We start from the raw sequence: 72,089 nt of genomic DNA, 5'->3' as shown, positions 1-72,089 counted from the left end.
CTTAGTACATCCCCGACTGGGTTAGTGATTTGCAATTCTCGCCATATGCCCTTGTTTGTTTTCTATGCGTGAGAAGTAGATGGAACTTTGCCCGCTTGGTCCATAATTCATTGATTTCTGTTTGAAAAACTCTTACAAAGAACGACAGTACAACGAAGCAACTAGAAGGATTCACAATTCAACAAAATTTAGAGTTGGAAAGAAAGAAGAAACAAGGATTTGAATATGAATGAGACAACCACATTGGTACTTAAGATGGCCAGTCTTTCATACCATTTGGCATACAGCACATGATTAGGTGGCGTCCCACCCGACTCTTCGTCATTCCGACAAAGTGTCTCACCATAACACTGTTTGTCCCAATCAGAAAGCAAAACTTGAGGAAACAATTAAATTTGAAAGGAATGCAATATCCTCCTTTTCGATATCATAGCAAAGAGTTTATTTAAGAAAAGAAGTTCATACATTTTTAGGAATTGAATAGGAATATATGATGTAATATTAAAGGCAAAAACGATATCATTGGTCACCATCCACATTTCATTTGTATTCATCTTTCGAGCTCGTTCGATCATATCTCAATTGTGTTATATAACAACTTTAGAAAGTCCGCTGAAATGTCTTCGCAAACCAAACATTATAATGAATTCTTACTTGCTAAGTTTTGCGTCTTTAACATCGCACTTACACGTATGATACCTTAACAATTTAATCATAATGGCGTTCCTACCAGGTAACTTCGAGATTCCTCTTTTAATTTAGAATAACCACGTACCATTCGATATAACGATCCTTTTGTTAATAATATTCTGCTTTTAGAGAGGTCTGGAAATCTTTCCAATCTTCTTCGATCACGCTCCGGCTTCTGTTAAATCAATGAATTCTTCGAACTCTGATAGTCCTAGTAATTGAATGTATAGTTACTCCGTACGCTGATTCTGTTGTAAATTTTATCAAATAATACTTGCACTTTACTGTTAGGAATAATCAACTTCTTCATAATCATAGGTTACTTCATTCTCGAAATTAGCAATACTAAGTCTGAAACAGCATCCTTCCAGGTAATCCGGGCTTTCTAACAACCAAGAAATTCAAGTAGTAACTTGACAACCAATGTTTAAAAATCATTTTATTCGAAAAGGCTTTTAGAAATTTGTAAAGGAAAATCTTTTTTGAAAACTTGTTTAAAAAGTTTAGAAAATCACAAACCTGGTTGTCCTTACTATATGAGTTGGTTGTTGTCCTTCCGACCTATAACAAGGTACCAAATTAATGGAACGATCATATAAAGGTACATTCACTTCGATCTACCTTTTCTTCTTCATCGTGTCCACTTACCTTCCTTAATCGACGAAACTTCAATTGTTGTCGCACATTATCTTATTCGTAGCTTCACATCAAAGTTCCCATACTGGTAATACTCCCAACATTATCGTTACAGTAGTTAAGTAGAACAGGCTATCCAATAGTCAACAAGTCTATTTCATAGAACAAAGTTTGCCCATATCACATCACATCACTACTTTACATATCGCATTTATCATAGCACCATCATTCAATTCCACCAAAAAATCCAGATTTATACCTTTCTCTCTAACTCTTTCAAAATTCATCTAATTCATCCCATAATTATTCACGGGTGGCTTAGTCACTAATGGCTTCTTTTAACCCGATAACAGCTATCCTCTGAAATACTTAAATCTTCTCTCTAAACTTCTTCTCACCTTTATTTATATCTCAAGCGCTCACCATTTACTGTAACTCTCGAATCCATCATCGTAGGTACAATCGCTTCATAGGACAAGTTCTAAACTGGGGGTATAGAACAGGATGTAAGGTAAACTAAAGAAATACATTGTTAGCCGAATGTCCAGTAAAACAAGAATAAACAGATGGAGGTTCTTAAATAGGTAGTCTCATATCAAAAGGTGGTAGAATAACATAGAATAGCTCGAAGAGGTGCGATTGTAATAACAGAAGGTAGTACCATTAATACTGACGGGGAAACAAGGTGCGAATCAAATCCAAGATAAGGTGACGATCCTCAAACGGAAAACTCCAAACGATCAGACGATACCGGGAAATCAGGACCTGCCATTGCCGTCGTTTGGAAATCACATCGCAAGCTAAGAATCCCGAATCGCAACACGAATCATGCCGGAGACCTACTATATAGTCGCACTCATCCTCACGACGTCTTATCTATCTATTTCCAATTCTTAATCCTAAGCCTCTACCCAATCCCGATAATCTAGGCTTGTTTCAGTGACTTATAACCTATAGCTCTGATACCAACTTGTGGCGCCCTCCAAACCCGGGTCAGAAGTTTGGGGTCCACAACACAAACACAATATATCAACCTGTATATGAAATATTAATTGCAATGACCCTGCTCTATGTAACTATGGATCGCAACAGGTTAAAGTATGAAAACAAGCCACAGCCTTAATTTTTATTACAACGTACCAAATCCCAACTAATTTAACTTACAGCTGATAATAAAATTTTTCTTACAATCTTACTATCTCACTACCGCCATAAGCTCCTACTAGCTCGATCCAACTCAATCTGGAATCCTAGCTCGTACATTGAACTGGAAAACCTTGATATCAATCGTATCCCTTTTAACTGTAGAATACATAAAAAGATTCGCAAGAGTGAGCTAACTAGCTCAGCAAGTCTTAATAACGATAACTGAGGTTAAACAATGATCAAGTGAGATGATTCAGATGAATCAAGTTTCTTTTTAACTAATCATTAGAATTGGATATTCATTTTAAGTTATAAAACCAAGATTAGGCTGCTGATCAGTCACGCACTAACCCCGAGCAAAGCACACGGCACTGCTCTAATTACTGGATCCAATGCACACATTGGCCTAATTCGACCACGAATCTGGTCCACATAAGAAAACTATCCAATTCTAAAACAATTCAGTGTAATAAACAATGTAATTCAATAAGCAAGATCATAATCCACTTTGATAAAGCATTTGTACAAAAGCATAATGCGTTTCATGAGTATCATAAGGGTATATCAAGGTATGTACGAGAAACGGTTTTCAACCTGTAAAAGGATCAGGTATTAGACAAATAAAGGTTTTTCAAGGTATAGTTCTTTGAGGTTTTAAATAATGGTTGAAGTATAAAAGTTTCTGTGTTTTCAAACAATTTTGTTTCAGTGTTTGGTGTTTGGTAGTTATACATTTGGGAAGTAGTATCATATTTGTGTGATTTGTATCTGAGGATCAACAAGGATGGTTTACAAAGAATAAGGCTTACGGCTCAAGATCAAGAAAAACAGGGTTCAAGGTTTAATAGTTTAAAGCACTTACAATATAAAACAGAAGTTATTTTGATTAATAGCGACATGTTATGAAATAGTTCGAAAACATTGGTAATATATCTTGAAGAAAAGTGTTAGATATATTTGATAATGTCATGGCTAATATGTTTTATGTTTAGATTTCAGATCTTATTTGAACAGAACAAATCAGTACTTAACTGATCAGTACTTATACTGGACCACAGAACTTAAGGGATATCAGTACTTATGTTATCAGGAGATAAGCATCAGGAGATAGATATCAGAACTTAAGTGCTGAAGGACGATCAGATAAGGACAGTAGCTGATTAAAGTTAAGAAGATCAAGATAAACATAAGAAGAGATATGCATGAAGAAGGAATTCCGTGAAGAATGGAATACTTGGAATAGAAGATATCTGATTGATATATTTTAGGAAGCAGAATTATATTCCATATCAATTAGCGATTATCTTGTAACTGTGTAGTATATAAACACAGACATAGGGTTTGCACTATTAGTGTTATCATTATCGAGAATATTATTTACTATAACCCTAGCAGCTCTCGTGATATTTTGTTCATCACTGAGAGATAACAGTTCCAGATTGTAACAGATTTTATTGTTTAAATAAAGTTTGTTTTCTGTTACATAAGTTCTTGAAGTTTGATTTGATTGTAATAAACACTGTATTCACCCCCTCTACAGTGAAAGTGTGACCTAACAAGTGGTATCAGAGCCTTCTGTTAACACACATACAGTTAAAGATCCAAACACAATCATGTCTGACACAGAAACTCCAACTAAGCCTACCAAAACTGAGGAATCATCAAAGACATCAACTCAGAGTCGATATGAGACTATCAGAGTTCCCATATTGAGACCATCTGAATATCCCATATGGAAGGTAAGGATGACCATGTTTCTGGAAGCAACAGATCCAGAATACCTTGATAGAATCAAGGAAGGGCCTCACAAACCTACCAAGCTCGCTGTTGTAGTTGCAGGTGAAGCAGCAATGACCGTACCAAAGGAAAAGAGTGATTACACTGCTGAAGATATAGCATCTATTGCTAAGGATGCCAAGGTACGACACTTATTGCATAGTGCCATTGATAATGTAATGTCAAACAGGGTAATCAACTGCAAGACTGCTAAGGAGATATGGGATGCACTGGAGACAAGGTGTCAAGGAACTGAAACAGTTAAGAAGAACAGGAAGACAATACTCACTCAAGAGTATGAACACTTTGACTCTAGGACTAATGAGTCATTGACTGATGTATATGATAGATTTGTCAAACTCTTGAATGACTTGTCATTAGTAAATAAGGAGTATGATCTTGAAGATACAAACCTTAAATTCCTGTTAGCTCTTCCTGAATGTTGGGATTTGAAGGCAACAACAATAAGAGACAACTACAATCTTGATGAAACAACTCTTGATGAAATCTATGGAATGCTCAAGACTCATGAACTTGAGATGGAACAAAGAAGCAAGAGGAAAGGAGGAAAGTCAAGGACAGTTGCTCTCAAGGCTGAAGAGGAATCCCCCAAATCACCTTCCTCAAAGAAAGACAAGGGTAAAGCTCTTATCATAAAGTCTGATACTGAGTCATCAAGTTCTGAGAGTGATGATGACTCAGATTCTGAAAGCTTGCCTGAAACTGATGCTGATGAGGAGATGATGAAGCTGTGTGCTCTTATGGTGAAAGGAATCACAAAGATTGCATACAGGAAGTTCAGGAAGGGAAAGAAGTTTTCCAGAAAAGGCATAAGTTCTGATAAGAAGAATTTCAGAAGATCTGAAGGAAGAGGAGGAAAGTCTGACAGAGGAGATTACGCTAATGTTAAATGTTATAATTGTGGTGAGAAAGGCCACATATCTCCTGATTGCAAGAAGACCAAGAGTGACAAAGGCAAAGCTCTTGTCACAAAGCAGAAAAGCTGGACAGACACCTCAGACTCTGAAAGTGAGGAGAACTATGCATTGATGGCAAATGCTGATAAATCAAGTTCTGAGAGCAGTTCTGAAGCTGCTGAAACAAAGGTACCTCAGACTACTTATGCTTTTCATACTGATGATATTAATGAGTTGAGAAGATATCTTAAAACCATGTTTGTTAGTTATAGAGATCAAACTTTAACATGTGAAAGATTAACTTCTGAAAATCTTGCTTTTAGGAAAAGAAATGATTTCTTAGAAAAAGAGTTAGTCATGTTCCATCAAACTCAGCAGGATAGAGATGATGCTTTTTATGTTAGGGATGAAGTGCTAAAAATGAATGAATCTCTAAAAACTGAGTTAGAAAAGGAGAGAGAGATTATCAGAACTTGGACTAACTCTGGCAAAACAACTCAAAATTTGCTAAGCAGTGGAAACTGGAAAGAGGGCTTAGGCTATGGAGAAAATAAAAATGAAAAAGGAACTGTAGAAATTAAGCCTGTTGATAAGCAAAAGCCGAAGTTAAAACCTGTTAAGTTTGTAACTGAAAAATCTGAAAATGAGAAATCAGAAGTTAAAAAGGAATTAGCTTCTAACAAACTAAAACAGGAAAAGACAGCTGAAGTTAACATAGGCTTAATGACAAAGAAGCAGCTTAAGCATAAGCTGAAAGATGTTAAGAATGCAAACAAGGTAAAATCACCTAGGAAAAACAGGAATGGAAAGGAAGGTGTGAATAAAAGCAATAACTATAAAACTGTTCCTGATGCTCCTAGGAAAGCATGTCATAACTGTGGAAGTTCTAACCATCTGGCTTCTTTTTGCAGGAAGAATAAGAATATTAACTCCTTATCTACAAAGTCAGGAGTTAAGAGTCAGTCTGTTAGATACAAACCACAAAATCCTTGTTTTCATTGTGGTAGTTTATGGCATTCCATTTATACTTGTAAGGAATATCATAGTTTGTACTATGATTATTATCAAATAAAACCTTCTTTAAAGAAAGTTTCTGTTGTTCCTTCTAGTATAAGTTCTGATTCAAAGTCTGGTAGTATAAGTTCTGATGAGAAAACTGTTAACATAAAATCTGATGCTAAATCCGCTGCAAATGTTAACAAACCTAAAAAGGCCAAAGGATCCAAGCAAGTCTGGGTCCTTAAAACTAATAATTAGTGGTCTTTTTGATTGCAGGGCAACAGGAAAAATATTTTAGTTCTGGACAGTGGATGTTCAGGACATATGACTGGAAATAAGGCCCTGCTATCAGACTTTGTGGAGAAAGCTGGCCCAAGTGTTTCTTATGGAGATGGCAACATTGGAAAAACTTTGGGATATGGCAATATCAATCTTGGGAATGTCATCATTAAAGATGTAGCTCTGGTCTCAGGACTTAAACACAACTTACTGAGTATAAGTCAAATCTGTGACAGAGGTTATCATGTTGATTTCTTTGCAGAACATTGTGAAATAGTTAGTAAATCTAAAGAAAAAATTGTTCTGAAGGGATTCGGGCGTGGTAAAATTTACGAAGCTAAGCTTTCAACAAGTTCTGATGGTTCTGCAATCTGTTTAGTGAGTAGAGCCTCAACTGAAGAAAGCTGGAATTGGCACAAGAAACTCTCTCATTTAAACTTCAACAAGATAAATGAACTGATCAAGAAAGATCTTGTGAGAGGACTGCCAAAATCAGTGTTTGTTCCTGATGGTCTTTGTGACTCATGTCAGAAGGCTAAACAAAGAAAATCTTCGTTCAAGAGCAAGACTGAATCATCAATTCTTGAGCCTTATTATCTGCTTCATGTTGATCTATTTGGTCCAGTGAATGTCATGTCTATTGCAAAGAAGAAATATGCGTTGGTCATAGTAGATGAGTTCACCAGATACACATGGGTGTATTTCTTGCACACAAAAAGTGAAACTGCATCTATCCTGATTGATCATGTCAAACATCTGGATAAATTGATCAAAGATTCTGTGAAAATTTTGAGGAGTGATAATGGCACTGAATTCAAGAATTTGATAATGGAAGAGTTCTGCAAAAATCATGGAATAAAGCAGGAATTTTCTGCTCCTGGAACTCCACAGCAAAATGGAGTTGTTGAAAGGAAGAATAGAACTCTCATTGAAGCTGCATGAACAATGCTTGAAGAAGCAAAGCTTCCAACCTATTTCTGGGCTGAAGCTGTGCAGACTGCTTGTTTTACTCAAAATGCAACACTCATTAACAAGCATGGAAAAACACCATATGAGATGGTGAAGAACAAGAAGCCAAATCTCAAATACTTTCATGTATTTGGATGTAAGTGTTTTGTTCTCAAGACTCATCCTGAACAGCTATCCAAGTTTGATCTAAAAGCTAATGAGGGAATCTTTGTGGGATATCCACTTTCTACAAAAGCCTTCAGAGTCTATAATTTGAGAACAAAAGTGGTCATGGAATCTATCAATGTCTCTTTTGATGACAAGAAGATCACTGGACTTGAAGATTGCATTGATCATGATCAGCTGAGATTTGAAAATGAAGATTCATATTCTGATACCTCAAGTCCTGACAGTCTAATTCCTGATACTGTAAATTCTGATGGATTAAACTCTGATGTTATTGAAACTGTGGTGACTACGTCAAAGGAAGATGCACCAATGCAGGGGGAGCATACTCAAGATATTATCACATCTCAAGAAGCATCAGAACATACATCTGGCTCTTTAAATTCTGATTCGTCAAGTTCTGATAAGCCAAGTACTGACAGTACTGAAAATCTAAATACTGAAGGATCCAACTCAGAGAGCATAGTTTCAGGGGGAGCATCAGAAAATGAAACCGAAGACAGCATGAATCATGGGGGAGCATCCAGTTCTAGAGAAAATCTTCCATCTGCAAGGAAGTGGACAAAATCACATACACCTGATTTGATAATTGGAAATCCTGAGGCAGGTGTCAGAACTAGAACAGGTACTTCGAATGAATGTCTTTACAATTCTTTTCTCTCTCAGTCTGAGCCAAAGAAAGTGGAAGAAGCTCTTCAAGATGCTGATTGGGTGCAAGCAATGCAGGAAGAGTTGAATGAATTTGAAAGAAATAAAGTCTGGACCTTAGTGACAAGACCTAAGAATAGATCGGTTATTGGTACAAAGTGGGTATTCAGAAACAAAACTGACAGTGATGGCATAATTGTAAGGAACAAAGCAAGGCTGGTTGCAAAAGGATATTCTCAACAGGAGGGAATTGACTATGATGAAACATTTGCTCCAGTTGCTAGGTTAGAAGCCATAAGGATATTCATGGCTTATATTGCTCACAAAAAGTTTACTGTCTTTCAAATGGATGTGAAAAGTGCTTTTCTCAATGGAGAATTGGAAGAGGAAGTATATGTTGAACAACCTCCAGGCTTTGTAGATTCCAAACATCCAGATTATGTCTACAGGCTTGATAAAGCACTTTATGGACTTAAGCAAGCTCCTAGAGCATGGTATGAGACTTTAGCTCAGTTTCTTCTGGAAAGTGGATTCAACAGAGGAACTATTGACAAAACACTGTTCTATCTCAACCATGGCAAGGACTTACTTTTGATCCAGATTTATGTTGATGATATTATTTTTGGGTCTCCAAATGACAAACTTTGCAAAAAGTTTGCCAAACTAATGCAGTCAAGATATCAGATGAGTATGATGGGAGAACTTAGTTATTTTCTGGGCCTTCAAGTCAAGCAGAGTAAAGAAGGAACTTTTATTTGTCAATCTAAGTACACCAGAAACTTGCTGAAGAAATTTGGAATGCAAGACTGTTCAAGTGCATCCACTCCCATGGCCACGGCAACAAAACTGGATAAGGATACTGGTAATTCAGTAGATATTACTGATTACAGAGGTATGATTGGCTCACTTCTCTATCTAACTGCTAGTAGACCAGATATCATGTTTGCTACCTGTCTTTGTGCAAGATTTCAAGCAGATCCAAGAGAACCTCACTTAACAGCTGTAAAAAGAATCTTTAAGTATCTTAAAGGAACAGCTGATCTAGGATTATGGTATCCTAGAGAATCAGATTTTAAATTAATAGGTTACTCAGATGCAGATTTTGCAGGTTGCAAAATTGACAGGAAAAGCACAAGTGGAAGCTGCCAATTTCTTGGAGGCAGGTTGGTTTCTTGGTATAGCAAGAAACAAAAGTCAATTTCCACATCAACTGCAGAAGCAGAGTATATTGCTGCAGGAAGCTGCTGTGCACAGATTCTCTGGATGAAGAATCAGTTACTGGATTATGGGTTAACATATTTCAAAATCCCTATTTACTGTGATAATCAAAGTGCTATTGCTATGACAGGTAATCCAGTTCAACACTCTATGACAAAGCACATCAGCATCAGGTACCATTTCATCAGGGAACATGTGGATGAAGGTACAGTGGAATTGCATTTTGTTCCCACAGATCAACAAGTAGCAGATATCTTCACAAAACCACTGTGTGAAGCTACCTTTTCAAAATTGGTAAATGAACTTGGAATGATTTCAGGTTCTTTCTCTAAATCTGCTTAAACTTGTTCTATGTTATCAGACTTTATGATCAGTATTTACAGAATTAATCTCTTTGTATATTCTGTGCATTAATTGATAAATGTCTTTAAGTACTGACTGTTGTCTGATATATGTTTCTAAACTCTGATAAGTGATATGTCTGTTTCAGTAACTATTCAACCCTATGAGGATAACTGTGCTAGATACTGAGCTACTAGTCTTCAATAAACAAATGATCCCATGAAAGAAGTAATTATTTCTGTGGAAATATTATGACACAAGCAAATTCTGATACTTGAGCTTAGTTTAGTTTACTTTATTCATCTTACTACTAAGTCCCAAATTAAAATAATGCTACTCATCTGTTTAAGTTCTGATTCTAGTAAAACTGCTGAATGTACTAAGTGCTGATAAACCTCACTTATCAAAAGAAAAAAAAATCAAAGAATAATATCAGGTACTCCTTTGAGATCTAGAGTAAAAATGTGAAAGGGACGACCCAAGTGCATTGCTGGTATTAAGTAAATATGCATTAGAAAAGCAAAATATTTTCTTGGTGACTTTTCACACTCTATGATTACTGGAGAAATACTCTGATAATAGCATAAATTCTGATAAGCAGTCGTGACTCACTTACACTGAGAAGCCACTGTAAAATAGAATTTCAAAAGATGCATAAAATTAGCACAAAAACAGTTGAGGTGGACTCATGCATGAACTCATTTATCAGTAGGTTTCAGGATAATGACAGTTCTTTAGCAAAATTTTAATTATGACTTATTTCTAAGATGTACTGAAGTAGATCAGACTTTACTCTTTGTCTGTTATTTAGCTTAATGCACACACACATCACTCCATATGAATGATGAAATTTCTGTGGTGGTCTATGTTATTTTAGATAAACAGTCATTGTGTCACTTTTGCACAAATTCTGAGGACAAGTTCTAGTTACACGTTCTGATGATTAAGTCCTGACGTTCATAACTAAGAACTTGTATGAGTATTTACTAAGATAGATATTCCTTGTTCGAGTTAAGACATTATGTTCTGATGACTGTTAAGTTCTGGTATAGGTCTAAGTTCTGATTTTTCAGTCTAACCCTTTACTTGACTTATCTGTGAGTAAAATTTGGTAACAGTCTCAGATTAATTTCGAAATGTTGAAGTGGAAGATTAATAGTCTATGGTTAAAACATAATGGCACTCGTCCTTGAACAGTTCACTCTTGTTACATGTGCACATTCCTTTTCCAATGACTGTTATTCTTTTTCAAAGTCTAGGGAGACGAGGTAGAATTAATTCTACCTGTCAGCATTAAATATCTTTGCGTCTCTTGGCATTCTCTTGCCTATATACACAGCCACTTCACATTAGTCTTTCCATCACACACACTTATCCTCCTTCTTCTGTCAAAAACACAATGGTTCGATACAACATGTTTTTGAACACACAAACCTTCACAATGGAGCTCAGTTGTGCCGAGTGGCAGCAGGAGTGGCATATAACAGCCATTCCTGAGGAGATCTGGGACTCTGTCCCACAGGAGGTGCTGGCTCACCTTCTATTCTTCGAGATGGATTACCATCGCCATCTGGAGCGCCTAGAGGAGGAAAGGCGGGAAGCTATCCGTCAGCAAGAGCGAATCATTCGACTCGCTATCTTGTTTGTCGAAGATAGGAAGAGGAAGATGACTTAATCTCGTCTTCTTCCTGTTCTTCTTCATCCTCAGCTTTGTCAGGCTTCTTAGCTAGGACTAAAGCTGTTGACGTTAGGATTAGAAGCTTAGGGAAAAATCTTGTACTGATGTAATTTCTAATTCATATATGTATTGACTTGATATATTAATAAAAACTGTTTTTACTTCAAGATTTTGTCTCTGAGTTATTTTATCTGTGTTGTTAAATCCTGCTTGATATTCTGATGACCATTTAAATTTTGTCTTTATTTAAGTTCTGATTCTTGTCAGCACTTATTCATCGAAATTATCTCGGTCATTTTTAACATGATTCATTTTCAGAATATTAATGTTGCAGTGAAAAATAATTCAATCAGTGCTAACGGTTTTAATTTTGAATTAAAACTGTGTCTCTTGATAACTGAAATGGTTTTTCCTTGAAACAAGGCAACTGGGTAAGTAATCATTCCTGTTTTCTCGAGCCCAGTAACTATCCGTTATTACTGCATGTCTGACAGGTGTCCAACGGTAACATTTTTTTCAGAGTATAAGAACACCAGAGAGAAGATTTCTTTAATCTTTTATTTTCTTTATACTTTATCTCTCTTCTCACTTTTACTCTCTTTCTCATTCTTTCTCACGTTGGTTTTTCATACAGACATTATCTCAAACACCTAACAGGCATACTTGAATTTCAATATTTTTTTCACATGGCACCAAAGGATTTAATCATTGATGGAGCAAAGTTTGTTCCAAACAACTATGCTGCAATTCTTGATCATGCTGAAGCTCCATCTGAATTGCATTTTGTGCAAGATCTTCTTGCACATAGTGAGGTTGGGTACGCCTTAACTCAGCCTGAATTATTTTCAAGTCAACAAGTTCTGCGTTTCTGGAGGACTGGAGTTTATGATGATGGTGGTAAACGAGGAACTCCCAGTATTATCTTCCAAGTGGGTGATTCTTCCTATGTAGTCACTCCTGGTACAGTACGAAGAGCATTACATCTTCCAGAAGATTGTACCTTCTCTATACCAGAGGAATCAGAACTTCGGGAGTTAATGACTGATTTGGGATATGAAAAGAGTCTGACGAAACTTGGACAGTTGAAACGGGCTAATATCAGAAGAGAATGGAGTTTCTTCTTCGATTGCATCACCAAGGCTTTTGGCAACAAGTGTTCAAATTTTGATGCCATCCCAATTCTGAGTCAGCACATCGGGTATGCTATTATTCATCAAACTCATTTTGATTTTGCAACTGGAATAATTGGTTTTATTGGGGATAGGATGACAGAGGATCGAGATGTTGTTTATTTTGCTAGATTCTGTCAACTTATTTATACGTATTGTACTGCTGAACCCCAGTTAGTCAGCACTCAAACCCCACCTTTTAAGGTTGCAAAAAGGTACTTTAACGACCTGATAAATGCTGACACAAAGAAATCAATGGTGAGACAATTACAGATTCCTCAGTCTGTGAAACAGATTCTGGTAAATGCTGATCCTGCTACTTACAAATCTGTTTACTCAAATATTCAACCAACTCACCATAACCAAAATCCATCAACCTCAGTCCCTACCTCTCATTCTACTCAACCTACCCTCAGAACTTATCTCAAATCCTATCTCTCCACTTCACAGACTGCTCAACCTTCTTCTTCAGCACCTACTGTGAAGCCTACATCCTCTAAGCCAAAGAGAACAAAGACTGTTCCTCAAACATCTCAGAAGAAGAGGAGGATTACTTTGAGAGATGAATCAGATTCTGAGGATCAGATTCCCTCTTCAGAACCTGTGGTATATGAAGCTGAGAAGGCCACTTCTCAGAAGGATTCTGCAATTGGGGGTTCTAGGCTTCTCAAGAGGCTTAGACGTATGACGGTTCCTGAAACTCCCAAGGAATCCAAATCAACAAGGAAGTACAAGAAACAGAGGGCACAGAGGCCAGTTTCAGATGATGAGGAGGAAGCAGCTAAGGAAGGGGATCAGGAATCTCTGATCTCACAAGACAAGGAATTTGCTCCAATCACTTCTTCTCCATCAACTCCATCTCAGGAACCTGTATCTGACAAGGCTAATTCACCTTCTAGGTCTCTTGTTGATCCAGGCACAAGTGCTGAAATTGATATTCAGAACCTGGTTGTGCCTGAAATACTTTTCTTAGAAGCTCCAACAGCAAATAATCCTTCCACAACACCTGTTACTGATGCTGTTCAAACTCCTGAGTTATCACTAACACCTTCTCTGCATCAAGATGCTGATGATCAGATTTTAGGTGAGCATCAGGATATGGCTGTTGATCAGAACTTAGTATCAGATCAGCAATTAGAGGATGTTGAAGCCTCCATTGCTACTCACACAGTTGTCTTATCAGAAGATACTGATTCTTTAAGTTCTGATGCTGCAAATGTTGGAGATACTGGTGAAGCTGCTACAACTGTAGATGCTGATGAAGCAGGTCCTTCAGGACATACTCCTCCACTGACTCTTCCTAAGTCTGAACTGCTAAAGGAGTTTGTTATCAGGGATGCACCAGTACCTTGGAGTGAAACTCCTGCAGGTCAGGAGTGGACTAAGGAATGGAACTCAGTTTCATGTGTTCCTAATGCTTTACATCTTGCTGAGCACTTGACTAAAGCTGATGACATGTTACATTCTGATGATTTTAAAACTCAGCTTAGAGTCACTGCATTGAGTACTAAACATCTACAAGGTCTTCATTCCAACACTCATGCAGAGCTACACAAGATTCAGGAGAACTTTATTAAACAGGAACAAGTTTGGAAACTTGATAAGAAAAAGTTCTTCCAACCTACCATTGACAGGGTTGCTTATATTGAGAAAACTCAAGAGAAGCAACAAGCTCAGATTGATCAAATTCTGACAAATCAAGCTTCTCAGCAATCGCAACTTACTGAAATCCAGACCTCAGTGGAACTACTTATCTCTCTTTTATTACCTGCTGATGCCAAAAAGGGGGAGAAGGTAATTAAGTCCAAATGCAAAACCAACAAGTCACTGCAAGGAAAGGATGATGGAAAAGATGACCAAGGAAACTCTGGAATGGGTAGTGGTCATAGTCAAGGTAGAAGGTTTACATCAAGACAAGCTAGTCACAGAACAAGTTCTGATACTGGGAAAAGAATAAGTTCTGCTACTGGTAAAAGGATAAGTTCTGATGAACTTCTAGATCTTGATGAGGAAATGTCAAGACAGTTATTTCTTCAAGAAAATCCAGGGATGGACTTGGAAAGTTTAAAGGAAGAAGAAGCCAGACTTAAATCAGAGAAAGTCACATCTAAATCTGAAGCTTCTGGTAAAAAGTTACTTCTAAAACCTAAAGGCATTGTGATCAAAGAAAGGATACATACTGAAGAAACTTTGGCTAGATCACAACCACAGATAGATCCAAGATCCAAGGGTAAAGAAAAGGTTGGTGAACCTATCAAGCCTTATGTACCTCCTGAGGAAGAAGAAATTACTGATGGAAAAGATAATCTTGCTCTGACTTCAAGAAAAGTTCTTAAAACAACCTCTGACATGGCTCAAGTTGTTCAGAGTCAAGAAATTGTAAGTTCTGATATTCAGAAGAAGCAAGTAACCTCTGACAGTGCTCAAGTTAACTTGATATCAGAAAATAAATCTAAAACACTCCTACCAGGATTCACTAAAGCAAAACAGACTCAATCTTTGAAGACTACTTCAAGTGGTTTTGAAGCAAGAGTAGTTACTGGAAAGGAAGCTAGAGATAAAACTGGATTGGGAAGTGTTGATGAAAGAAGAGTACACAACACTACCGATGATCCAACTTCCTTGAGTGAACCAGGTATTGGAGCAACTCCTGAGAGATTGAATCAACTAGAATCTGTACAGATGGTTTACCATACCTACTTGAAAGAATACATCATGTTGTATTTCATGACAGATGGTAGGGTTTATCATATAAGACAAAATGCTATTCCATTGAAGTATTTTGAAGAATTGGAGAATGTATTATTCTTACTTCAAGTGGATGACAGAATAACAGAGACTGCTGCAAACTACTTAAAAGAACAGATTCAGAGACAGAAAAGACTTTATTCTGTTAAGTCTGACAGCAGATATGTTCCAAAGTACAGAAATCACAATGGTGATATTGTTGATATGAAGCCTAATACTGCACAGATCAGAACATATCTTGGTATTAAGGGGCTTGAATTCAATCTAGAGTCTAACAAAGCTTATGTCATAAGACTAGATCGGGAGTTGAGAAAAGCAAAGATTAATGATCTCAGAGCTGCAATATTTCAAACTGGTGAAGATACTGCAGAGCTTAAAGATGTCAAACGGAGAATGATTGATAAACTCAGATATGCTGAGAAATGTTTGTTGAAGAATTATCTCAGAACAACTCCTGACATCAGAGAGATCAGAAAATGATGAAGCCAAGTCGAAGATCTACAACTGCTTAAATTCTGACATTTATACAGATTAAAGTTGTTATCAGAAGTTGAATTGGTAAAAACTTTAAGGACTGTAAGTTGTAGTTATCTTGTCTATTTCTCATGCATTTGTACTTAATGTTTTTGACATCATCAAATATTTGTTAAACTTGTATATTTTGCTAATTTACAAGTTGGGGGAGATTGTTAGATATATTTGATAATGTCATGGCTAATATGTTTTATGTTTAGATTTCAGATCTTATTTGAACAGAACAAATCAGTACTTAACTGATCAGTACTTATACTGGACGACAGAACTTAAGGGATATCAGTACTTATGTTATCAGGAGATAAGCATCAGGAGATAGATATCAGAACTTAAGTGTTGAAGGACGATCAGATAAGGACAGTAGCTGATTAAAGTTAAGAAGATCAAGATAAACATAAGAAGAGATATGCATGAAGAAGGAATTCCGTGAAGAATGGAATACTTGGAATAGAAGATATCTGATTGATATATTTTAGGAAGCAGAATTATATTCCATATCAATTAGCGATTATCTTGTAACTGTGTAGTATATAAACACAGACATAGGGTTTGCACTATAAGTGTTATCATTATCGAGAATATTATTTACTATAACCCTAGAAGCTCTCGTGATATTTTGTTCATCACTGAGAGATAACAGTTCCAGATTGTAACAGAGTTTATTGTTTAAATAAAGTTTGTTTTCTGTTACATAAGTTCTTGAAGTTTGATTTGATTGTAATAAACACTGTATTCACCCCCTCTACAGTGAAAGTGTGACCTAACAAAAAGTTCAGAAAAACTTGCCTTACAAGGCTTTATAACTATTACTGATCAACTCTGAGCCGACTCTGTCGCTCAGGCTTTAACGTCCAACCACTAGATCCCATTGGATTCGACTTCGACACTCAGGTCTTTCTGTTGAAACTCTACTGAGCTCGTCGACTGACCACTAGGTTATCTTTAGTCCATCTTCCACTTTCAGGTTCCCGACTATAACTTACAGGGTCGAAATACCCTACGTTAGATGTCTAGGTATGCTTGACATATCCTCGATACCACTTCTACCCAACTATTTTCAAACCCGACTCGTAATTATGTATATTATGATAACACCCGCAACAAGTAGGGTTCACAATCTCGAAAATCGGTTCGGTGTTCGTTTTCGGAAAATACATAAACTCTTTATTTTACGAAATCAGGATTATCGATTTGGCAAAATATTTTATCACATCGTACAACCAAGTTTCGTATAAAACACACACACACATATATATAGTCACTCAACATCCCAATAATCATCGAATACGTTCCCGTATTTACGTAGTTCAGTTTCCCGAAAATTGGGCAGCACTTCCTTTATTTATCGGACTAACCCGTCGAACAATTCGACGTCACTTCACCACAATAATTCACAACAACCAATATTCACAATTTCCCAAACGTCAATTCAATACTATTATTATTCGCATTTTACATTTATTTGTTAAATTAAGACTCAGAATATAATCATCACAGTCCACCGTTCGCTCGTCGAAATTCATCGCGGACGGCGGTAAAATTCGCGGGTACCCGTTGCTTCGGGTTTCCAACGCTAAATTCTACCGATTAAAATTCTGAGTAGTTATAATTTAATGATTCGAGTAATCATCACAATATTTATCCGGATTTTCTAAAATAATTCGGATAAATAATATGATAATAATGGAATTAATTTCATCAAAATACTGCAATCCAAAATCAGGAGTCACGGAATCATTTCTACACGCGCACACGCGCAGGTGTGGCCGAATGAAAAGAGCAACGGCCGGAGAAACAGAAAAAGGGCGAGAACAGACCCCAACAGACACCACATCAAGGCAGCACATAAAATCACACACATCTACACAAATATATACGTGTATATATATGTACAGATTAAACATAAACGGAACTGGAGTCACCAAGCCTGCCGGAGCAGGCGGCAACTTACCGGAATTGGGCCGGAAATCGGAGTAACGGCGGAGGGAGCGGCGAAGCGCCGTAAACAGGAAAACGAAAAGAGGAAATCGAGGTGAAAGAATGAGGAGAGGTGGGAGCACAGAGAGAGAAAAGAATCAGAAAGATTTATTGAGAGATGAGGGTGAAGAAAGAATTGTTTCACCTGTGTTTATTATTTATTTTTTTTCTTTCTGTAAATTCAGGAATCAACACGTATCAGTAGAACAACAGGGTACTGTCACGTGTCCGCCTTTCCAACTGGGAACCCGATATTGCATCGTCTTTAATCTTTTAACGGGACAACTTGCGAATGAAAATTAATCCAAATGATCCCAAAATATTTTTAAAATTTTTTTAAATATCCCAAAACTAATAAAATAAAGTTTTCATAATTTTTAAAGCATTTTTGAAACGTAACTTGTACCCACATTTAACAATTAACGATCCGAGCTGCACTTACAAGAAATTCAGAAAATTACGAAAATAGTCTTAAAATATTACAAATATCCTGAAGTTTACAAAAACATAAATTTCGTAATTTTAAAATAATTTCTGAAATACAGTTTATACCCGCTTTTAGCAATTAAACGAATCGACATGACAGTGAAATTAATCCCGAAAATTTCCAAAATAATTTTAAAATTCTCGAAATATTTCAAACTTGAATAAATATGAGTTTCATAATTTTTGATGAATTCTGGAATTAAATACAGATTTTACAAGTAAATATAATCAAAAAAATCACACAGGGTTAAATAATTGATAAAATATTGATTTCTGAATTTTATAAAATCCCAAAAATAACTATTGTAATTATGGAACCATAAAAATAATTTTAAAGACATTCCAAATATTTATGCAATTAAATTTGCACTAAATCCACTTTTGAAATTGAAAATAATTCAGTACGACTCCATAATTAATCACGCGGACAATCAGGTATACCAAAAATCACACATTAATTAAGCAACACATAGCGGTCAAAACCAATACACATATGTTATTCATTTAATAATTTCCATAATCACATATTTAAATAATTCAAAAATATATGAGTCGTTATAGGAAGTAAGGGGAATAAATGCCTATGGACAGCTACCAGAAAGGCTAGTGTTCAAGTATAAAGGAAGTGTGAAAAGGACTTGGCCTCTTCAAAGAATTCTAAATGAGAGCTATTCTACCTTGAATAGAGTCTACTCAGCTATAAAAAGGGACACTGGTTTTACCAGGACTGCCAAAACTGAGATTCTCAACAAGATTGCCAGCATAAGGAAGACTTGGCGGGAGTCAAATTCCTTGCCTAGAACATTACTCATCCCAGAGCATGAAACTACAATTCATAAATCACCTCATTGGTTGATGGAGTTCAGAGACAATAAAGGAGTCAGAAGATTTTTCAGACTTGAAGACTAGCTTAAGATTGCCAGTAATGAAACTCTCAAGGATATGCAATCTAAGTTGGATATCAGTGATGAAGATGAAGCTGAATTCTACAGACAACTCCAACTCCAAGTAGAGGAAAATGACGGGAGGCTAGGGAAGAAAACAAGGGAACAAAGGAAAAGAAAATGATTTACTCAGGCTAAAGGAGCACCCTTGAAAACACTGTAAATCTTCAACTCTATCTCAGTACATATACTTTTGCAGCACTTTTGAATTTTTACTTAGTTTCAATTCATATATTTGTTAAGTTTTTTGTTATCATCAAGTTAACCCTGAATTTATGCCTACAATTCTAGTAGACATAAATAGGGGGGATTGTTAGGAATATATGTGTATTAGTTTGATGATAAGTTAAACAAAATACTTAAGTAGAAATCTAGTGTTTGTAGCCTCAACGGATAAGACCACTTTGGCTATCCGTTGATGGAGTAGCTTTACTTAGAAATAAGTTTAGTATTGTAGCACATTTTAGTCTTTGTAAATGAGTTATAATTCTTAGAAGTTGTAGGAAATTATAAGTCATGTTGACTACTAGTGGATATGCAAATAGGAGGGCTAATTGTAAATATTTGATGCCTTGTAATTTTGTATAAATAAAGTAGTATCAACTGATAAATTAAAGACCTTCAACGGATGAGAAACAACGCCTCAACGGATGTCTTTAAAGCTTCAATGGATAACATCCATCAACGGATGAGTGCATCAACGGATAAAGTTTCAACTGCTAAAGCATCAACGGATAAAGCCATCAACGGATGAAAGTTTCAATGGATGCTCAGTTACATAGCAGTTGATAGTGACAATTCATAAGCTGACAGAGACACATGGGTTGACAGAGACAATTGGAATGTGGTAACCTCTTGGAGGAATCAAGAAAAAGCAGCATTTCCATTCTGGTGCAAACAAGGAAGTATTCAAAGATTCACAGATTATCTTAGATTGCATTGGACAGAGAAATGAAGAAGAAACATGTGAAGAACTGTTTTATAATAGTATTTTATCTTTGTCTTCACTTGATATACTTGGTGATATATAAACCAAGTTGCAGCTAGTAATTAGATGTGAATTTTCAAGAGCTGTTTAGAAAAATTCAGAGAGAAAATCATCTAGTTTGTACTAGGAAGCAGCTGTGAACAATTCTTTGTATCACAGATTTTCTGAAATACACATCTCTGGTGGAACAACAAATCCACCATAAAAGTTTTTAAAACCTTTGTGTTCTTTACTTTTGTGTTTTGAATATACATCTGTCTGCACTTGCTTAAAGCAATTCACACACATATGTTCATCATACACTTAGCTTTTGAAACTGCTCAAAACTTGAAAAAGTTTTGAGATTTACATTCAACCCCCTTCTGTAAATCTCATTGTTAGTTCCTTGGGAATAACAAGTCTCTTTCGCTTATTATATATACTAGCTTTATACCCGTGTATAGCATGACCAAAATTTTGAACAAACTACATCTTTATTTCATGAGTTTATTACCCCGTGTGAGTGAGGCCGTTTTAGTTATGAAATGATGTTGTGGTTTTAAAATGATGATTTTTATTTATATTTTAAAATCATTTTATCGTATCTCCTACATTTATTTATTTTTTAATTATTTCATTTTTTCTAAATTATTATTCTATTTTGTTGTACTTTAAATTTCTGGTGTATTGATTAATTGATGTAATTTATTTTTGCATTTTTTTATATTTTTTATTTATGTATTTGTTCTTTATATATTACAATATGAATTTATTAGGCAAACTACTTTAAAAAAAATAAATTGGTTTTTTTGTTCTACCTTGGACTTGTGTGAAATGATAGTTGTTTTGTTTTAGTTATGAAATGACCTTACAAACCCGGACGACGGAACCATCTATTGGGCGCCCATACAGGTGAACAAGAGGACAAGCGCCCCAAATGTGATTTCCGCTGAATTTGCGTAAGTTAATCACGTATTTAATTTGTGTATAAAGTCTACAGAAAGCATCAGAGCAAAGTGTGAAAGCCGTGAGCTCTGGTTCGTTTCTTTTACGCTATGTTTGGTTCAACGGTGAGAGGAGGGGAGGAATTTTAATAGAGGGGAGGGGAGGGAAAGGATATAATATTAATTTTATTTGGTTGAAGGAAGGGAGGGTAGGGGAATTAACTCATTTTTATGTTTGGTACAGGAGATATAAGTCCTTTAGGATATATGTAAGTGTTAAGAAGGTGTAAGGTCATTTTTGTCAATAAAATTTCTCCCCTCACAAAAACCCCAAATTGGGAGGAAACAAAATAAGACCCATAAGGGATTTTAGGCCCCTTCATTTATCTCCCCTCCCCTCTAAAAATATGAACCAAACACATTTTTTATTGTAGGAACCCTCCCCTCTATTTTCTTCCAATATATACAAAGGAGTCAAAGCAAATCAAAGATATATTAGTTTTTTTTTTTTGAAAGAATCAAAGATATATTAGTTAGAGTTACACCTTACCATGATGTTTTGTTAATGGTTTAAACCATGTAAAAAACACCAGCCAGTAACTAGTAAAACCAAGAATTTCAATATATATATATATATATATAAATAATTTCAAAATATAATTTACTTTTACAAAAAAATATTAACAATGTCGCTGATCAGTCCTTGGCTTTTGTGTATATATAGACGTAGAGGTACGTGAGTTGGAGACTTGGGATGACAAGTTGCAAATGTATCAGTACAACTTGTTTGGTGCTCATTTGGGAGGCTCTCGTAATTTACACATGCCGCGTAGATTTTCCGATTGCAAACTAATCATAATTTAATGGCACCAAAAATTCAATTTTTTTTTGTCTTATACAAACCGCGGAGATTTTCCGATTTTATTTTTACGTCTTACATTATAAAATTCCTATTCCAAGTTTGGTTTTTCTATGTTGTGCCCATATTGTTTCTTGGAATACTTGACATAAATTTCACTGCGATTCTGAAACCATGACCAAAAAGGGAACGAAAATGAGGAACCCGTAATCTTTGGGAAAAGTTTTGCTGCTAAGCTATCAGCAAATTCTGGAATCATAATTCATTATTGATTAGAATACATACTACTAGTTAATAACAGAACTAATCAATGCTCACTCTCATTTTTCTTCATCATCATCATCCCATGGTGTCTAATAAGATTTCTGGCATTCAAGGTTTTCCTGTATTTCCAAAACTTGTATTTGATCGAATACTGTACTCTGCTACCAGCTTGGAGAATGAAGACGATTTGTTTTCCAGCAATTTTGAAGGTGTATCAAATTCTTCAACCAGTCCTACACGGGTTATATAAAATCAATGTATTACTATCGCAACTATTAAATCTATATGCAATGCACACTATTGAAATTTATGTAGTTGGTAAAATAAAATTGATTTCTTAGTAGACATACCGTTATCTAACAAAAGAACCATATCACTGTCAAGCACAGATGTAATTCTATGTGCTATGGTTAAGACCGTAGAATCTGTAAAGTGTTGCCTCAGAGTTTGCTGGATCATATTATCAGTAGCTGTATCCACTGATGCAGTCGCCTCATCAAGAATCAATACCTTGCTTTTCTTGAGTAACACACGACCTAGACATACTAATTGCCTCTGTCCCACACTCCAATTCTCCCCATTCTCTGACACTGCACAAATTAGGGTCGCGTCGATGATTAGATCAGAAGTCATTTTAGATGTTACGAAACCATATAGAGGGAGATGAAACTAACCTGTTGAATCCAGTTTGTTCTCTTTGTTTCTAACTTCATCCCCCAACTGACACTTGTCGAGAACCTGTCAATTATTATAAGCAAGATCAATATATAGAATTTACACCTCAGTGTGCAGATAGAAATTCTCTAATCATGTATTCTTATGAACATTCAACATATAACATTAAAACTGTTAATACGCACCTCCCAAATTTGCTCGTCTGTATACTCTTCAAGAGGGTCCAGATTGCTTCGCACTGTCCCCTCAAACATGGTTGGATCTTGGGGAATTATGCTTAATTTAGATCGCAAATCATGCAATCCAATCAATGAAATGTTGATACCATCTATCGAAATTTTACCAGCTGTTGGTTCCACAATACGAAATATTGTTTGTATAAGAGTTGATTTACCACTTCCAGTTCTCCCTACTATTCCATTCTTCTTTCCTCCCAGGAAGGTGCAAGTAAGACCTCGCAAAACAAGGGGCATATGAGGTGCATACCGGACCTATAACCAGGGCAACAAAATCAATTTACGAAAAGGGATATATATGCAGCCACCAAGTCAGAATAGAACTTTGAAATAAGTACCTGAAGATTAAAAATATCAACTTCACCAGAAGATGGCCAGTGCTCATCTGGTCTATTATGCTCTATGACGAGAGGAGGCTCACTCTCGATAGAAGCGTACTGAAGTATTCTTTCAACTGATATAATTTTATTCTCTAAATTGCAAAGGTTCCATATAACCCAAGCTTGTAACATATTTAGATTAAGCCCATATGTAACTGCTAAGCCGGCTATGCCTACACATGCAGATGTTTGCCATGTATGAATGAATCCACTAGAAGGGAACTAGGAAAAGAAACTAAAAGCTTTCCAAATATGCGAATTTTGATAATCAATATTAGTATTGCATAAGTTTCACTTACTTGGATCAATTGTTCCCTGGGGGATAGATATCAAAAAGATTAAGGAAAAGGCAAATGTAAGATTAGCCAAAATATCCAAGCGGAAGCATAGCCACTCCATTACACCAGCGGTGTGAAACTTCGGCCTAGAGTTTGCATCAATTAACTTCATACTCGTATCACGAAATCTGCATTCTTGATCGAAGCTCCTAATTGTAGTTGATCCTGAGATTGTTTCAGCAAAATGTTGTATAACTGGAGCTTTACAGACCCCAATTAAGCGTGCTAATTCCCGTGCCGAAGGCAAGTAATATTGCTGAAACATATAATAAACATAGATTAAGATTTAAAAATAAAAAAGAACAGCATGTGTTCTAAAAAGTTTTATGCTCATTTTTACCCTGACAAGTCCCACCTGCTAAATTATTTACCAGAACATATGGCACAATATGCTAGAAATTAAATTCATAATTCTCTGTACTTGCTAGTGTACCTAATACTGATGTTACTAAATCAAAATTCTTCCCTAAGATAGCCAAGACAATAGGTACTTAAACTGCAATGACTTGCTTCCAAAAAGAATAAGAAAAACAACAACTAAAATTAGAAGGAAAACCCAAAGTTTATTAGTATCCAGTAAGATATATGTCTTTCACTAATTAAGTCGCGCAGTGCAGGAAATAAATATATAAAAACCCGTTTTGTAAAATCATATTACAAATTCAACAGGCAGGTGTAAACATTAAACAAGATCAGCCAAAGTTTGGTTATTATATTCAAAAAGATGTTGAAGGTACCTGTAACCAAATGCATAACGCAATGACAGGAATAAATAGCAAAAAGACCTCCCATGCCACCTGCGACATTACAGCAATAATTCCAAGAAGTTGTATAATGGAAAAGGCAAAAGTCCCAACTTGATAAGGCATGTTCAAGTCAACTGTGCTTTGGTCTGTAGATGCCTGTAAAGACAGAGATGTAAATTACAAATTCATAAGAGTTATCAAAAGCAACGCAACAATCATGTGAATGCACTTACTCTATTCAAGATGCGCCCACTTGGTGTGGAATCAAAGAAAGACATCGGAGCGCGGAAAATGCTCAAATGCATTTTCTGGAAAAGCAGTGTGGCTGTCTTGTACCCAGCAGTTGCAAGGGACATGGCTCTGGCAAGAATACAAAAGGAACTTCCTACTGCCAATGCTACATAAACTATCAGAAGCGTAACACTATCAACAGGAGGTTCCACACTTTCTGACACAGGAGTTGCCCAGGCCATCCAGTAATTGCTTCCAATTTGAAAAATTTGAAAGAGAATTTGTGACAATAATATGAAGGGCACAAGAGCACCCCCATATGCTGTTGTGATATATTTCCAATAGACTATGAAACCAACTCTTCCCTTTTCTCTCTCTTCTTCTTGGACAATCTGTCCTTTTGGGCCTGCTGTATCTTCTGAAGGTTTACCATCTACAACTTTTCTGGTTTCTATTGAGCCTTCATCACCTCCCATTTTGCTACCTTCCCCAACATTCAAATCTTTGGATACTGAATCAGCATTCATGGAATCAAGGGCAGATAAAGCCGTCTTATGGGCACCCACAAGTTCCATGAACTCGCTCCCTGAATTGAGTATCTCTTCATATCTTCCAGATTGTGCAATGCAGCCACCTTTCATCACCTAATAAGGAAAAAACTATTGACAAAAAAGTACTTTCACAACATATAGAAAGGAGCTGCATAATAAAAACATATCTTACAAGAATGAGGTCTGCAGCAGGTAGGAACTCTACTTGATGAGTAATGTATATAACTGTTTTTGACTCCAAAAGCCCCAGTAAGCACTCCTGCCACGCAACACTTGTCAAATGATGTAATGATAAATTACCGGTTCAAAAGGAAGAGACAGCAAACAGAGAATAAGATACAGAACAGAATTGCTGCCCATGTTCTTTTTACTAAAAGAAGAATTTGATAAAATGAATAATGATAAAACTTATTTTTAGGTAAGTGAGGTTTTACTATTTCATATGCTTATACTATAGACAAATGATTACCTTAAAAAGATGTGATCCGGTATGAGCATCCACTGCGCTAAATGGATCATCAAACAGATAAATATCTGCATCTTGGTAGAGAGCACGGGCTATTTGTATTCTCTGCTTCTGACCACCACTTAAATTGATTCCCCTCTCACCTATTACTGTTTGATCTCCAAAGGAAAGAATTTCTAGATCTTTTTTTAAGCAGCATGCTTCAAGAATCTTATCATACCTTTCTCTGTCCATCTCTTTACCAAACAATATATTATCTTCTATCCTTCCACTCTGTATCCACGGAGTCTGAGCGACGTAGGCCTTTGTTCCACTTATTTCAACAACACCTGAAAGTTTTGGCACTTCCCCAAGAATACAGGAAAGTAGACTCGACTTTCCCGAGCCAACCATACCACACACAGCCACCCGCATGCCATGAGACACTTTAAAATTGATATCTTTCAGTGTTGGATTAGGAGAGGATACATCCCAAGAAAAGGTTCCATCGACTATTTCAACTGCAGTATCAGAACTGCCTATGGGAAGCCTCTTTACAACATCTGTCTGAATGTCATCGAGACGAAGGAACGATGAAACCCTGTCAAGCGAAACTTTAGTCTGAATTATCATTGAAATTACGTCTGGAAGACTATAAATAGGCTCTTGAAGGATTCTAAACGTAGCCAGAGCAGATAAAATCTTTCCGGATTCAAGTGGGATCCCAAGAAGTATACATGTACCAAAAGTTACCATAGCCACAAACGTAGGAGTGCCCCAAAAGACAAAAGTAATTATGGCATTTGCGTATACATACTTCTTCAACCAAACCGCCTCAACATTTCTAAGCTCCATAATTTTAGACAGAAATTTCATTTCCCAGCCCTGAAGCTTGAGAATTCTCATGTTCCTTAAGATTTCTGACGTGGCCTTCATCCTCTCATCTTTGGATTTCATAAGATTTGTTTGATAATCCTCCGTTATTCTACCCAATGGGATATTTGCTAACATCACTAGTACGGTTGCAACTAGTGTGGCAATTGAAGCAAGCCCAAGATTTTTATATAATATCCCCAATGCCAAACCAACCTGAAGGAAGACCAACCATGGGTCATGCATGTACCAGCTGAAGTCACCTATCCTCTCTGCATCCACAGTCATAAAATTTATGATCTCCCCGCTGGTGTGACCCTGCTTTGATTGGCCTGAGAGGGTCAACCCCTTGTGGTAGATTAAGGCAATCAAAGCTGCCTTGGCTCTGGTTCCAACCTGTTGCAACTTAAAGAACCATTGCCTCAACGTCAAGGACTCGATAACTTTTGCAATAACAAATGCAAAAACCAAGAAGTAGCCTTCATTTCTAAACTGCCGACGTCCATTCAGGTATTGGACTAGTGAATCTATGAGGTAGGGACCAACATAGGTAGCCACAGTGTTCACAAATGCCAATACCGCTGTTAATAAATATTCCTTCCACGTAGCAAAAATCAGAGCTTTCACTAACCTAGACGTAGTCATTATACTATTATCGCCCCCACCAAACCCTAACTTATCACTCAAAAGTGGAAATGCTCCTTTGACACTATCAATACCAGCAAGCTGAGGAACATCCTCAAGGTCCAATGGCTTCTTATTTCCCAAAGCAACCAAAGAACCAATCCAAGAGAAACTAAGAATACTAAATACATTAGCATTAGCATACGGGGTCACAGTGTCACCCCCTCGAGACTCCTTAATCTCTACCCCATTACTCAACCCATTAGTATCACCACTTAAAAGGGGTTCTTGTAGAAGGCCATTCCCATTCCCATTCCCATTCCCATTCCTAATTCCATTTTCACTTGCCTCACTTCTACCCATAAGCCCCACACAACACAAAAACAACCCTGTGACTACATATACTGCATCACAAACCACAAACTGTAGTTGTAAAGACACCAACAAGTTCTTATACAAAACAAAATCAAGAACAAGACAATAACAAGATATCGGAAAATAGAAACACCACCAGACCCTCAACACTAAAGGGTACTTAACAAAACCCCTATTTTTCAACTGAGTACCAGCATAAACTGAAACAACCAACCAAGTAAGCCCTTTACTCACAGAATCAAAAACCACTAAAACCTTAACATCAGACCAACCATTTCTATACCAATAAAAATTATTCAACAAACAAATAACCACACTAAAAAGAGCCAAACCCCAACAAGTAAACAAGGCCAATCTATAACAAGACAACCTCACAACATTATTCTCACTAAACCCTTGTTTGATCCTAAATTTATTAAACACCCATGAACCAAAAATAATAATCAAGAATAGCAAATGTAAAACCCCAGAAAACCCATGTAGAAAAATGGGCTTAAGCATAATATTATCACCATTAAATAAAGAAAAAAGGAGATTATTAGACATAATAATCATTAAAATCAAGAAGATAGGTTTTACAAAATTATTGTAGGGTTTGAGATATGAAAGATGAGAAGGGCAGGCTTTATTTTAGCTTTTAATAGTGGAGGAGGTAGTGTGATGTTGTAGTATCAAGAAATATGAAACTCTTACCAAAGCGGTTGTCTGTCTATATAAGTGCGTGTGATGTGAGTGAGAGTATATATGTATTATGTAAGTATGTAATGTAATGTGTAAGTACTATAAAAAGGAGATTTGCTTGGGGTGCACGAGAACGTGAGCAAATTAAACAGAGTTGACGGACCTAACAATGGAGGGTCCCTGTTAACAAGAAGAAGTTGCACTGCAAAACTGGTGAAGGCCACTTTTTCTACATTGTATAGAAGACAAATGCATAATGGTCTCTGTAATGCATTTAATTAGAATCATCCTTAACTTATCTGTGTATTATTGTTTCCTGCTTTCTGGGACTACAAATTTATTAGCATTATTGTTAGTATCTCGTTTAATGAGAGTCAATTACAAACTTAACCATTTAGAGGGTTTGTAATTTTTTCCGAAAAATCTGATATTTGTTCAAAATATTTATATTCGTATTCGAAATAAACGGAATATTATTTGTATCCAAAATATGAGAATCTTTTTATTCGTATCCAAATCCGATGAATCTTAAAACAGATAAGGATATTCGCATATTCGGATTCGATAATATTCGAACCCATATTAAAAATATTTCACATTTTAAATATTATATGTGTGTGTATAATTATATATATTTTAAAATTTATTTTATTAACTTGATAGTGTGTCCATGTGTATATAAATTTGTTAAATAATGTATTTATGTAAGTTTAATATAATTGTAAAAATATTATAGACATATATAAATGTTATTTGATTTGATATTTTAAAGATATCGAAATTGTATTGAAAATATAAACTTAAAATTAATTTTGATAAAATTAACTTAAATCACTTTAACTGTTAACTCAATTTTTAAATATTAGTTTCCATTTTTATTAGTTTTTATCAATTTTTAATATAAAATAAAAAATTGACTGTAAATCGTCCGGATACTATCCGGATGATATTTTTGAATCCGGATATTATCCTTTAAAATTTTCGGATACAGATACAAAATTTTAAATTCGAATTTGAACATAGATATAGACGAATCCGTATTCGAATTATCCGTTGACAACCATTGACAATTTCGATCAAGATCTGGTCTCTCCGACGTCGTTCCTGTATCCTTCTTGCGGTGTAACTGTCGTTGGGTGTCTGTTTGCAAAATAATATTGGAGGGGATTTGAGTTTCGTGCAAAATAATATTGGAGGGGATTTGAGTTTCGCGACGCTTCATGTTTGAGAATAAGAACTTGTTTTTGGACGATAAAGATAAAAATATAAAATTTGTGTGAGTGTGTGTATATGAGTGTAGAGTCTAAACCCCTTTTTCTTGTACTATTTGTAAATTGTAGCCCAAGAATAGAGTTTAGGGGTTGATATCTTTTGATCAGGACCGTTCATTACGAGGAGCGGAGGACGGCACCTGGCTTCAATGGAAGCCCTACACGTATTTAGGCGAAAATTGCTGAAAGATTTACCGAGAACCTTTTGACATGTGCCTTGATTATTCCGATTGTTAGATCATTAATAATTACAAAAAAAATAATTGCCATTGTCACGTGTTTGGACTCGAGCTTCACTTACCATGTCCTATTTGGACTTCATGAAATATGGGCCGCAGGGTCGTATTGGTCCTCGAACGGACCGGACCTAGCTAGATGACTTGGTTTAGAGGATTTTATATACTATAAACCATAACTATTTTTAAGATGATAAAAGAGGAAAAATAACAATATTTTTTATCCTTGTAAAAAAATTGAAAATTTATGATTAAAAAAAATGACAAATGTTCATGACAAAAAAATGACAAATGTTATATTTAGCTAACAAAAGAAAATATAAATCTATTAGAGGATCTTCAATACTATAAAACCGTTACTTTTTTTGCTATCTATAATAAAAGAACATTCATAAGATTAAAAAGTCTCATTGAAATGACTAATTTACTCCAGTACTTTAAATTTATATAAAGAGGTTGATAGGAGGAATTAAACCGAGTCTTTACATTCACAAACAGATCACCTTACCACTACAATACACTGTCACTTAAGTTTTTTATCATACATATAATATATAAGTGTCGTAAATAGCAACAATTTATTTAACTTTAAACATTATTACTAAAATATTTGTATAGTTAGTTTTGAATAATTGAATTTGAGATAAAAAGTTAATCATAGTACATAAATGGATCATTCCCTTATTTATTAAACAATTTTTAATTTAAAAAGTATGTCTCATATATTTTTATATATATTTTTTAATAATAAATAAATTGTACATATAATTAATTTTTTTATATGTTGAAAAAAGATACACTTATATAAATAATATATATGTGTATTACATATTTAGATAAGTTATAATTAGTGTATTTCAATTTATTTCAAATTCAAAATTGGAACTTGACCCATTTTTCAAAAAATACTCGGAATTTGACTAAATGACCTGCCCCGTAAATTACACGTCACTACCTAGGTTTAATTTAAATTATGAGTTCGACTAGAAAATCTTACCAACAAAGAGAAGTTTTGTGATACCTTATGTTGGTAAAAATTAATATCTTTGAGGTCTTTATAGAATCAAGTCAATTGATAATATATATCAAAATTACTAGTTTCAAAATCAAAATTTTACCTAATTTAAAAAAATACTCGAAATTTGACTATATGACCAAGCCGAAAATACATCATCACTACCTCGGTTTAATAAATTTAAATTACGAGTTCGACGAGAATATCTTACCAATAAAAATAAATTTATAATATCTTATATTTATAAAAATTAATATTTTAAGGCTTTTATACGATCGAGTCAATTGATATTATGTATCAAATTGCTAAGCGACTGGTTTTACATTATTACATCTTGAACTTGACCCAATATTTAAATATATTCAAAATTTGACATGAGATGTCACGAGCTCCGTTAAAACTACGAATATATACTAAATCGATTTATTATTTAATGTTTCACTTTAAAAAAAATTAGGTTTAAAATATTATTCAATGATGGTGAATTTATAAAGAGGTGCGCTTAAAGTTCTATTTTTTTCATTCTCTTTAGAAAAAACTAAATTCAATTACAAAATAAAATTAATAATTTCATTTAACATGTTATTTGAAAAATGACAAGACATTTGATTCTTCTTCATAAAAAAATAGTTTATTTGTTGCATTATTTAATTAAAGATATATTTATATTCAAAAATTTGTGAGACAAATCCTAAATTTTATATGGTTATTATAAGTCATCATATACATAATCTCGAGTCTAAAATCATAACTTTATATTAAAATTCAATCTAATGGTTCAGGTTTTATGTTTATAATAATTTAAAAACTAAAATAATAAACTACATGATATAAACGTGTGTTATGGTGTTATATCATTAATGTTCAGCAAGTTGAATATTTACGTATTTTACAACGTGAATACATATGTTCTGCAATGTTCTAACAAATGTATGAGATTTGCAAGATATTTATTAAAATGATATTTGTATAACATGATTCACATTATAATACGTTTTATAAAATATTTTATATTATTTTACTTGCAGAAATATATGGACTTCCATACTCAACTAAAAATAAGAACTTAATAGAACTTAACTTATATATATATAGGGGAATGATCAAATACAAACTAAAATTAAAATAGAAACTAGTAACCAATCTAAGCCATTAGATCTACCTAATCTAATGGTCCCATAAATCACCCCACCCGACTACTCTACACCCTCCCACACCCAATTTAAGTTTTTCCCCTCCGTTTTTTAATTTGATTTTTTCCGTCAAACCGTATTTTTTTTTAAAATACGATTTCACTATATTTTTCTACATCTCTCAACAATCGATTTGCATACTATATGTGTTATATTTCGAATTAGTTTTTTTTAAAAAAATTATTTGGTTTCTAGTTTCTATTCTAAATTGGTTTCTATTGGAGTAGCCCCGTATATATATATATATATATATATATATATATATATATATATATATATATATATATATATATATATATATATATATATATAAGAAAATTGAAAAATTATAGAATTCAATATTTAAAAAAAATAAATTAAAATTAGCAATAATAAATTTACAAAAAAAATATTTAGTGCTGGAAAATATTGTACAGCTATTTTGAATTATTTGAAAAAAGGTTAATACTACAATATATTGTACTATTTGATTTAATCCATGTTATGCTATTTAAATAAAAAAAATATTAGTCGATAGTTTGAAAAGATTAACAAGTTCAACTAATATTGAAAAAAATTCATCAAATTGAATATATATTCAATTTTAGAAAAATAATATACAATGTTATCAAGTTATTATAAAAAGAAATATTAGAATCATAAATGAAAGAAATTTCAAAATAATTTGAAAGATAGTATTAGTACAAATTTATCTTCAGATTTTTTAAAAAAACTTCTAGATATCACTAGTTAGTCTTTACGATATATGAATTATTTTTATGTCACATCCATGACTGATGCTCGGTTGAATAAAAATAGATATTGTTTGATTGTCAGTGCTAATACGACTACGATATATAAATAATTGTAATTTATTTATTAGATAATTATAATTTTTGAATAATCATAAATACATGTTATTTGAGTAATTTACTGAATAACAATTAGATATATACATGACCAAGATATCTAGCATATAAATAAACTAGACCAACATAATCTACTCGAAAATATAATAAATAATAATTTACATACATACACACACGTGACTTTATCTTTACCAAGATTAAAAGATTCAATTTTAATGGCGTATTTCAGAGTTATTGATATATATAGTAGAAGAAAATAGTGAAAGTCTTTTATATTCTGAAAATAAGAATGATCAATTTAATTTAAGTTTTTTTTCAATGTGTTAAAAACTAAATAGATTATGTCAATTTTAGTTTATGAATTGACAATTATCTGACATCTTATAAAATAAACTTTGTATAATAGAGATGATTAAAAGTTAAGTACACGTCCGAGATCAACTTTAGTTAATGAATTAAGGCATTAACAATGATGTTAAATTAACATAAATGTTGAATTAAAAAAAAACATTTTTCTTAAAAAATAAACTTATATTAATTGTAGTGTGAATTTTACTTTGTTGAATATTACGATTACATGTCTTGACCACTTTAATTATGTATTACTAATCTTTTTAAATTAAGCAAGGTAATTGTAAATTTTTAGTAATAAAATATCTCATTACTACGAGTTTATTTGACCAAAACTCAAAAAAAATACTATAGTCTGCAATATACATATATGTCAATTTTTAGTTTCATTTTATAAATATATTGACAATATTTGATGGATTAACTCCAATATTTTCTTTTTACACGTAAAGTGACTATCTGCTTGTATTCATTTAGTAAATACAAATTACACGACACAAACAAGAAAATATGTATTATGATTAATGAAAAATATTAGAAACGTTACGAACGTTATTAATATTTTACATGAAAATCATACACATTGATAATATTCAACTTGTATTTGATATGTTTTAAAACGTTATACAATATTTATCAATAAGAAAACGATCAAAAATTTACTAATATAATTTTATGGTGTAAAAAAAACTAGAAAATGACCCTGACTCGCACATATTATTATGTTAGTATTATTTGTGTGACATTTATGTGGCATTTTTAAAGGATTGGTAAAAAAATTTAGCACTACAACCATATTAACTCTTAACAAAAAAATATAAATAATCATATTTAATTAACTATATTTGTTGAATCATCAAACTCACGTATAAACATAATTTGCATATGTCGAAGGCAAATAACAAAAAATCAGGTTTTCTTTTCAACTTAGATGATAATATTTAGGATTTGTTGTCTTCTTAGTTGGCATATGATCAAATATAATTTTGTGTTATCGAATTTGCTTAATTAAGCATATTTTAATGAATTTTGTATGAATTTAGGCAATGCACAATGCAGCCAAACTGAAATAGCTAACCAGGCAAGCCATTTGTGATTTACCCAACTGAATCCAACAGCAATTGCAAAAAGAGCAGCCAAGTCTGTACCCTGTAAACTCTTTTAACTGTCAAATTTCAACAAACAATCTGCATTGTCTGTCTGTCAGTCTTTAACAAGATAACCCCTTACAAATCATCCTTCTTTTTAACTGTTAATTGTTACTAGCAGCACTTCTCATCATTTCTTTTGCAGACCTACAAATATAGTAAAACTGTAAAACAAATTTGAAACCATTACCTGTTTCGTTCCAACTTCCAAGCAACCAATTATTCGTTTAGAGCAAACTATTAGCAAAAATTAAAACAAGAGTTTGAATTTGTTCAAGGCAAATAGACATCATCCGTACCAGAAATTTTACGTGCAGTAGGAGATGAGATACCAGGGCAAATCCTTCTGCCTCGAGGTCTTTCTGGTTTCTGGTTTGAAGCTCTCCCCATCAACCCAAAACCTTGGATCCCCTTCCAATTGCCAATGCATTGAAGACAACTTTGGATTTCACTGGACTTTCAAAACCATACATTCAATTCTCACTCTCCTCTCACCATACAGTTCTGCTTTGGCATAATTAACTGATTAAATCTCTAACAAAAATTGATCAAATTTAGCAAGATTAAAGAAAATGTGATGCACTCAGAAACATGAAAATTTCCCAAAGATAAATAAATTGGACTGATCACCGATCTTAATCTTCATAAAATAGACAAACATATTACCAAAATGACTGCTTTGATATTGTCATCAGTTGAAAGAAAATTCAAGTAGTCCACCATTCTGAACATCTACTAAATCCTCTTGATCAACATAGCTAACACCTTTAATTTCCTTGCTAACCCTCTTACCAGAACCAGCTCGGGCTACAATTCCAGTTGTTAGCGTGAAGAATTCCTTGCCAACGTTGGTCGTCTTTCCCACATTCTGAGATATTGTTGTCAGTTGATATGAGACACTTTCCCTAATAACACGAAACTTCTGGATGCTCTTCACATTAAAAAGCTCCATTGTGCAAATTTTTCGGAGTGTTCCCCAGTATTGAACGTATAGAGAAAAGGCATTGTCTGAAAAATTATACGCAAGTTTCCCTCGGGTGACAAAATAGGGTCTTTGAGCTAAATGGATATCATGTGTCTTTAATACTTCTTGGGCAACTTCAGGTGAAGAAACAACTATGGCAGAAACTTCACCAAACTTAAGGGACATTATGGGGCGATACTCGAGTGCCAAGTCTGTAAGGATGTGATGAGTTTGACAACCAACAAGGTGATGGATGTTTCCATGGCCCTGGAGGATGTTTTGGTTTCTCAGTCTTCAGAGTAACTATCACAACTTTACACCATGAATATAAAGAGGAACAAGGCAAAAGCTAGAGGTAAAGACTGTGCATAGATGGCCATGAGGACTGAATAAGATTCAAGAGCTTTTCAGTGGTTAACAGCTAGTATAAGATGAATGAGAAGAATCTTAACTCATTTTATTGTTCCAAGATTCTTATTATATTTACTAAGATATTGTAATTGCATTGCAAAGTGCAATGGAAGACCCTGTAATTGGAGAACTCCTTAAACAAATTTGTTCTGGTTGCAGCACACTGCAAAATAGTATATCATTCTCCAAAACATTTTCCGTTTGCAGAACAGATATCACATAACATTAAACAGATATGTAAAACTTGGATCAATCATTTTTTAGCAAAAAATATACTATCAATGTTTAGCGTTAACACACTTACGAAAATAATATGGTTATAAAACCAACACAATATAATTGTTACGAAAACAGGTTTAAGAAGAAATGATCACTTCCAGATTAAGTGAACGGATTGGTAAACATACCCTTTTTAAATCCAAGCAAACAAACAGCAAAGTAAAAAAAAAACCCACAAGTTCAACAAGCAGATAGGTCTTTCTAAATCCAAGCAAACAAACAGCAAAGTCAAAAAACCACTAGTTCAACAAGCAAATATGTTTTTCTAAATCCAAGCAAACAAACAGCAAAGTCAAAAAAAGCCACAAGTTCAACAAGCAACTAGGTTCAGACATCTAGTCTGCCTCGTCTTCAATCCTAGAGATATTACTCCATTGGAGAAGTTTTACGAGCAATAGGAATAACATTCAGATCTTGCTTTCTCCTCAGCGTAATGCCAAATTCCTCAGTCATGTCCAACTCCTCATTCTTCAGTCCACCAGGGAGTTTCCAATCAAAATGGTACAACACTTGTGCAAGTCCCAGCATAATATTTGGGTGTGCAAATGAGATCCCCGGACAAATCCTTCTACCAGCACCGAATGGTATAAATTGAAAATCTGCCCCCTTGAAATCAACTGGACTATCTTGGAATCTTTCTGGTTTAAAGCTCTCGCTATCATCCCAAAACCTCGGATCCCTTCCAATTGCCCATGCATTGAACATGACTTTGGATTTTACAGGAATGTCAAAACCATTGATCTGACATTGCTCTCTGCATTCCCTCGGAATTAACATGGGTGCAGGAGGGTGCAGCCTTAATGTTTCTTTAATCACCAGCTTAAGGTAGTTTAATTCATCAAGCCCTGTCTCATCAACAGTTTCTCTGCCCCGAAACACTTCTCTAACTTCCTCCTGTGCTCTTTCCATCACTTTCGGATTCTTTATCAGCTCTGACATTGCCCAAGTCATAGTAGCTGTTGATGTTTCACTTCCAGCAGTGATTATATCCTAAAATATTGGATTGGTCAGTTCAAGTGTAATTGATACAACCTTTTACAAGATTTTTATAGAAAAGAACACTTGCCATTTAAATCCTCGCTCTCCCCTCCCTGTACACTTAGAAATGCAATGCACCGATGGCTTAATTATAACCTAAACCTTGAAGTATGATATTATGTACACATAACCCTTAAAGAAAAAAGTCATCCACATCAACCCCTAATGTACTAAATGTACACATCATGACCCTTGCTCCGACCAAAAGTTCAGAATTATAAAATTGTCACACTTTCAAGCACGATACTGAGGGCAGAAAATTGTTTTTTCCCTCCAAATATGTAAGTCCATTTTCCGCCAACACATTAACCCCTATACTATATTACATAATATGTATCCATCCAATCTATTTCCCAGGTTTACCCTTTCCCCGATACCTAACATTAAACGATTCAAAAGTGTTTGTTGGAGTGAGGGTCAAGATATACACATTCGATAGATAAGGGGTTGATGTGTATGACTTTTTCCTTCGAGGGTTTATGTGTACAAAGCATCATACTTCAAGGTTCAGTGTATAACTAAGCCAATATAAATTATGCATTCATTTAACAAAACATAATTTACATTTAGCAAAATCAAAAAATGTCAAGCATTGGAAAACATGTAAAATACCAAATCACAAATAAAATGCAATGATTCATATAGGACATGTTACTTGATATGTAATAAAACAATTTCACTAATCTTAATCTTAGAAAAAACAGACAAGCATCTTACCAAGATGACTGCTTTGATGTTGTCATCAGTTATCTGACATTCAAGGGTTCCATCCTGTTGAACTCTTAAAAGAACATCTGCCAAATCCTCTTGATCCGCGGGCACCTTCCTCTTTCTGTGCTCACTGATAATATCTCCAAATACCTTGTCCATTCCCTTGTACACCTTCTCAAGTCTAGGCCGAACTCTACTAATTAAGTGAAGGAATTTCAGTGAAGGATACATATCAGCAACACTGAACCCTGATGACAAATCCACCAATTCCTGAATTAACACAGAGAATACCCTTTCCTCGCCAACCCTATTACCAAAACCAGCTCTGGCTGTAATCCCAATTGTTAACGTAAAAAACTCTTTTCCAAGATTGATTGTCCTCCCCAAATTTTCAGATATCATCTTTATAAGATTTGAGACCTCGCTTTCCCTAATAGGCCGGAACTTCTGGACACTCTTCACACTAAAAAGCTCCATTGTGCAAATCTTTCGGAGTGTCCTCCAGTATTCACCATACGGAGAAAAGACGATGTCTGAAAAATTATAAGCAATTATCTCTCCAGAGAGAAAAAAGGGCCTTTGAGCAAAATGAAGATCATGTGTCTTCAATATTTCTTGGGCAACTTCAGGTGAAGAAACAACAATGGCAGAAACTTCACCAAACTGGAGGGACATAATAGGACCATACTTGTGTGCCAAATCTCTAAGGATGTGATGTGTTTGTGCACCAACAAGCTGGTGTATGTTTCCAATGAAAGGCAGTTTCCACGGCCCCGGAGGAAGCCTTAGTTTCTCCGAATTTCGGGTACCTTTCACAATTTTCATTAGCATGAATATGAAGAGGAACAGGGCAAAAGCCAGGGGAAAAGATTGTGAATTTAGGATCTCCATGAGGATTGAATAGAATGAGAATGAATGATATTGGCCGATGTTATTAGTAGAATAGCTTTTATAAGATGCATGAGGCTAATGTTGTTAGTTGACAGCTATTACCAATTGAATGAGAAGAATCTTCATTAATTTCTTTAATTCTTTTCAAAGATAATAAGATTATTATATATTGATCACCAAAAGTACAGGAATTTTCACTCATTCCCTCTTTTTTCCCTCTTCAAGGACTATTTTAAAAAAATTAAGGTATTGGAATACAATATTCTGCATCTACAGCTTTGTGCATATTTCACAATAATCGTGAATGATGTAAAAACAATTAGGAATAATTTAATAGTATCTTGATTAAAATCTCCCTGTAAAGAAGTTTTTTTCTAAAACGGAGATTTCAAATGTAATATATAATGAAACGGACCATTAAGGTAAACAAAATCATATATAAAAAACAAAAGTAACATTCAGGACTTCGAAAGTAAGGATGAGAATGCATCCAAAATTAAGAGATTAGGTAATTATTAATTATGGATATGGTAATATAAATCACAGGTCGAAATTAGTTTAGGCAAGCTGGACTATAGTAGGTAGTACTTAATTAGATGTAATATTAGATACTACAGTGATAAATTCTTATTATTGGTGTTTTAGGCTTTTGAATGATTAAATTATTATTATTATATTTTATATTATCGATCAACTTCGATCATATCAGTCCTATCAGAAATTGTTACTTTCCTTCTAGACACATTTCAGAAGAAGTATCCTTCCAATATGGGTTCAAGAAGAAATGACCACTTCCAGATAAGCCAGTCAGCCATTTTACAACCTAAATGTAAAAAAACCAGAGAAACGATATAGCAAAATGGATTCAAGAAAAAATGATCACTTCCGGATAAAGTCGAAAACAGCAAAATCAAAACGACAATCAGAATTATTTAAAAGCAAATAAGTTCAGATATTTTGCTAGAGACATACTAGTCTGACTTAATCTTCAATTCTGGAGATATAACTCCACTGGAGAAGTATCACGAGCAATAGGAATAACATTCAGATCTTGCTTTCTGCATAGCGTGTTGCTAAATTTCTCAGTCATGTCCAACTCCTCATTCTTCAGTCCACCAGGGAGTATCCAGTCAAAATGGTACAACACTTGTGCAAGTCCAAGCATAATATTAGGGTGTGCAAATGAGATACCTGGACAAATCCTTCTACCAGCTCCAAATGGTATGTAGTGAAAATCCGCCCCTTTGAAATCAACTGGACTATCTTGGAATCTTTCTGGTTTAAAGATCTTGCTATCAGACCAAAACCTTGGATCCCTTCCAATTGCCCACGCATTGATGATAACTTTGGTTTTCACAGGAATGTCAAAATCATTGATTTGACATTGATCCCTGCATTATCTCGCAAGTAACAGGGGTGCAGGGAGGTGTAGCCTTAATGTTTCTTTGATCACCATCTTAAGGTAGTTTAATTCGTCAAGCCCTATTTCATTAACATCTTTTCTCCCCCGAAACACTTCCCTTACTTCCGCCTGTGCTTTTTCCATTACTTTAGGGCTCTTTATTAGCTCAGACATTGCCCAAGTCAGAGTTGCTGTTGATGTTTCACTTCCCCCGGTGATGATGTCCTATAATATGATAATGGTTAGTTCAAGTGGTGAAAATATCCTATAATATAATACTGGCTAGTTTAAGTGTAAAATATTGGTGATACTCCTAAACGACCTTTTACAAGATTAAAAAAACACAAGTGCTACTCTTTCCCAGTTCAGATCCCCAGTCTCTACTCGCTGTACACTTGAAAATGCAATGCACTAATGTAGCAAAACAAATAAATCTTATACATTGGTGTAAATTAAAAAAGGGAAAAACAATTTAGCAAGGAAAACGAAGTGTAATGTACTCAGAAACACGTAAAATACCAAAAAATGAATATGCAATGATCCATATAGGACCCGTTACTTGAGATAAACTAGAATGATTTCAACAAATTTAATCTTACAAAATTGACAAGCTTCTTACCAAGATGACTGCTTTGATGTTGTCATCGGTTAGTGGATATTCAAGGAATCCATCCCTCTGAACTCTTAAAAGAACATCTGCTAAGTCCTCTTCGTCTGGTGCGACCTTCCTCTTTCTGTGCTCACTGATGTCTCCAAATACCTTGTCGAATTCCTTGAACGCCTTCTCCATTCTAGGTCGAACTCTACTAATTAGGTGAAGAAATTTGAGTGAAGGATACATATCAGCTACACAGAAGCCAGATGTCAAATCTCCTATTTCCCGACTCAACTGGGCGAATACATTTTCCTCGCCAACCCTGTGACCAAAACCAGCTTGGACTGTAATTCCAATTGTTAGCGTAAAGAATTTGCAAATTGATAAGTTGAGCATATAATGTTCCTATTCCAGCTAGGAAGAGCTCCAAAAAATTAGAGGGAATCCAGAAGTGTTTTTGGCCAACACAAGGTTCTTGCCTTTCACATTCATGTCAAAAGTCAATATATACATTAAGGTCATGCTACAACCTACTACTGATAATGGGTATCATGCCATATCTCCTAAAAAACAGTAAACCTATGTGGCAATTCTTTATAGCAGACTTGTATCACATCAAGTGTCCGTTGGATCATGGGATTCCAATCTGGTTAACTGGAATTACAAAATGAATTAGAAATTCATTCTCATTCGGTTAAAATCTCATGATCCAAAAAACACTCAAGTAATCCCTGGCCCAAGTTGGCTTGTGAATAATTATTTTGGGCCTCCTATTTTCTTCTACTGGGCGGAGACTTAATGACTGCATTTCATGGGCTTTCCCCTTAACACAAAACCCTTGATTATTTGGATAAACTGAAATGTACCCATATTGATCTAAGGAATTTATTTTTTTTGCTAAATTTGCTCTAAGGAATTTTTATTGAACAACACATGTGCATGCATTATTAGCTTCTCAATTACAATCTGATTACTACGATTCCGAATTTATAAGCTGTATTGTATAGAATTATGCAAAACCAAAAAAGGTAATTAAAGAGCTGCATTTGTGATTCATATGTGCATAGAGAAATATTAAAATCTTTATTTCAGAAAAATAAAATAAGATTAGAAATTGTACCGGTCGATTCAACATTACAATCTTGACATTCCATTGCACTGTATCAAATTGTGGTTTTGGCTTGTGACATCTTCCGGGTAGTGTAGGCAACAGGAACAGCACATAGATAATATTTTCTGCCACATGTTACACCATATAAGCCTCACCAATGTCGAGCTCTTCATTCTTTAGTCCATCAGGGAGTTTGCAATCAAAATGGTGCAGCATTTGCGCCATATACTTCTACCAAATATAAATTGAATTAGCTTACTTTACTTGATCTGCAATTGAAGTTATGCCTTGTTTGGAAACAAGCATTTCATTGGAAACGAGACATTATTTAAGTTGTCATTTCAAATTCTTATATTTAAACTAAAATTTGAATGTCTTGAATTTACAAACAATCTTCACACAACAACTAAACCAAATATTAAACAGTAATTCGTTCACATTCAACTAGATAATTTAGGTAACAATTAATGATGCAAAAGCAGCAAATCATGTGCAAATTATAGACACAAATAGTTTCACATATACACGCATTACACATGTGTTTTGGTTCATATTATATGTAACTCTTACAAAGAGGGGTTTAACACCTGACTGCAGACTGATCATCTCAAGCCTTTCTTCTCATGACCCGACGCCAGGGATGACGTCATCTCGCTGTAAACTCGTGTTTAGTCTCAATTTTAATGGGCCATCAAACATAGGTTGGTTTAAGGCCCAAGGAAAGAACGGATTAAGTAATTACAGTAAAACCTCTATAAATTAATATAGTTGGGACCGGAGAATTCTATTAATTTAGAGAGGTATTAATTAATCGATAAATTAATAATTATTAATTTATAGAGAATTTTCGGTAGCAAACAAAATTAACTTTTGATTAAATTTTTATTCACATAAATTTAAATAAAATGAATTGTACAATTTATATTTTATACTTAATTCAATTAATTCAATGTATATGAATTTAGAAAGTCAATGTAATGTACAATATATTAGATTCAAAGTTCATGTAGTGTATAAGTTAAATTCATTGTATTTTACATAGAAAATATTCAATGTATATTAGGAAAATTCAAAGTACATGAATTAATTTAATTCATTGTATTTTACATAGAAAGTATTCAATGTATGTGTAGTCATAAAATATATTATATATACTGTATATACTAGATTGGGGGAAAAATTATACAAACAAAACAATGGATTCTCATCTAAAAGGTGTCACAAAATCAACAATGACGGATGAAGCAAGAAAAGCATTATGTGAATATAAAAGAGAAAATTCATCATGCACTCAAAAAGATCTCCAGTTGTGGCTCGAGAATAAGTTTCATCTAAAAGTTAGTCAAGGTACAATATCAAATACACTGAAAAGGTCAGCAGACTATCTTGCAGCTAATTACTTGGAGAAAAGAAAAGATATTAAGCGACATAAACCATCAAAATATCCAGATATGGAGAAGGTTCTCTATGAATGGTTTCTCCAGTACCAAGATCGTGTTAATATGACAGGAGAGCTAATTTTAGAGAAGGCAAAAGAGACCATGAAAATTTTATACCCTCAACAAGATCAGGAGCACACTTTTTCTCAAGGTTGGCTTGAGAAATTCAAGTTAAGACATGGTATTAAGTCATTTCGTCGCTTTGGAGAAAGTGGTTCTGTTGATGTACAGGACATGGAGAAGAAACTGGAGTCCATAAGGGAAAAAATAAACCAGTTTCCTATGAAAGATGTTTTTAACATGGACGAAACTGGTTTGTTTTACAGGTTACAAGCTGATCACTCTCTTGCTACGAAATAACTTGAAGGAAGAAAACAAGACAAAGAAAGGCTCACGGTTGTTATATGTTGCAATGAAGATGGCTCTGAAAAAATTCCTTTATGGATTATTGGAAAGTATGCAAAGCCACGGTGCTTCAAGAATGTTAACATGGGCAGCTTGAATTGTCATTATCGTGCAAACAAAAGAGCTTGGATGACTAGTGTACTTTTTGATGAATACATTCGTTGGTTTGATAGCCAAATGCAAGGCAGAAGAATTTTGTTTGTGGTAGATAACTGTCCAGCACATCCAAAAAATATTGAAGGACTACAAAATGTTGAGTTGTACTTCTTGCCACCTAACATGACATCAAAAATCCAATCTTGTGATGCAGGAATTATAAGAGCTTTCAAGATGCACTATCGCAGGAGATTTTATCGTGGGTTATTAGAAGGTTATGAGTTGGGACAATCTGATCCAGGAAAGATTAATGTTTTGGATGCTATCAATTATGCAGTCGCGACGTGGACGACAAATGTAAAACAAGAGTCAATAGCAAGGTGCTTTCAACATTGCAAAATTCGTTCCATAGATGAAGTTTCGAGCAATTTAAATGAACATACAACTCCGGAAGAATACATTCATGAACTTGAGGTGATGATTAAAGATCTAGGTTATCGTAATAAAATGGATGTTAATAACTTCTTAGATTATCCGGGAGAAAATGAATCATGTTCCGAGGTCCAGAGTATAGAAGAGATTGTAAACACCATCCTTGAAAATAGTGTTGAAGATGATCTTGAAGACGATACAACACCGTTGGAGCCGGTTACACGTAAAGAAGCACTCAAGGCATCAAAAATGCTTAATAACTTTTTGATGCAACATGAAAGCACCACACCTGAGTTTTTGGATGCAATAAGGAAGATTAGGGATGAGCTTCATGTTGATTTAAATTATATGAAAAAGCAAACTACAATTGAATCATATTTTACAAAGATGTAATAGCTATATTTTTATGAATATAAGGGAATTATTAATTTATAGTTTTATTGGGACCATATTTTTATACAGGGTTTTCAAAAAAATTATTATCTTATTATCTTATCGAAATTGATCATTTTTTGAACTGGCCCAAGTCGGGACCGGACAAAATTATTAATTTAGAGAGATTATTAATTAATCGAGTATTAATTTACAGAGGTTTTACTGTATTACATTTTTTTTTAAATTATATGGTACTCTTTTTAGTTATGCATTGTAAATTTATAAAATATCAATTATTAAAATACTAATCATTCTTTTAAAAAAATTGAAATTTTAATTATTCTTGACCTTTTTTAAAAATACAGTTTGAAACCAAAAATACATAAATTATGATTATATTGAGAAAACCAAAAAAACCCACAATTTGGAGGTTAGTGCCCAAAATACCGTTTGACGGGAGATAGTGCCCAAAATATTCACGGAATACACATATCTAATATGTGTATTCCTTTAAAATTTTACAAAGAATATGAATTTACTGCTACAGTAATAAGGATACGAATTTTCAACATGTTTATTCATGTTATTATATACGCTGAATATGCTGAATACGCATGTTCAAAATGTGTATTCTATGTAAAATTTTAAAAAAATAATAAAAATATGAATACGCATCTGTAGCATGTGTAGTCTGTGGATATTTTGGGTAGTCTGTTCCGTTGGTGGATATTCTGGACACTTGAAACTGAAAATAATTATTAAAAATAATTATTATAATATAATGAAATATATATTTGACTATACCTATTCGGACTTAACAAATATAATTAATAAAGAAAAAAATAAAATAAAAATTATTTAAAACAACCGTGCATCGCATGAGTTTAAGGTTTATATATATGTATATGTATATGTATATGTATATGTGTGTATATATATACAGGAGGCTATTTTAGTGGAAACCAATTTAGAATAGAAACTAGAAACCAAATAATTTTTTTAAAATTAATTCGAAATATAACACATATGGTATGCAAATCGATCGTTGAGAGATGAAGAAAAATACAGTGAAATCGGATTTTAAAAAAATTTACGGTTTGACAGGAAATATCAAATTAAAAACAGAGGGGAAAATGTGAAATTGGGTGTGGGAGGGTGCAGGATAATTGGGTGGTGTGATTTAGGTGACCATTAGATTAGGTAGATCTAATGGCTTATATTAGTTCTAAGTTTCTATTTTAATTTTAGTTTGTATTTTATCATTCCCCTACAGTAACTGAGTAACTAGTATGCAAGCCGTTAGATTAGATCTTATTGATCAGCGTGTACTACATTTAACAAGTCTTGTCCGGTATTTAATCAAAATAACTGTTATTATTTTTGTTTTCTCTTTGTCCAAACTCTTTTATTTTAAACGTGGTTTGTTCACTTATGTAAAGTTTTGATATTCCTATTATGTGTTCAATATGTTTTTCTTGTTTTTTATCTTTGTTGGATACTTTTTCTTTAAGCTTTTTAAGTTATTAGTATTATTTATATATCTACTCTTAAACTTTGATTTTTAAAATATGACCTAAAGTTAGATTTTACAAAACTTATTTTTACATATGTATGAAACATTTTATTTTATTATTGCAAATTTAAAAATTAAAAAATAAAAGGTAAGTTTTTAAATCTTTTTCAGTTTTATTAGTTTTATATATTTTCAGACTTATAATTTGTTTGTATTATGTAATAATTTTGTTATATATTTTTTCTTATTTTTAACAATTTTATATGTGTACAATAATTTTTTGGCACCAATTTTTTTTCTAGTTTCATTTTTGCTCTTCATAACTTTTGTTTATTTCATTATTGTGTGCTCAATAATTCTTTTATGTTCTTAATCTCTTGTGTGTTCAATTTTAATTTTATAATTCAATTTTTTTTTTGTGTACTATACTTTTTTTGAGTTTTGTAAAATTGCATCTTCATACATTTCTTTGTTTTCTGTTGTGTTCCGTAACTATAATTTTTGTGTACTGTAATATACTATTTTGTTGTGTTCTGTAACTATAACTTTTGTGTACTCTAATTTTTGTGTGTTGTATTGTGTTATGTAATTTTTTTCCCAATATTTTATTAGTTTTTTGTATTTCTTATTTTTTTACCTCAATATTTGTGTGTACCGTATTCTTTATTTCTCGCACTTATTTTTGCATCCTATAATTTTTTAGGAATATATACTTTTAGATACTTAGCAAAAAAAATCAAAAGTACATAAAAACATAATACACAAAACTGTAAAACAAAAAAATAGAGAACTACACCACAAAAATTTTAGAACGCACAAATATGATAAAATAACAGTACACAGAAAAGTATAGAACACAAAAAATTAGAAAATACTAAATTCATACGGGATATAAAAATATTATAGTATACAAAATTTAAGAACTCAAAAATTTTACGGTACACTAAAATTTATAGAACACAAAAAATATAGCGCAAGGTAAAAAATATGAAACATAACAAACTAATAAAATATTGAATACAAAAATTTACAGACATTGACAAAAAAATACATAACACAAAAAGGGAGTACACACAAAAGTTACAGTATACACAAAAATGATAGTACAAAAGAATAATAAAGAGGCTAATGAAAAGAAATTAAATGAAAAATTACTTTGCAGTTAAATAAAACTTACTCGGAGTGGGTGTTTTGGTATGTTCTTGTACATCACACCTACTTATCAAAATATTAGCAAATCTCAACCGTCTATTAGAAATATCATCTAACGGGGGATAAATGAGTTATTTAGTTACTCAACCTTAGGGGTTACCATAGAATATATATATATATATATATATATATATATATGTGTGTGAGAAAGGAAAACTATGACTAAAAATGTTATTTCATGAATTGCAATAGAAAAATAAAATATAAATCTTTAGTGACACGCATATCAAGTGCTTAATTGAAAATATAACATATATAGTAATATAGTGGTATTGTAGTGTAATAACTAATCGGTGGAGTTGGGGTCAATTTTCGCTAATATTTTTTTAATATAGTATTAGATACACATGGGCAAATCCGTCATATTACTGAGAATAAAAAATCTCACTAATTTTATCCCCTTGTCGTGCGAGGCACGTGTCATTTTCAAACAATATTGTGTCGTAATATATAATGTATAATTTGTGAATTTCAGTTTTTGTGGCTTTTGTTAAAAAATATAATGTATATTATTTCATAATTTATTTGAAGTGTATGAAAATAACGCATGAAGCAGTTTCTACTCGATGATTGTTTAAACAGTTGAGTGATGAAATATTGTGCAGTGGTTACCGTTTTTTCTTTTCGTGTTTTAATGATTATGGTTATGATAGATATTTTGGACACATGTGATATTTGAGTTAAAGATATGTCGATATTAATTGTAATTTGTGTAGCTCCGATATTTATTGTGACACCCTCAATCTCGGGGTTATGAAATGAGGACTCACACACCTCTAAACTAACATCAATTATAACATATACCCCGATTAAATAATAATAGGATCTAAACAGGATTAAATTTGAGACAAGACTACAATTATCAACCAGCAAATATAATTTACAACCCAAAATATTTATAAATTCAAATACAATCGATTCCGACATGGAACCGACTGGATAACCCATTATATCTTTTACAATCCTTCCAACTAAAATGTTTGCTCACACATCCTATAACTACCTGCTCTGGCATCTGGAAGCCTACGACACGGTAGGGGCCACCAGGTTCGCTCTTACGAGCAGTGCGCCTAAGTTTGGCATCCTCTTGCTTAATTGCCATGGTTTGAACAAAAAAAATATATGAGCACAAAAGCTCGGCAAGTAACTATATGACAGTTGTGACGCCCTCAATCTCGGGGTTAGGAAATGAGAACTCACACACCTCAAAACTAACATCAATTATAACATAAACCCCGATAAAATAATAACAGGATCTAAACATGATTAAGTTTGAGACAAGACTACAATTATTAACCATCAAATATAATTTACAACCCAACATATTTATAAATTCAAATGCAATCGATCCCGACATGGAACCGACTGGATAACCCATTTTATCTTTTACAATCCTTCCAACTAAAACATTTGCTCACACATCCTGCAACTACCTGCTATGGCATCTGGAAGCCTACGACACGGTAAGAGCCACCGTGTACGCTCTTACGAGCATTGCGCCTAAGTCTGGCCATCCTCTTGCTTAACTGCCATGGTTAGAACAAAAATAAATATATGAGCACAAAATCCTAGAAAGTAACTATATGACAGTTCTATAATGCAACAATAACAATATCAAAATAAACTTCTGAGGCATTCTACTTTATATCTCTAGGTGGCAGAATTTTATCTTTGGCTATGCAAACGTAATGAGGAAAGATTTGGGCTTTCAAGGATCAAGGCTCCAGATAGGGTAAAAGCCGACATTCATCACAAATTAATTGTAGGATTTCAATGAATCTCTCAATTGACAGGAAAATATCTAATCAAATTTCGGGAATCAATTTCAATATCAACATCAATATCAATGATACGAATCAGGGTTCTCAAATTATATAATTTAAACGATGTCACAATTCAACTCATTTCATTTCTAAGGAAGCAAATGCTAAAGGAATGTAATCATTTACTTTTTACAAAACGATATGGAACCATTGATTGGAATACTTATCTTTTATATATAATACGGGTGATCAGCATGTATCGACCTCCATCTGGTCGTTATGGTACCTATGTCATTATTTCATCCTTTAATTGGACTAGCCCCGCTAGCCTCTTACATGACTGGACTAGTACCACTAGTCTCTTACGTCTCAATCTAATCCATCAGGAATTCGTTTGAAAAACCTTTGTGTTGGAAGAAGGAAAGATTGACTAAGTTCATTTTATTATTACCAAGAATGTGAAATCATCCAGACTCTTTCAAGTCGAAAATCATTCTTAAGTTCAATTCAAGATTCGATGGAAGTGAGTGAATCGAAGGTAAACAAGGATCAATACCAAGGATCTTGATCAAATGATAAACAGGGTATTCTAGTTCGGAAATCAAAATAGTTCCAACGAGTAATACATGACAAGGTATACGGGTTATCGAAGAATTCAGGTTAATAGAACATTACGTAAGGAGGCTTATAAAGGTTCTATTAAGGTCACGAGATCGTAAGATAGCAAAGTAAAAGTGTAAAGCATTAAGGGTCGAGATCAACAGGGTTACTATAATGGGTCAAACGGGGTTTCATAACAAGTTGTGACAAGGAACAATAACAAGGTTTCTCGAGAATAAACAACAGGTTTATCATGAATATTATAAGGGAATCACTACTTTATCATGGCATCAATAATTTTCCTCTCTATAATGAAATCAAAGAGAAGGCAGAGTTACTTGCCTTAATTCACTTTCCTGCTTAACTGGTATGGAGCTACTGCCATTTAAGATAGCTTTTCATTTCCTAGCCTGAATGCCTTCGCTATCCAAATCTACAATCCAACAGAGATCCCTAATTAACAACTTATTCGATACTCGATGTTTCGCAGAACGTCTAACAACTACCCCTTATCGCGATAACTCTTAAAACATAAACTTGACCATATTCACATAGCACGTAATACGATCCACTCATATATTCCTAACTTCACAAGTAATCATCGAATCACCTATAACGACACAACCATAACACATAGCATGCAATACCTTTATACTCAAAACTTTATACTTGAGTTATAATAACAATTTGTATAACTCAGTATCAAAACGACTTATTATTCCCTTCTTAATCCAAAAAATTCGAACCAAAACTATACAATACACTCAATAATTCTTATTAACTTAATATGCATCCATATATCTTTACATGCATAATTCTAAATTAACATCCTTGTCTCATCATAACTTAAATTCAATAAACGACTTCATAACACTTATTTATCACCAAAAACTCGAGTCAAACAAATCACTTTGATCAATTTCTTTCTTAAAACAAATGCACCATTCGCCCCTAACCAAATAAAATAACATGCAAAGACAATTTCACCGATTAAACTTAGTTTAAATCAACTTTAGCAAAAACAACCCTTAAAATCACTTTCTCTTGAATAAAAACCGAACCAAATTCGAACTTAAACAAAACCATCACATGCATACATCCGATTGAGTTTCACAAACCAATCTAATTATAATCATTCAACAATTTCTAAGAACAATCATCAATGAGTCATTTTCATCAACAAAAATCAACTTAATCTTTTCAAAAATCAAGAACCCATTTGGGGTTTAAAAGAAACATCACATGCAGGAATCAAAATAACTTTTTTTTGAATAGGTAGAGCTTAGGCACGCATCATAGCTCACCACCGGTTCACCGGAGTTTATCACCGGTGGCGGTGGCTTCACGGTGGTGCCCTCATTCGAGGGTGTCTAACCACGAAACCTCCGATTATCGATCAATTAATCAAAATAACTAACATGCATAACTCAAATATCATTTATTTGCAAGGAATCAAGCTAAAAAATGAAGTGAAGCCAAGAACCGAGAGGTTCTCGGTGAACCCAAACACACCGAACATACACAACACACACACACACCCACATGCAATTATGTTCATGCATCTTTAGAGTACAAGGAACTCAAATCATAAAATAAGATTGAGTTTTAATGGAGGTTGTGGAAGAAACAAGAGAGAGAGAGAGAGAGAGAGAGAGAGAGAGAGAGCGGGCCAGGGTGAGGAAAAAGAAAGAGGGGAGGGGTGTATATATATACACTCAGGGACATTTCTGTAATTAACACAAATCCACTTTCCTTTATTCTATTTTTTTCCATTTACAAAATATCTATAATGAAATAATGACCCGCATTTTATATTCACATAATTAAAATTTTATTTTTTTATCCACTGGAATACAAAATTAGCTTTCCACTAGTATTTTTAAATAAATTTTTGAACAAATAAATAATTTGTTATGGATTTTTCAAATAAGTCCAAATAATAGGATTTAAACTTCATAAAATCAGTTTAAAATGCCAAACTACTCACATAAATCCAACTAATATTTTTAGAAAGTCTCTTGATATATTTTGAAGACAATGTAGCAAGTTTCATACCTTAATCACATTCCTTTGATTTTATAAAAATGTTTAAAGATCACTAAATCCTTTACAAATCCTTTTATAAATATTTAAAATTCTAGAAAAATCTCAGATTTGAATATGCATATAATACATATCATACAGGCACATTCAGACCATCAATTAATATCTCGCATAAATATTTCCAAATATTTTAATCCCTTCATAACACGGGTCCCGTTCGACTTGACGGCCCGACGACACAACTTAACTCCTTAGTTGACTCATCAAACTGGAACGAGTTACTTTACGTTCCCAGTTACTAATATGCAATAACGACAACTAACCAACAAAATCAATTATCCCTTTATTTATTCACATAATCCACAATTACAACATAAATTATACTTCATTCACTTAATTACGTCGCGAAATTCCCAGTCGCTACAATCTACCACCCTTAAAATGATTCTGTCCTCAGAATCTAGTCTAAACAAATAGATGGGGATATTTCTCTTTCATTTCACTTTCTAATTCCCAAGTCGATTCCTCTATCTTAGGATTTCTCCACAATACTCTAACTAAAGGCACAGTTTTATTTATAAGCGCTTTCTCTTTTCGATCTATGATTCGCACCGGTTGTTCCACATAAGATAGATCTTGTTAAAATATCTATTGGTTCCATTTCGATCACATGATTGACATCAACATTATATTTCTTCAGAAGAGAAACGTGGAACACGTTATGAAGATGTTGCATCTGCGGAGGTAACGCTAACTCATATGCCACTTTTCCAACTTCTCTTAGCACTTCGAAAGGTCCAATATACCTAGGACTCAGATTTCCTTTCTTCCCGAATCTGGATAAACCTTTCCACAATACTTTGTCTCCGGGCTCGAATTGCATATCCTCCCAGTCCTGATATTCGTATTTCTTTTGTCGATCTTGAGCAGCAATTAACCTTTTGCGAATCACTTCCACTTTCTCTTTCGTTTGCTGAACTAGCTCTGGGCCAATTAATTTGCGCTCGCCAACCTCATCCCAATAGGTAGGGGATCTACACTTTCTTCCATATAACGCTTCGTATGGTGGCATGCCGATACTTGCGTGATAACTATTGTTGTAAGAAAATTCAATCAACGGCAAATGGTCATCCCAATTTCCTTTGAAATCCAATGCACAAGTTCGCATCATATCCTCGATTGTCTGAATAGTCCTTCCGCTTTATCCGTCAGTCTGCGGATGATACCGCCATACTCATTTTTAACTTAATTCCCAAATGATCATGAAATTGTCGCCAAAATCTCAAGTTAAATCTCGGATCTCTATCGGACACGATAGACACTGGAACTCTACAACGCATCACGATCTCATCCATATACATCTTCTCTAACTTTTCCAATGAGAATATTTCGTTGATAGGCAAGAAATGTGCTGACTTCGTCAATCGATCAATCATTATCTAAATCGCATCATGATTAGCCTTGGTCTTTACCAATCCTACCACGAAATCCATCGCGATATGCTCCCACTTTCATTCAGGTATGTCTAGTGGCTGAAGCAGTCCATTCGGCCGCTGATTTTCTGCTTTCACTCTTTGACACACATAACATTTACTTATCCATTCCGCGATCTCCTTTTTCATATTCGGCCACCAATAACTTTCTTTTAAGTCCTTGTACATTTTTGTACTTCCAGGGTGAATCGAAAACCTTGAATTATGCGCTTCATGAAGAATCTCGTGCTTCAATTCCATAACATTAGGAATCCAGATACGCGAGCAAACTCAGTACATTCCTTTATCATCCTTTCGAGCCTTAATTTCTTCTCCAGACAACTTATCTTTCTTGTGGTTCATCATTTGTTCTTGACAACGTCGGATCTTTTCTAAAATTTATGGTTGAAATGTCATCGCATACATTACCTCATTTCCCATTTCTGGAATCTGCACTTCTATTTCCAACTTCTCAAAATCCTTGATTAATTCCTCAGATGAAGTTAACACATTCAATCTTTCTTTACGGCTTAGCGCATCTGCTACAACGTTTGCCTTTCCGGGACGATAACTTATTGTACAATCGTAATCCTTAATCAATTATAACCATCTCCTTTGTCTCATGTTCAATTCCTTCTATGTAAAAATGTACTTTAAGCTCTTGTGATCCGTATAGATTTCACACTTTTCTCCGTATAGATTTCACACTTTTCTCCGTATAAATAATGTCTCCAAATTTTAAGAGCAAATACAATTGCAGCTAATTCCAAATCATGCGTATGATACTTCGATTCATGCGGATTTAATTTCCTTGACGCATATGCTATTACTTTCCCGTGTTACATTAACACACATCCCAATCCTTTATACGAAGCATCGCTATAGATCACGAATTCTCCTTTCTCTTTGGGTAAAACTAATACCGGGGCGGTTACCAACCTTTTCTTTAACTCTTGAAAGCTTTCTTCGCACTTATCCGTCCACACGAACTTCTCGTTCTTCCTTGCCAACTTTGTTATTGGAACAACAATCTTGGAAAAGTCTTGTACGAATCTTCTGTAATATCCCGCTAATCCGAGAAAACTTTTGACTTCCATAGGAGTCTTGGGCCTATCCCAATTCATTACAGCTTCTATCTTGGAAGGGACCACTTAAATACCTTCACTGTTAACTACATGTCGAAGAAATTGAACTTCCTTTAACCAAAATTCACACTTGGAAAACTTCGCGTATAACTTCTCCTTCCTCAAAATTTCCAAAGAAATCCTCAAGTGTTTCATATGTTCTTCCTCTGTCTTGGAGTATATCAAAATATCATCGATAAATACTATCACGAACTTATCCAAATATTGTTTAAACACCCTATTCATAAGATCCATAAATGTTGCTTGTGCATTCGTCAATCCAAACGCCATTACCAAGAACTCATAAAGTTCATATCTTGTTCGAAACACCGTCTTGGGCATATCTTCTGCCTTAATCTTTAGCTGATGATACCCAGATCTTAAATCGATCTTCGAGAAACAAGTAGCTCATTTTAACTGATCAAATAAATCATCGATTCGCGGTAGAGGGTACTTATTCTTAATTATCAACTTATTCAATTCACAATAATCGATACACAGCCTCATACTTCAATCTTTCTTCTTCACAAATAGCACGGGTGCACCCAACGGGGATACACTCGGGCGAATAACTCCTTCGTCCAACAATTCATGTAATTGCGTCACTAATTCCTTCATCTCGACAAGCGCCATTCGATAGGGAACTTTCGAAACTGGTTCCGTTCCAGGAGCCAAATTAATCGTGAACTCGATCTCTCGATCTGGAGGTAGTCCAGGTAATTCATATGGAAACACATCAGGAAAATCTTTAACTACTGGAATATCCTCAATTCTTGAAGATTCCGCTTCTATATCCTTTACATGAGCCAAATATGCTTCGCATCCATGTCGTAACAATCTCTTCGTTCGGATAGTCGTTAGAAACTTCCTTTCTTGCTTCTTCCCTCTAAATATCACTTCAATTCCATCCTTAGTTCTTAATTTCACTTTCTTGCTTTTACATTCGATTTGCGCATCATGGTTTGACAACCAATCCATTCCTAATATAACATCAAATTTTCTTAGCTTAAAAGGGAGTAAGTCAGCAGAAATGTGCCGACCTTGTATAATCATATCGCAATTGGGACAAATCCTATTGGCAGTAACTCTTTCTTGATTCGCTACTTCTATAATCAAATTAGGTTCATGAGGGTACGCATCACACTTTAATCTATCAATAACACTTTCAGCAATAAGATATCTAGTTGCTCCGGAATCCATTAACATTTTGACTTCTACTGAGTTTATAACAAGCATACCTGCCACCACATTCGCGTTCTGCACGACATCTTTCATTGTCATGTTGAAGGTTCTAGCCCTTGGTTGGGCTGTTGGTGCTGATAGAGGTGGTGGTCCAGCAATTTTAAGCACATTCGCCTTTTGAACAGGCTCTTTGCAGTTCCTGGCCATATGGCCTACTTTTCCATACTTGAAACAATTCATTTCTGGATTCCTTGTTCCATTTGGGCACTCCATCGAATAATGTCCTTTTTGGTTACACTTAAAACATGTCACGTTCAACTTATTACACCTCCCCGGGTGTCTCTTCCTACAAACCTTACATTCCGCAATCTGAGGTCTACTCTCTTTCACTGCTTGTCCAGCTTTCTAGAACCGATTCTTCTGACTTCCATTCCCATGCTTAAATTTCTGAAACTTCTGATTCTGACTACCCACATTCTTCCCAAACTTCCCTCTAAACTTCGAACTTTCCTGATCTTGTTCTGTATCTTCAAACTTCCTCTTCATTCCTTCGTTCTCTCTTTTTATAGCTTGCCGCTCACCTTCCACTATCATGGCCTTTTGCACAAGTGCCGCATAGTTCTTAATTTCCAAAAGAGCCACTTGAATCTGAATCCACGGCCTAAGTCCTTGTTGTAATATTTTGGCCTTCTTTGCTTCAGTATTCACATACTCCGGCACGAATCTAGCTAACTCCGAGAACTTCACCTCATATTCCGCCACTGACAGATCTTTTTGCCTAAGATTCAGAAATTCCATCTCTAACTGGTCTTGCATATAACTTGGCAAATACTTATCCAGAAACATCTCGGTAAACTTTCCCCACGATATAGCTTCTCCTTCAAGTAAAGCCTTAGAAGATTCCCACCAGTAACTTGCCTCGTCTTTAAGATAATAACTTGCATACTACGCCTTTTTCTCATTTTTAACTTCCGCTAACTTAAAAGCTTTTTCCATTTCTCTTAACCATGACTGAGCTTTTATCGGGTATGGCAAACCTACAAACTCTGGGGGATGTACTAACTGAAATTTTTTGAAGTTTCCGACTTTAGGGGCTACAGGTTGTTGCAAAAGTTGAGCAAGTCGGTTCATCATAGGAGTATCTTAGTTTAGTTCTTGAGTTTGAGTTTCTTCTTCTTGGTGATTTGGTGAGTTGGCCATTTCTTACAAACCCGATTGAGCAATTATTTAGCAATACGATGACATGGCATTGATATATAACAATAGTGATTTTTAGAAATAACTTTTACGGGTTTTAAAATTTACCTAATTTTGCGCATGCAATCCTATTACTATATAATTCTCTCATCAGTTATGCGTTCTCACATGGTACAAGGTATGATTTACAAGGTATTAAATACGGTTATTTAGAGACATGGTATGTAAAACAGTTTATAAAGATTTCCAGGGTCTAAAATATAAAACAAGATGAAAGATTTATGTAAGGATTCAACAATGTATAAATAGAGAAGTTCAAGTACAATAAGTTATGTAATAAGGTATAATAATATAGCAGGGTTAAACAGAGGAAAAACTAGAAAATATCCCATATCTACCCCCAACTTCTACTTAGCCTCTATTGACTCCAACCAACAATACGATAAACAAAATATAATTATAAAATGGGACTCGGCATCTGACCAAGTATCCCAAGCCTACCGGCACTGGAAAAGAAAAAAAGAAAAATAACAACATCAACTATGGGCTCTACCAAATATCTCACATGTCCATTACTAACTAACTAACCATCCAAGATCTCTCTCAACACGGTCAACATCCAGGGAATGATCTTATGCACCATTCGGGCCTCAGCGTCAACATCACTAGTGCACGGTCCCTCGTCCAATCTTCTCCAGGCAACCTGCTCCACCATCTGAATCCGGACTCTCCATTCATCCTCCGCAACTGAAGTCCTCTACCTAGACTCTCGAGCTAGCCTATCCACCAAAGCTCCCAACTCAGGAATGCAGGAATAAACAAAGTCTCGATCCTGGGCTAACTTGCCACCAATATTAACAGGCACAAGCTAAGGCATCTCAGATTCGGGCTCAGGGTCTGGGGTTTCTGGCTCTAGCCTCAAGGGAGATACCTAAATAAGGGTCTCACTATTCTCAGATGGATCCTCCTGCCTGATATGAACTAACATACACAGGCTCCTCCGGAGAATAGAGTCCACTGGGGTACCGGTCAAACTAATCTCTAAGTCAGAATCACTACCACTACTGGGGTTAAACTAATCAAACTAATCACTATTAGGGTTAAATAAGACTTCCAACTGTCTCGCACCCTAGCTCTAGTTGCTACCTTGACCTATTCACTTTACTTAGACTATACCTAATAGTCTAACTCAACTCTATATAAGTCGAACACTCTCGTGATATACATATATACCTCAAAATATCATTTTTTATCCTAACTTGTCAAAGGGACTAGATCCTGTAGCTCTGATACCAACTTGTGACGCCCTCAATCTCGGGGTTAGGAAATGATGACCCACACACCTCTAAACTAACATCAATTATAACATAAACCCCGATTATATAATAACAGGATCTAAACAGGATCAAGTATGAGACAAGACTACAACTATCAACCAGCAAATATAATTTACAACCCAAAATATATATAAATTCAAATACAATCGATTCCGACATGGAACCGACAGATAACCCATTGTATATTTTACAATCTTTCCAACTAAAATGTTTGCTCACACATCCTGCAACTACCTGCTCTAGTATCTGGAAGCCTACGATACCGTAGGGGCCACCGGGTACGCTCTTACGAGCAGTGCGCCTAAGTTCGGCCATCCTCTTGCTTAACTACCATGGTTAGAACAAAGCAAAATGTATGAGCATAAAAGCTCAGCAAGTAAGTATATGACAGTTCTATAATGCAACAATAACAATATCAAAATAAACTTTTGAGGCATTCTACTTTATATCTCTAGGTGGAAGAGTTCTATCTTTGGTTGTGCAAAGGTAATGAAAAAAGATTTGGGCTTTCAAGGATCAAGGCTCAAGATAGGGTGAAAGCCGACATTCATCACAAATAAATAATAGGATTTCAATGAGTCTCTCAATTGACAGGAAAGTATATAATCAAACTTCGGGAATCAATTTCAATATCAATGATACGAATCAGGGTTCTCAAATTCTATAATTTTAAACGATGTCACAATTCAACTCATTTCAATTCATTTCATTTTGAAGGAAGCAAATGCTAAAGGAATGTAATCATTTACTTTTTACAAAATGATAGGGAACCCTTGATTGGAAAACTTATCTTTTATATATAATACGGGTGATCAGCCCGTACCGACCTCCATCTGGTCGTTATGTTACCTATGGTATTATTTCAGCCTTTAATTGGACTAGCCCCGCTAGCCTCTTACATGACTGGACTAGTCCCACTAGTCTCTTACGTCTCAATCCAATCCATCAGTAATTCGTTTGGAAAACCTTTGTGTTGGAAGAAGGAAAGATTGACTAAGTTCATTTTATCATTACCAAGAATGTGAAATCATTCAGACTCTTTCAAGTCGAAAATCATTCTTAAGTACAATTCAAGATTCGAAGAAAGTGAGTGAATCGAAGCTAAACAAGGATCAATACCAAAGATCTTGATCAAATGATAAACATGGTATTCTAGTTTGGAAATCAAAATAGTTCCAACAAGCAATACATGACAAGGTATACGGGTTATCGAAGAATTCAGGTTAATAACACATTACGTAAGGAGGCTTATAAAGGTTCTATTAAGGTCACGAGATCGTAAGATAGCAAAGTAAAAGTGTAAAGCATTAAGGGTCAGGATCAACATGGTTACTATAATGGGTCAAACAGGGTTTGATACCAAGTTGTAACAAGGAACAATAACAAGGTTTCTCGAGAATAAACAACAGGTTTATCATGAACATTATAAGGGAATCACTACTTTATCATGGCATCGATAATTTTTCTCTATAATAAAATCAAAGAGAAGGCAGAGTTACTTGCCTTAATTCGCTTTCCTGCTTAACTGGTATGGAGCTACTGCAACCTAAGATAGTTTTTCCTTTCCTAGCCTGAATGTCTCCGCTATCCAAATATACAATCAAACAGAGATCCCTAATTAGCAACTTATTCGATACTCGACGTTTCGCAGAACGTCTAACAACTACCCTTTATCGCGATAACTCTTAAAATATAAACTCGACCATATTCACATAACACATAATAAGATACACTCATATATTCCCAACTTCACAAGTAATCATCGAATCACATATTACGACACAACCATAACACATATCATACAATACCTTTATACCCAAAACTCTATACTTGAGTTATAATAATAATTTGTATAACCCTATATCAAAACAACTTATTCTTCCCTTCTTAATCCACAAAATTCTAACCAAAACTATACAATACACTCAATAATTCCTACTAACTTAGCATGCATCCATATATCTTTACATGCATAATTCTAAATTAACATACATGCCTCATTATAACTTAGATTCAATGAATGACTTCATAGCACTTATTTATCGCCAAAAACCTGAGTCAAACAAGTCACTTTGATCGATTTCTTTCTTAAAACAAATGCACCATTCGGCACTAATCAAATAAAACAACATGCAAAGACAATTTCACCAATTCAACTTAGTTTAAATCAACTTTAGCAAGAACAACAATTAAAATTACTTTCTTTTGAATAAAAACCGAACCAAATTCGAACTTAAACAAAACCATCACATGCATACATCAAATTGAGTTTCACAAATCAATTTAATTATAATCATTCAACAATTTCTAAGAACAATCATCAACAAATCATTTTCATCAACAAAAATCAACTTAATCTTTTCAAAAATCAAGAACCCATTCGGGGTTTAAAAGAAACATCACATGCAAGACTCAAAATAGGTAGAGCTCAGGCACACATCATAGCTCACCACCGGTTCACCGGAGTTCATCACCGGTGGCGGTGGCTTCACGGTGGTGCCCCATTCGAGTGTTTCCAACCACGAAACCTCCGATTATCCATCAATTACTCAAAATAACTAACATGCATAACTCAAATATCATTTATTTGCAAGGAATCAAGCTCAAAAATGAAGTGAAGCCAAGAACCGAGAGGTACTCGGTGAACCCAAACACACCAAACACACACAACACACACACACACACATGCAAGTATGTTCATGCATCTTTAGAGTACAAGGAACTTAAATCTTAGTATAAGATTGAGTTTTAATGAAGGTTGTGGAAGAAAAGAGAGAGAGAGGGAGAGAGAGGAGGCCGAGGTGAGGAAATAGAGAGAGAGAGAGAGAGAAAGAGAGAGAGAGAGAAAGAGAGAGAGAGAGACGAGAGAAAAGAGAGAGGGCCGAGGTGAGGAAAAAGAAAAAGGAGAGGGGAGGGGTGTATATATATATGAAAGGCATATGTCATAGCCTACTCGTTTATTCGAGTATTTAACTCAACTCAAATAAGAATGTAATAAGTAAATAGTGGATCAATCATCAGAGAGATCTCACAAAGTAACATCTGTCAAAGAATAAAGGAACATTGTTCATCTGCAGACTTGAAGATTCACTGGAAGAAGTTCAAGAATTTGATCATGCCTCAGTGATATAAATCAAGATCGTGGATTCAATCAAGTGACAGAGATCTCGTCAAGGTATCATTTATTACAAGGATTCAATCAGAACAACAGAGTCAAGACATGAAGAAACGTCACGAAAGTTAGTCACTCATGAACCAGACAGTACATCGAGTGTCAACATTGAAGTGACGGAATTGATTCATAAGTCTCAGTGACTTTCAGAAGATTGTCAGAAGAATGGTTGCTGCTCAGCGTTAGTATTAATTCTCCATTAATTAATTAAGTCATATAATTTAATTAAGAAAATAAATTATATCTGCAAGGATTAATTTATTAATTAATTGAATTAAATTGATTAATTAATTTAGAATTAATATTAAGTAATTACAGAATTTTAATTGGTTTAAATCTATTTAAATTGAAACAAGGCAAACTGATTGTATTAATATGACAATCGGTATGACAATCAATAGTCATACCGAAAGTCATGCTAATTCATTTAATTGTCTTGTTAGAATTTTTATTAGATTAAAAATCTGTTATTAATCTTTGCAAGACAATCTGGATTGTACTTATGTAACAATCGGTATGACAATCAATTGTCATACCGAAAGTCATGCTGGTTCAAAGAATTGTCATTGCAGTTCATTCATCTCGGCTGTTTGATAAAAGAAGCAGAAGACTTTTTGTTTAAGCAGCAATCAAACAGAACACACCACAAGAACAAAAGAAAAAGCAGCAGAAAAATATTTCATCTATTCTGCAACTTCAAGATCAATTTTCTAGATTGTAAAGTTAAATCCAATCAACTAGAAATACTTATCTTGTTCTTGTATATCTATCTAGCGGATTAAAATCCCTAGAACTTAATCTCAAATCGCTTTTAGCATTTGATCTTTTAATTACAAAAATAGAAAAAGTTCATGTCGAATTTATTCTAAATTTGTAATAATTGATTTGAGATTAATCCCTTGTAACCGATACCGTAGTTGTAACACCTTTCAAGTTTAATAAAAGTTTTATTTAACTTGAATTTTGTTTCACAATTTTATTCCGCATTTTATTCGACGAAACGGTATTGTTTGCATTCAACCCCCCCTTCTACAAACAAATTGGGACCTAATAATTGGTATCAGAGCCTTCTGATTAACGTACAAATCTTGATCCTAGACTTTTGTGTTTCTTTCACATCTTGAATTTTTTATTCACTCAAAAAATTCATAATGACTAAACAAAAAGTTGGAACCGTTAAAATTCCACTTTTCGATAAAGAAAATTATGTTATGTGGAAGAAGAAGATGCTACTATTTTTACAGGTTGCTAATCCCAAATATTTGCAAGTGTTGAAGAAGGGTCCAAAAATACCTATGGTTATTGAACCAGAGGTAATAGAGAATGATGTGGTGATCACCAAAGCGAGAACTTATGTGAAGGATCCTGAGGACTTCTCTCCTGCTGAAATAGAAGAAGCCTCCCTGGATGCTAGCCTTCAATTAATCTTAGTAGATTCCCTTAATCCCCTAATGAATAGACATGTGATGAATTGTAAAGATTCCAAACATATCTGGGAAACTATTGAGATTATTAATGAAGGCACAGAGGAAGTTAGGGAGAACAAACTAGAAATCCTAACCTCTGAGTATGAATACTTTAAATCCAATCCAGGAGAAGGAATCACTGAAGTGTTTGAGAGGTACAATGCATTGATCAACAACCTGAACATTAATGGTAAATACTATTCCATCAGGGAGGTCAATAAAAAGTTCCTTTTAACACTGCCAACTCATCTCGAACATAGAATCACTGCCATAAGAGAAGCAAGAGATCTGAGTGAGATTTCTTTGGAAAGGCTCTATGGTGTGTTAAAGACTTATGAGTTGGAGCAGATTCAGCAGAAGGAAGTTTACGGGAAAGGAAGAGTGGTCAGCACGTCTACTGCTCTGGTAGCTGATGAACAACAACAACAACAACCACTATATCAACAACAATCTCAATAGTCAGATAGAATGGTACAGTCTTCCAAGGTTGAAGATAATGTGATAGTAGCAGAATTTGATTCACCTACTACAAATCAATCAGGAGATGATTATTATTCCTTGGAAGAACTGGAGCAATTGGAGGATGAGTCAATGGCCCTGATTGTCAAGAGATTCTCAAATGTCAGATTCAAAAGGAATCCCAAGTTCAAGTACAAGTCCAACTACAACAGATTCCAGAAAGGTGGATCTTCATCCTCTAACACCAGCAGTGGTGGGTATAAAACAGGGATGGTTGATCGAAGCACCATTCGATGCTTCAACTGTAATGAGTTGGGACACTTTGCCACAGAATGCAGGAAGCCAAAACAAGCAAGGAAGAACTCTTACGATTCTAATCAGAAGAGTAAATCTGAAAGAGCGTACCTGGCAAAGGGAAGAAGCTGGGATGATACTGACAGTGAAGATGAAGAAGTTGGGAATCTTGCTCTCATGGCTAGTGATGCAAGCACCTCATCGTCAAGAAAAGAGGTAAAACTTTCTGATGCTGAAATGGTTTATCATCTAAGAGGTAACTTAGATTGTGCTCGTCGTGATAATGAATTGTTAAATCAACAAATCAAAGACCTTGAGAAAGAGGTCAATGAATTAAGACTTGTGCACATTAATCAAGATAAACTTAAAGACCAAGTATCTTTTCTAGAGAATAGAGTTGACTGTTACAGACAACTCAAACTATTCTCAAAGACAAGATCACCGGTCTTGAGGCTAAGGTTAAAGCTTACTTTAATTCTTGTTCGAAGTCCAAAGAGTTTTACAATAAGCAAGCTGTTAATCAAACACATGGAATAGGTTATGATTACAATGCTGCTATTGGAAAATTAGGCATAAACTCCCCTCCTCATGTATGTGCTAAAGGCAGGGAAGTACCACATGTGCTTAAGGGTGTTGATGAACCCCTCTATAAGGAATCAATTGCTGAACCATTTGATGAGACCTCTTTTATTATTCAAGAAGAAATCCGTGCTGAAGATAATGCTAATGGGAAAGCTGTCTCCAAGTCAAGTGTGTCAAAAGTTCCAGTCAAGGTTGTGAAAGCAACTGAGACTAACTCAGACACACATGAGTTGGATAGCACAAATGCCATGTCTACCATGCATAAGTTGCCTATTGTTAATCCTTCTCATAAAGCATGTGGTGTTCCTGATTGTATGTCTTGTGCTTTTAATCTGTTGTTTGCTTATTTTAATGGTAAGCATGCTTCTAATGATAAGACTACTCCTCGTCAGCATGTGAATAATAGAAAGCATGATAGGTCTAAGACTGCTAGTCCTCCTAAAGCTAGAAAGGAGACATTTGTGCCTAAGCCTAAACATAAATCTGATAAGGCTGTTTTAAAGGTCAAATGTTCAGTCATTGAGAATGTTGAGAATAGTGAAATTAAGAATGTTGTTTTGCCTGATAAAGGCCAATTTTACAAGTATGCCGGACCCAGCCAAGCTTGGGTTCCGAAGAAGTTCTAATCCATTTGTATTGCAGGGCATTAAACAGGTACAACCGGTAGTGTGGATTCTTGACAGTGGATCGTCAAGACATATGACCGGAGATAGAGCCCTGCTATCAAATGTGGTTGAGAAAGTTGGCCCAGTGGTTACCTTTGGAGATAACAGCAAAGGTTTAACGGAGGGATATGGCTGTTTGCAAGCTGGAAATGTTATCATTGAAAATGTATATCTTGTGCAAGGACTTGAACACAATCTGCTTAGCATTAGTCAGTTCTGTGACAACGGCTACAATGTTTTATTCGACAAGCTGAAGTGTCAGATTCTGCACAAGAAAAGTGAAAAACCCTCCTTAATGGGAATACGGAAAGGAAATTTGTTCGTAGCTGACATGAACTCTGGAAGCAATCTTGAAGTCAATTGTTTCTATGCAAAAGCATCGTCAAATGAGAGTTGGCTATGGCACAAGAGACTTTCCCATCTCAATTTCAAGACAATGAATTCTCTTGTCAAAAGAGAATTGGTAAGAGGTCTGCCTCAGCTGGAATTCTCTCCAGAAGGACTATGTGAGGCTTGCCAGAAAGGAAAGTCAAAGAAAGCAAGTCACAAAGGCACTGACACATCTTCCATAACTGGTGTACTGCAATTATTGCACATGGATTTATTTGGTCCAGTTAATATCCTTTCTATGTCAAAGAAGTGTTACTGTCTTGTGATAGTTGATGACTATTCCAAGTATACGTGGGTTTTATTTCTTCACTCTAAGGATGAAACACCACAAGTTGTGATTGATCATATCAAGATGATTGAGTTAGATTCTAACGTCCCTGTTAGAGCAATAAGGTCAGATAATGGAACAGAATTCAAGAATGCACTTCTAAATGGATTCTGTACAGACAAAGGGATTACCAGACAATTTTCAGCTCCTAGAACCCCTCAGCAAAATGGAGTGGTAGAAAGGAAGAATCGTACATTGATTGAAGCTGCAAGAACGATGTTAAATGAATCAGGTCTTCCAATGTACTTTTGGGCTGAAGCTGTCAATACTGCATGTTATACTCAGAATCGAACTCTAATCAACAAAGACTTCATGAAAACTCCTTATGAGATTTTGAATGAACAGAAACCTTCTATCAAATACTTTCATGTATTTGGTGCCAGATGCTTCGTGCTCAAGGATGGAGATGATCGTCGTGGTAAGTTCGAGGCAAAGGCATATGAGGGTATTTTTGTTGGATATGGAAGAAGATCATATAGAGTGTATATCTTTGATTGCTGTTGAAGAACCTGTTAATCCTGATAATACTCAAGGTAATAGTGATGGAAACTCTGGAAACAATGGAGATACCACTGCTACTGACGGAGAATCTTCAAGTCAACATGGCAACAACTCAGGGGGAGATGCTGAAGGATCATCTAGTAGGACACAACATCACAATGAATTTCAAGGCGAATCATCAAGATCAAATCTTCCAAGACAGACTGTCTGGAATAAAGCTCACCCTTTTGAGTTGATTATTGGTGATCCAGATGTTGGAGTCAGAACTAGACGTGCTACTCAAAATGAGTGTCTGTTCTCAGGATTTCTTTCTGAGATGGAACCTAAGAAAATTGAAGAAGCACTAACTGATCCAGATTGGGTGATTGCTATGCAAGATGAACTCAATCAGTTTGAAAGTCAACAAGTCTGGAAACTGGTACCTAGGCCTGTACACAAGAAAGCTGTTGGTACAAGGTGGGTATTCAGGAATAAACTAGATGAAGATGGTGTGGTTACAAGAAACAAGGCAAGACTGGTAGCTAAAGGGTATTCTCAAGCTGAAGGTATTGATTATGATGAAACCTATGCTCCAGTGGCTAGACTTGAGGCCATCAGGATATTTCTGGCATTCGCAGCATTTTCAAACTTTAAAGTTTATCAAATGGATGTCAAGAGCGCCTTTCTGAATGGAAAGCTGGATGAAGAGGTATATGTAGAGCAACCTCCTGGTTTTGAAGATCCAGATCATATGGATTTTGTCTTCTTTCTTTTCAAGGCTATCTATGGGCTAAAACAGTCACCAAGAAAATGGTATGACACTCTCTCTGAATTTCTTATTGAAAATAGCTTTATTAGAAGTGTCATAGACAAAACTCTCTTTTCTAAAAAACATAAGAATGATACTATATTAGTCCAAGTCTATGTGGATGATATAATATTTGGGTCTACTAATGATAATCTCTGTAAGAGATTTGCTAAGTTAATGCACAGCAAGTTTGAAATGAGCATGATGGGAGAGCTGAAGTTCTTTCTTGGATTACAAGTAAATCAAAGGTTAGATGGAACATTTATTTGTCAATCCAAGTATCTCAAGGAACTCCTCAAAAAGTACAATCTAGAGGATTCTGCATCAGCAAGGACTCCATCAACTACAGCTGTCAAGCTTGGACCATGTGAAAACTCCATTAAGGTAGATGTCACAAGCTACAGAGGTATGATTGGCTCGTTACTCTATCTTACTGCAAGTAGACCAGATATTATGTATGCTACATGTTTATGTGCAAGGTTCCAAGCGGATCCTAGAGATATTCATCTCGTTGCTGTTAAACGAATCTTAAGATATCTTAAGGGAACACCAAATCTAGGTATTTGGTACCCTAAAGAATCTGGTTTTAACCTTGTCGGATATACAGATTCAGATTATGCAGGAAGTGTTGTTGATAGGAAAAGCACCTCAGGAAGTTGTCAATTCTTAGGAAGCAGGCTAGTCTCATGGTACAGCAAGAAACAGCAAACAGTTTCCAACTCAACGGCCGAGGCTGAATATATTGCTGCTGGAAGCTGCTGTGCTCAGATCTTGTGGATTAGGAACCAACTACGAGACTATGGCTCTGTATTGAACAAGATTCCTATTTTATGTGACAACACAAGTGCAATAGCCATCACCAACAACCCTGTGCAGCACTCGAGGACAAAGCACATTGACATCAGGTATCATTTTATTAGAGAGCACGTCATGAATGGTACTGTTGAACTATTTTTTGTTCCAACAGAAGAACAAATAGCAGATATTTTCACTAAACCACTTGACGAATCCACATTTACCAGATTAGTTGGTAAATTGGGCATGTTAAATAGTTTTTGTGATTAATTTAATTAATATCTGGAATCTGTTCTTGAATGAATTTACAAATGAATTTTTCATAAATGAAAAATTCATTTGCAAATTTATTTTATCATTTTATCATATTTCTTGCTTATTTCTATGTAATATATATTATCTTATCTATGTTATTTACTCTACTTGTTAATTTAAAATATCTCAGAATATTTTATTTCCTCTAAAAATATTTTTCTATGAATTTTATTTGCTAAAATTCAACAGAAATCTATTTTTAGAATAAAAATAATTAATTCTGAAATATTGTCTTTATTTTCTGTAAAAATTTTAAGTATTTATTTCAGTTTTACTATTTTGTAATATAGTTTCAGTACATAAATAGAAGTCTGTTCCTTTTATTTTATTTTATTTTATTTTATTTTGTTTTCTACTGCAATGACAATCGGCAAGACAATTGAATTGTCTTGCTGAAAATCATTTCAGTACTTATATATATATATATACTTATTTTCATATTAATTCTGTGTGAAATCCTTTTATTTCCAGAATGACAATCGGCAAGACAATTGAAATTGTCTTGCTGAAAGTCATTTGCGAACATAATTGTCATTTCAGTGTTTTTCAGTATAGTTTTATACTGGCAAGACAATCGGTATGACTATTGATTGTCTTGCCAGTTATAAACATTATACATATCTATTTTTGTTTTATTTTGCCTGGTATGACTATCAGATTGTCATACCAGTTATAATTTTAATATTTATTTTATTGTTTTTATTTTCCTTCTTTTGCCTGGTATGACAATCGGTATGACAATCCCGGATTGTCATACCAGCTGTTATATAAAGGCGTTTGGTGTATTATTTTTAAACCATTTCATCAGTTCACTTCATTTCAAAAAAAAAAAAAAATTTCTAACAGTTTTTCTCTCCTCATTTTCTCTCTTCTCTCTCTTCGAACTGAAACCATCAATCTGTTATTTCCTTGCTCGAGTTTTTACTCAGCTTACTATTTCATCACTTTGTGATATATACATACAAGTATATATATACAAAGGTGCTGTTGTTTTTTTATTAAAAAAAAAATAAAAAAAAAATTTTAAAAATCAGTTTGCCCCTTCAAATTCCATTTGTGTTGTTGATTTTGAACTTTTTATTTTTCATTTTAATTTCTGATTTGTGTCTTTTGGCTTATTAAAACTGTGTTTGTGAGTTAAAAAATTCTAACGAGATACATTTCTGTCTAAATTTTTCGATTATAATTAATTTAATTCGAATTATTAAATTAATTTAATTAATTCGAATTTTCTTAATATTATTCTTAAAATTTTGAAAAGCGTGTGTCTTATTATTATTTTAAATGGCTCTCAATTTCCAAATTGTCGCGCATAATCAGGTTGGTTATTTTAATCCGGAAAAATGTGATGTTGAAAAATTTAAGCCTTGGATTAGATTTTTAAATGACCATTCGATTGTTAGCTCTGCTATTAAATCAAATGTGATTTTAAACGTCGATCTACTTAGACTGATTTGCACAACTTCTACTGTGGCCGATGATTCAAAATCTTTTTCATTCACCATCGCAAACACACAGTATGTAGTTGATGAAACAGTCGTCAATCGTGCGTTAAATTTTCCACTAGACAATTTCTGTAATTTACCCTCTGAAAACGATATCACAAATTTTTTCAATGCTATTCACTATCAGGGGGTGATCAATTTAACCAAACTTTCTAAATCAAATTTGGTGTCTGAATGGGATATATTCTTCGATACACTTTCCAAAGTGTTTGCCAACTGCACAAAATCTAATTTTCATAACATTACTTCCACCCTGCAGTATATTGGTCTTGCGGTTGTTTTCAATCAAAGGATCAATTTTGGCAAACTACTTTTTCCCATTCTCTTGAGACGTCTAACTTCTGCTTTACGTGATCATTCTACAAATCGTAGGGTATCATGTTACTATGCTCGTTTTCTTATGCTCATAGCAGATCATCTACTCACCCCTGAACACAAAGCACTTTTTGCTAACTCTGCTGTAACCGAACCCCCACCAGTTAGCAAAAAGATTTACACTCGCCAAGACACAACCTTCAAATTTATGCAAGTACCAGTACTTGTATCTGCTTTCATGGCCAATTATATTCCCTTGCCTATTTTTAATCTTCCCGGCCATGAACAGCAACCTCAAACTCCAGTGGTTCAAGCCACCCAGGCTCTTCCATTACAGGTAGTAACTCCTCACTCTCTCTCTCACTCTCTTCCTACTTCTATTAACAGACCCTCAGTGGTTGATAGGGCTGACCATGAAGTTGTAGAACCACAGCTTCAATCCCAGGTCATAGAGCCAAACACAGAGTCTCATTCTATCTCACCCTCTCCCCCACTGTCTAAAATGTTACCCAGAAGATTATTAGGAAGTAGTACAATGTCAAATATGAGTGAACCCTCAGCTCTGCCTCCTCCTAAGAAAAGAAAAACCTATTCTGAGGCATCTGAAAGCCCATCCTTGTCCTCCCAACAGGACATGGACTTTGAAATGGCCAATGAACAGTTACTAGAGGCATTCTCTCAACAGGATGCATCTATTGAAATTCGCCATAGGGCCATGGCATCTTGTACTGAGTCCAGCACAATTCCATTACTCACAATGGAACCATACACTTCCCCAGATCATACTCAGGACACACAGCAAGGAGTGCACGTAGAGTCGGTTACAGTGCCTGCCATAGTTCGGCAGAAGAGCAGTCACATGCTTCAGAGGGAAAATCTGACTCTCCGCCATCTTTAATAGAGTCATTTTCTCCCCTCCCAGATCCAACAACTCTGGCTCCCTTATGGGATTCTCCACTCGCAGATTTATCTGGAGAAAGTGGAGGGCAACTCGGTCAATCTATCCCTGAAGCAATTCAGACATCTATTCCAAAAGATTTGATAGCATTGACTGAGGATCGGGACTCGCGAATTCCCATTGCACCACCACTGACCTCTCTTGAAGAGGCTAGGGTGATTTTTAATGCAGGTACAGAAGAACAGCAACTGGAAGACTCCTCACGAGCAATTATATTGAGAGAAACACATGCACGTGAGATGAGTGAACCAAATACGAGTGAACTTCAGGTGAGAGCACACACAGACACTGATACTGTCAACCTGTTAGCTCAGATTGCTGCCCTGAAAGAAGAACTTGCTAAAAGTCAAGCTGAAGCTCAAGCATTCAAAGCACAAGTGGTTGAACGGTCTTCTTCTTCCACCTCTGTCGACAATCAGCTTGCAATCATAAGGAATGACATCTCAGATTTAAAGACTACTGTAATACCAAAGCTCAATTCTATTCAGGACACTCCAAATTTATCAGCTGATGACATATCCAACTTCTGCTCCCTACATACAAGAATGACTTCTCTTGAAGACCTCGTTGAGATGAATCATTCACTGGACAACTCAAGATTTCTAAAGATAGAGACGGGCATGGAACATCTAAATGAAGGGATGAAGCACTTATATTACATGATCAAGAATTCCCATTGCCCTAATGAAGAACAAAGAGCTTATTTTGAAGGACCGTCTGGTGGAGGATCAGGCTCTGGAAGTGGTGGAGGTTTCAAAGGAAAGTCAGTAGAGGATCCCTCAACTAAGGGGGAGAAGAAAGGGAGTAGTTCCAAAGGGAAAGAAAAAGATACTTCTGCTGGAGATAAAGGAAAGGCTGATGATGCCTACTACAGTGGAGAACAGGATGACTTCGATATTTTTGACATTCCCACTGAACCAGTTCAGGAAGATAAAGATGGGTTATTTGAAGCTGAAGAAGAAAGTGATTTTGAAGATTGGGAAGAAGAAGATACAGTGGATCCTAGGTTTGAGAAAGAATTTCAGAAAGAACAGTCAGAGATGCAAAGAAAAGAAGCTGAACTCAAGAAGGTCTCACAGATCATTGATAGGAGAAAAGACATACAAAGAACAGAAACTCTTCAAAAGCAACGTCTTCATGACATTAAAGCTCAAGAAAGGAGAAGAGATGTCAGACTGAAGATTGGTGGAAAGTGGGATGAAGCTAGGAGAGTACTCGATATGCCTCAGCTATGCACTAACAATGATAGGCAGTTCTTACATCTTCTTGACAAGCTGGAAATCTCAAATCCTAACAATGACATGTACATGAATGCTATCAAGACTGAAGTCTCAAGGATCACAGCTGCTTTTGATAGATCCCTAAATGAGATGAGCATTTTTGTATATTGTCA

The 72,089-nt window shown here is 34.8% G+C and overlaps 6 protein-coding genes across 8 annotated transcripts; 1 reads left to right on the top strand and 5 right to left on the bottom strand.

Moving 5' to 3' along the window:
• Positions 1-22,278: 22,278 nt before the first annotated feature.
• LOC141698563 (ABC transporter C family member 3-like) lies at positions 22,279-28,656 on the bottom strand. The gene is made up of 10 exons (XM_074503262.1): positions 25,982-28,656; positions 25,685-25,771; positions 24,964-25,605; positions 24,722-24,886; positions 23,946-24,240; positions 23,605-23,819; positions 23,216-23,521; positions 23,030-23,093; positions 22,706-22,945; positions 22,279-22,588 (listed from the first exon to the last, which is right to left on the bottom strand). Exons 1-10 carry the CDS (start codon positions 28,382-28,384, stop codon positions 22,464-22,466), a joined length of 4,542 nt encoding a protein of 1,513 aa, XP_074359363.1. The 5' UTR covers positions 28,385-28,656; the 3' UTR covers positions 22,279-22,463.
• Positions 28,657-35,263: 6,607 nt separating this feature from the next.
• Positions 35,264-35,722, bottom strand: LOC141695621 (cytochrome P450 71D10-like). Its single transcript, XM_074499854.1, has one exon. It carries the CDS (start codon positions 35,720-35,722, stop codon positions 35,264-35,266), a length of 459 nt encoding a protein of 152 aa, XP_074355955.1.
• Positions 35,723-36,405: 683 nt separating this feature from the next.
• On the bottom strand, positions 36,406-42,646 carry LOC141696661 (premnaspirodiene oxygenase-like). Of its 3 annotated transcripts, none has more exons than XM_074500773.1 (5): positions 42,562-42,646; positions 41,984-42,205; positions 40,888-41,185; positions 37,982-40,493; positions 36,406-37,216 (listed from the first exon to the last, which is right to left on the bottom strand). In XM_074500773.1, the coding sequence occupies exons 4-5, from the start codon at positions 38,864-38,866 to the stop codon at positions 36,593-36,595; spliced, it is 1,509 nt and encodes a 502-aa protein (XP_074356874.1). In that variant the 5' UTR covers positions 38,867-40,493; positions 40,888-41,185; positions 41,984-42,205; positions 42,562-42,646; the 3' UTR covers positions 36,406-36,592. The 3 variants fall into 3 exon arrangements, with proteins under 3 accessions (XP_074356874.1, XP_074356875.1, XP_074356876.1); XM_074500774.1 differs by having other exon boundaries at positions 42,545-42,616; XM_074500775.1 differs by lacking the exon at positions 42,562-42,646 and having other exon boundaries at positions 41,984-42,485.
• LOC141695619 (desmethyl-deoxy-podophyllotoxin synthase-like) lies at positions 39,855-42,199 on the bottom strand. Its single transcript, XM_074499853.1, has 5 exons — positions 42,130-42,199; positions 40,888-41,207; positions 40,614-40,679; positions 40,300-40,493; positions 39,855-40,257 (listed from the first exon to the last, which is right to left on the bottom strand). The coding sequence occupies exons 1-5, from the start codon at positions 42,197-42,199 to the stop codon at positions 39,855-39,857; spliced, it is 1,053 nt and encodes a 350-aa protein (XP_074355954.1).
• Positions 42,647-43,170: 524 nt separating the features above from the next.
• Positions 43,171-44,739, top strand: LOC141698564 (ARS-binding protein 1-like). The gene is made up of 2 exons (XM_074503263.1): positions 43,171-43,705; positions 43,976-44,739. Exons 1-2 carry the CDS (start codon positions 43,171-43,173, stop codon positions 44,737-44,739), a joined length of 1,299 nt encoding a protein of 432 aa, XP_074359364.1.
• Positions 44,740-54,958: 10,219 nt separating this feature from the next.
• LOC141695618 (uncharacterized) lies at positions 54,959-55,903 on the bottom strand. The gene is made up of 2 exons (XM_074499852.1): positions 55,390-55,903; positions 54,959-55,101 (listed from the first exon to the last, which is right to left on the bottom strand). Exons 1-2 carry the CDS (start codon positions 55,901-55,903, stop codon positions 54,959-54,961), a joined length of 657 nt encoding a protein of 218 aa, XP_074355953.1.
• Between the last annotated feature and the right edge of the window lie 16,186 nt (positions 55,904-72,089).

This window comes from Apium graveolens, chromosome 11 (assembly GCF_009905375.1).
Source record: "Apium graveolens cultivar Ventura chromosome 11, ASM990537v1, whole genome shotgun sequence".
NCBI lineage: Eukaryota > Viridiplantae > Streptophyta > Magnoliopsida > Apiales > Apiaceae > Apium > Apium graveolens.
The sequence above is the reverse complement of the archived record's forward strand: the minus strand, read 5'-3'. Positions and strand labels throughout refer to the sequence as shown.

Excerpts from the sequence above, each read along its gene's own strand:
- LOC141696661 (XM_074500773.1), bottom strand. The coding sequence starts at position 38,866 with ATGGAGATCCTAAATTCACAATCTTTTCCCCTGGCTTTTGCCCTGTTC. Across the intron at positions 37,217-37,981 it reads ACATCAAAGCAGTCATCTTG|GATATAATCACTGCTGGAAG; the intron begins GTAAGATGCTTG and ends CCAATATTTTAG.
- LOC141695618 (XM_074499852.1), bottom strand. The coding sequence starts at position 55,903 with ATGGAGTGCCCAAATGGAACAAGGAATCCAGAAATGAATTGTTTCAAG. Across the intron at positions 55,102-55,389 it reads CCATGATGCGCAAATCGAAT|TTTCGAAAGTTCCCTATCGA; the intron begins GTAAAAGCAAGA and ends GAACGGAACCAG.
- LOC141695621 (XM_074499854.1), bottom strand. The coding sequence starts at position 35,722 with ATGTCCCTTAAGTTTGGTGAAGTTTCTGCCATAGTTGTTTCTTCACCT.
- LOC141698563 (XM_074503262.1), bottom strand. The coding sequence starts at position 28,384 with ATGATTATTATGTCTAATAATCTCCTTTTTTCTTTATTTAATGGTGAT. Across the intron at positions 24,241-24,721 it reads CGTTATGCATTTGGTTACAG|CAATATTACTTGCCTTCGGC; the intron begins GTACCTTCAACA and ends TATATGTTTCAG. Across the intron at positions 23,820-23,945 it reads CCAGGGAACAATTGATCCAA|GCATAGCCGGCTTAGCAGTT; the intron begins GTAAGTGAAACT and ends CTGCATGTGTAG.
- LOC141698564 (XM_074503263.1), top strand. The coding sequence starts at position 43,171 with ATGGATTCTCATCTAAAAGGTGTCACAAAATCAACAATGACGGATGAA. Across the intron at positions 43,706-43,975 it reads CCAGTTTCCTATGAAAGATG|TTCGTTGGTTTGATAGCCAA; the intron begins TTTTTAACATGG and ends TTGATGAATACA.
- LOC141695619 (XM_074499853.1), bottom strand. The coding sequence starts at position 42,199 with ATGGCGCAAATGCTGCACCATTTTGATTGCAAACTCCCTGATGGACTA. Across the intron at positions 41,208-42,129 it reads GAATGAAGAGCTCGACATTG|TCCAAGCTGGTTTTGGTCAC; the intron begins GTGAGGCTTATA and ends TTGGAATTACAG. Across the intron at positions 40,680-40,887 it reads ACATCAAAGCAGTCATCTTG|TGCATTGCATTTTCAAGTGT; the intron begins GTAAGAAGCTTG and ends TTGCTACATTAG.